Source organism: Heterocephalus glaber, unplaced genomic scaffold, assembly GCF_053883595.1.
Source record: "Heterocephalus glaber isolate CG9 unplaced genomic scaffold, H.glaber_assembly_v1.0 deba00001546, whole genome shotgun sequence".
NCBI lineage: Eukaryota > Metazoa > Chordata > Mammalia > Rodentia > Bathyergidae > Heterocephalus > Heterocephalus glaber.
The window spans coordinates 3,846,582-3,918,670 of record NW_028258339.1 but is presented as its reverse complement, the minus strand read 5'-3'; the positions used below and the strand labels follow the sequence as shown (position 1 = coordinate 3,918,670).

Genomic DNA, 72,089 nt, shown 5'->3' with positions numbered 1-72,089 from the left:
ATAATATCTAAAGGCTGCTCAGTGTGGTTTCAAGCTGGTCTCCTGCACTATTGCATATAAAAACTACATTTTCTTTATCCATTCATCCATTAATGGGCACCTGGGTTGTTTCCAAGCTTTAGCTACTACAAATTGTGCTGCACTAAACATGGGTGTGCATATATCACTGTGGTGTTATGCTTTTAACTCTTTGAAGAAGATACCAAAAAGGAGACTAGCTGAGTCAAGTGGAACCTCTAGTTTTAGTTTTTTGAGGGATCTCCAGGCTGATTTCCATATTGGTTTTACCAATTTACACTCCCACCAACAGTGGAGAAGGGCTTCTTTTTCCCCACAGCCTCACCAGCATTTGTTATTGGTTGATTTCTTAATGGCAGCCATTCTTTCTGGGGTGAGGTGGAATCTCAGTGTTGTTTTAATTTGCATTTGTGAATGACCAGTGATGTTGAACATTTTTTCGTATATTTATTTGCCATTTTTACTTCTTTTTTTAATAAAGAAAAACTTTATTGAATTACAAATTTTAAAATAAATCACTTAATTTAAAAGTGGGACTATTTTAACTTGATTATTCTTAAACCCATTCTCTCAAAAAATGCACTTTATTTTTGAAATGATAAAGCAAATGGTTCAACTACAAACTAACAAAGCAGAAGTGGATTGGTACCCATGGGCCAATCCTTATTATGGACATTTAAATGTTACTTTCTGTATTACAACAAAATGATTTTCAGTTAAGAAACAGGAAAAGGGGAACAAAGGAGAGTTCAAAGCATGTACAGAGGTCTTTCTGCAGGTCCAGCATGATAAATTGTAGCCTTTGTACTAGTGACCTTTAAGATGTGCTACAGCAACTATACCCGGGAACCTATGCGAAAACCATTTTTTCTTAATCCTAACAGAACATGGCATTTGTACTTCTTCGTCTGAGAAGTGTGTTCATTTCAGATGCCCATTTCTGGAGTGGGTCTTTAAATTTGGGGTGGTCTGGTTGTTGGGTTTTTTTTTTTTTAGTTCTTTATCTATTCTAGATATTAGTTCATTGTCTGAGGAATAGTTGGTAAAAAAATTTTTTCCCATATTGCGGGTTTCCTCTTCACTTTGTTAGTGGTTTCTTTTGCTGTGCAAAAGCTTTTTAGTTTGATGAGATCCCAGTTGTTGATTCTTTGTAATATTTCCTGTGCGATAAGGGTTTTGCTCGTAACATCTTTGCTAACACCTATATCTTCAACAGTTTACCTATTCTCTCTTCCAGCAGATTTAGTGTTTCTATTTTAATATCTAGATCTTTGATCCATTTCAATTTTATTTTAGTGCATGGTAAGAGATATGAGTCTAGGTTTAATCTTCAGCAATTGGAAAGCCAGTTTTCCCCACACCACTTATTAAAGAGGCTTTCTTCCAGTGAAGGTATTTTGCTCCTCTGTCAAAGATAAGGTGGCTGTGTGAGTTTGGAGTTGTTTCTGCATCTTCTAATCTGTTTCATTGATCCTTGGATCTGTTTTGTTTCGTTTTATCACAGTAACTTTGTAGTATAATTTCAAACTGGGAATTGTGATGCCCCCTGCCTTGCCTTTGTTGCCCAGAGTTGCTTTTGCTATGGGAGGTGTGGGGTGTGGGGTGTGCCAGGAATCAAACTCAGGACTTTGTGCTTGCCAAGCAGGCACAGCACTGCTGAGCTATATCCCTGACCCCTACTTTTGCTATTCTAGGTCTCTTCTGGTTCCATATGAATTTTAGGATTGTTTTATCTAGTTCTGTGAGGTATGCTATTGGTAGTTTGATCGAGATTGCATTAAATCTGTATAACAGTTTTGGAAGTATGGACATTTTCACTATATTGGTTCTGTCTATTCAAGGAGAAGGGATATCCTTCCATTTTCTGATATCCTCTTATATCTTTTTCAGAGTATTGTAGTTTTCAATGTAAAGGTCTTTAAGTTAAATTATCATTATTTGTGAATGACATGGTACTGTACATAGAAGAACACAAAAACTCCACCAAAAGACTCCTAGAATTAATAACCAAACTCAGTAGCATAGCAAGATACAAAGTCAACACTCAAAAATGAATAGCATTCCTGTACACAAATAATAAACTCACGGAGAGAAAAATTAGGAAATCAACACCTTTCATAATAGCATCAAGAGAAATGAAATACTTAGCAATTAATGTAATTAAGGAGAGGCTTTTGTTTAAAAGATTATTGCACTCAGGAGGCTGAGGCAGGAGGATCGCCATGAGTTTGAGGCCAGCCTGGGCTACATAGTGAGTTCAAAGCCAGTCTGAACTACATAGTGAGACCCTGTCTCAAAAAAAATAAAAAAATAAAAGATTATTGCAAGCAAAAGTGACTACTGACAGGAGAGGCGAACACCTGCAACTGGGAGATCATCATGACCATAAGGTTTAGAAGGGTCTTAAAGCCATACAAGCTGAGTGTGGTGGCGCTCACCTGTAATCCCAGCACTCAAGAGGCTGAGGCAGAAGGATTGCTGTGAGTTTGAGGCCAGCCTAGACTACATAGGGAGTTCAAGGCCACCATGAACTTACATAGCAAGACCCTGTCTCACCCCCCTAAAAAAAGCCATACAAAAATAAGGCTTTTATAGGGCAAGGAAGAGGCAAGCAGAGCTCAACTGAAACCCTGGGAAGGAAGCCAGCCATGCAAGGGGAGATACACAGTGGAGTGTGGAGCTGATTTTCAGGGGAAAGCAGAGACCAGGGGTATGCTTCACTTTGGTAGTGATTGGTTCGGGCTCGGAACAAACAGAATGTAAGGACCTGTGGGAAAGAGAAGCCTGACTCAAACACAGGATGTTGCAATGGGCAACTGTGAGCACTTGGTCAGGGCAGATAACACTCAAGGTTTTACAGACACCCAGGGACACACACCAAAGGAGCCCATAATATCATTGTGTAGACTAAACAGTGTTTGCTCCTTTTCTCATGTGTCCTGGCTTTCCCCTACTAGACGGGCAAACTCTGCAAACAACCTTTGAAATCGTAGTTTATTTTCTTACAGGATTTGGGATCTTAAAGATGCCTTTTCACTGGCTCCAAACTCAGTTATTACAAAATGACACACAACTAAGATTATAAAACAACTGAAGGTCGGTGGACAGATTGGTATATAAATAAGCCAGAGATGGCTTTTCAGTGTTAGTCCACAAGTCATTTCTTTGTTGCAGGCTGAGATCCATTATCTCAAAAGCCTACCAGGCCCATACTTAGGTAGAGTTCCCCGATTTATGATGTGTGCATTCTCTGAGGCATGTTGAGCTGTGTTTTCAGAGGGTAAGGTCTTCCCACACTCAGCACATTCACAGAGTTTCTCCCTAGGATATTATCGAGTGTATAAAAAGATGAGACTTCTCACAGAATTTTTCAATTTTACAATGATGCAAATGCAGACCTATTCTATTTTTACATGAGATATTCAACACTTTATTATAATAAGCTTTGCATTACATGATTTGACCTGGGGACGGGGATTTAGCTCAGTGGTTCTGCCACCTGCCCCGCAAAGGCAAGGACCTGAGTTCAATCCCCAGTACCAGAAAAAAAAATGCATACATGATTTTACCTGGCTGTATGTTAATATAAGTGTTCTGAGCATATTGAAGATAAGCTTGGCTAGCTGGACATGGTGGCACATGCCTGCTCCCAACTCATCAGGAGGCTGACAGGATTGTAATTTGTGCCCAGCCTGGGCAAATTAGCAAGATCCTGTCTCAAAATAAAAACAAATTTTTTTAAGGGCTGGGGATGCAGCTTAGAGATAGAGTACTTGCCTAACGTGCACAAGGTCCTGAGTTCAATCCCTGTACTGCAAAACAAAAAGTTTAGGCTAAGCCATGTTGTTTGGTAGGTTAGATGTATTAAATACATTTTCCACTTATAGTAGTACCTCAATACTCTTCATTAATTGGTTCTGGGAGATGGGAGGTGCAATGAGTACAAAACAAACCGTTTTGGCTGGAAAGGGTAGCAAGTCTCTGACAAATTCTAGTTTGCAGGTCGAGTATCAAACAAAGAAGATTGGCACAAAATTTTCACATCAAAATGTGCCAAATACAAAATTTGATGAGTTTCAAAGCATTCAAGTACCAAGGGATGACTAAAATATTTTCAACTTGATGAGTTTATCAAGAAGACATAACCCCGCTGTAAATCTAGCATCATATGTATTTTCACATTCAATTATTTTTAAAGTGGCCCAAACAAGCAGATTTTTAGCCACTTAGAGCCTGACTGCTTTGCAACCCCTGTAAAACCTCACCTCCCTTCTGTTGGCAATAGATAAACTAAGCCCTGCGTCATAACGACCCAAGCCTCTGCCACCCCACAATAGGCCACTGGGCAACATCCCAAGACAATTAAGTTTCCATTGGATCCCTTTTTCCCCTAGAGTCCCTTGTCTACTTTCTCCTCTGAGTAGCACCCACCTATACAGATTCCTGCTGTGAGGGACTTCTGCTACATGCAAACTTGTCAGTGGGTTGCCAAAAATGTTGCATGTGCTTCTGCCCCTCATGGTCATATCTTTTCCTTCCATCAGCCCTAAATCCCTCAAACCTGCTACATGACCCCACCTGGCAAAATTGGGAGTTGTCAATGAATATAGCTGTATTACTTAGAAAATAGCCCACTAGTCCTATACCCACAGTCCCACAGTGGATGCATGAAACCACAGAGAGTAGCGAACTCTACACACATTTTCCCCTTACATACATACCTATGATAAAGTTTAATTTATAAATTAGACAAGTTAAGAGATTAACAATAACTACTAATGAAATATAATAATTATAATATACTCTAATAAAATTGCCAGCATTGCTTCTTTTATGCTTTGAAGACATTTTAAGTAAAATAAGTGTAACTTAAACACAAGCATTACAATGCGACAACGGTAGATCTGATAACCGAGATGGCTACTGAGTAAGGAATAGATAGGTAGTGTATACAGCATGGATATGCTGGAAAAAGAATGATTCACATTCCAGGCGGAAAAGAGAGCAATGTCTTGAGATTTCAGCAGACTACTCAGTACAGCACACAATTTAAAACTCATAAAATGTTTATTTCTGTAATTTTCCATTTAATATCTTCAGCACATGGTTGGTTGAATATGGGTAACTAGAACTGCAAATAATGGAAGATCTACTGTATATGACCTTACTCCATATAAATGTACATAGACTTGGAGGGGCACTTGTTAGACTGGTGTTGCTGCCAGAAACCTAGATCAGAGATTTAACCTAACTTCCTTTCCAAAGATGGAAAAGTTTGGGTAGAAATCAATGACAAATGGAGAGAAGAAGAAATAACAGTTAAGAAGGATGGAAAGAATAAATGGTTTGTGCAATGGTGGAAACATGGTTTCATATTGGTATCTTGAGAGAGGTGCAGAGCTTGCACAATTCCATTACATGTCTGAAAGGTGACATCATATCACTTGAGACCACCCCTATTTTTTGAACCTGACAAAGGCAAACAGATGCCTGCTAATCTGAATGACATTACTCTGACTTACTAATGAGTTCTCTTTGGGAGAACATGCATAAGTGGGATTCATTCATAAGTCATACACCTTTGACACAAATGGACAATGTATATTACTTTATGCTTCCTAGCAGTCCCTGACACATCACCACTGCTTTTCCTCTTGCTTCTTGACATCCTGGGCTCTGATTGAGCACTATACTACTCTACTATTGAACACTTTACTACTCAGTAAGCACACAGCAGCACAACTGTGGCAATGTCTGGCAGACACATTAGCTACTTCCTTGATTTGTTTGCATCTACCTGTGTTCATACTGCAAAGTCCGCTCATATCTGTGAAAGTTGCCAACTGGAATATTCGTGAGTCAGGGACTTACTGTACATTTTGGTCATGTGTGATGATGAGCTGGAGCAATTTTTGATGAATAGAACTCTACATGCCAATACCTTGTGACTCATTTTTCTGGTTATATCTACTACACAGCCATTTGGGAAGGAATTTACCAAGCCATTGGACTGTATGGTGTACAGTTCCTAGTGAAGTGATTACTATATAACTATAGACTTTGATAATAGAATGCTTTGAAAGTTCTCTGGTTGAAGTGGATAACATTTAGTGGTAACATGCCTGATATGCCACAGTGAGCTTTACACAAGCATATATCATCCTTGTTTTGTGGGTGGAAAGCTATTAAAAAGAATAGCAAACAAATGGGCTTCGGATGGGATCAAAGCAGTAGACATCACATGATGAGCTCAAATTCTCAGAGGAAAAACCTCATCCTGAGATGGGGAAGGTTATCAAAAGCTTTATGTGATACTCAGGCTAAATTACATGTAGGTATGAGGTGGGCATAATGGCAAACGGCTGTAATCCCAGCACTCAGGAAGCTGAGGCAGGAGGTCGCTGAGAGTTCTAGGCCAGCCTGGGCTGCATAGTGAGACCCTGTCTCAAAACACCCAAAAACAAACAAAAAAACAACAACAAAACATGTAGGTATGACTACAACTTATCTAACCTTAGTATAGAAGTCCCAGTATTTTGGGATACAAAGCATATATCCTAACTCAGGCCATTGGTGCTCAGTGGCAACAACATGCATAGTGGATTAAACAGCATTGATCCACAAGATAGAAAAGAGCTTTAGAGGAGATAGGTCCTGATCTAAGCATCATAAGACAAGTTGAATTTGTTTTTAAGAAAGAAAAGCATTCAAAAGAAAAGGTTCATTAACTAGAATATACAAACTAGAACAGTGATGGTGAACCTTTTAGAGACAAGTGCCCAAACTGCAATCCAAAACCCACTTACTTATAGCAAAGTGCCAACACTGCAATTAAACCTGAATACTGAGGTTGTAGTTTAGGAAAAAAAAAACACGTACATTAAAATATTTTGTCTTAAAAGAAAAACAAATAACACACATGCCATAGGTTCGCCACCACTGGCCTGAGGCATCTTCTTCAGAAGGAAGGCAGAGAATGAGAGTCAGCCTTGAAAGATGATAAAACATCCTTGAAATGGCTCAGGCATACTTAATAAATAATGCTGGATAAAGCTAGGGTCCAGCATTTGAAAGGGTTTATACCCTAACCCAGAAGGGCCTCTTAACTATTTTAATACAGATGGAGGCCCAAATGATGATGGAGCAATAGCCCTCATCTGGCTGCCTAGGCTCTAGGAGCACACCTATGGGAATTCTGTGGGCCTTCAACCTATGGCAGGTCTCTGGGGACCCTTGTAATATGCATTTATGCACTACAACTGTCCTTTCGCTAAGAATAAATCAGAGTAAGACACATCCTATTGTGGAGCTAGCAGGGATAGAATCTATACCTGAATACCACCTGTGTCCTCCCCATTGGAGGGAAGTGACCCCTGCTTTATTGACAGCACATAATGGAAACCAGTCCCAGTGCAGGTCTGTGAATGAGATAGGTAATTGAATTTGTCCTCATCTGACTTAAAACCCAGAAATAACCAAATTGTGATCAAATTTAATAATGCCTGTTGTGTTAGCTTCCTGACATTGATAAAATACCTGAAATAAACAACTTGAAAAGAGACAAGATCTGTTTTGGTTCACAATTTCAGAGGTTTCAGTATGGGATTGGTTGGCTCGGTTGCTTTTGGACCTGTGGAGAGACCGAACATCACAGTAGGGAGTATGTGGTGGAACAAAGCTATTCACCTCAGGGCAGCTGGGAAGTAAAGAGAGAGGCCGGAAGTGGCTGGGGTCCCAACAGCCCCTTCAAGGGCCTGCCCCCATTATACTAATTTCCTACCACTAAGCTCCATATCTTAAAGGTTCTACCACCTCCCAACATCGACATCAGCTGGGAGCCAGGCCTTCAACACATGAGCCTTTCAGGAGGCACTCCAGATTCAACCCCCGCCTAGAATAATGTTTGCTTTATGGGCAGGGCTGATTCTGTTGTGAAGGCTTAGCAAATACTTCTGTAATCCTTAGTGCTTTGAAATGAATTTTATCCTGACCATTGTGATATGGTGTAACACTGGTGCTGCTAGTAAGATTAAGTGGGGCCAGAAATTTAGCTCAGTGGTGCCGCCACCTGCCTTTCAAGCACAAGGTCCAGAGTTCTATCCCCGGAACCAAAAAAAAAAAAAAAAAAAGCTTCAATGACTTTACATAAATAACTCATTTGATAATACTTATATTGATCATAATTTATTGGGAGATTGATTTGAAGTCTCTTCAGGATATAATACTAGCCTGAGGGAGAACTATGTTTAGCTAACTATCAGCCAATTTCTGCAATAAATAGTTCAGCACACATTTATCATAAAGTACAAATAGGAATAGATCAAGAGGGTTAGCAAGTAATTGAATTGGTACAAAAATGTAATGGCTTTATAGGATGGTTTAGTTAGTTCTTTAAATCTGCCCCTACCCCACACTGGCTCCTTCAAATAGTTAAGACTGTCCATACTGACACTATTGTTGTATCTGGTATATGCTGTATAAAACACCATTCTAAAGGTAGATACATGAACAAATATTATCATTTCTGCTGTGACAGATCATGGCTGAGGGATGTGGAGTATGCATTAAAGGGTTAACTCAGCAGCCCTAAACTACCCAAACCCTGCACTTTCTAAAGGTCTTCAGGGTTGGCCCTTGACAAAGTTCCTGGAGATAGCCTCTGAGCCTTTGGAATATTTGCCTGATAAGAGTGCCTTTGTACATTTGAGTCCTTGGGCCATGCTAGATAATTTACGCTAACAATGTGATTTATGTGAATGCCTATTTTTGTATACTTGGGACTTGGGGCCACGCTGTATCCGTTTGACCTCTGGGGGTCTGGAGACTAAGAATCTAAGGTTAGTCATGTGGAATTTATGCCTGACACCCCCTACCATAAAAACCCTGGACATCAAAATTCAGGTGAGTTTCCCTGGTTAATTATACTTCTTACATGAAGTCACACATTATTGCTGAGATAATTAAGTGCTATCTATACAACTCAAAGAGGGTACATAGAAGCTTCTGCCTAGTTTTTCCTGAAATCTGCTCTCCATGCCCCTTTTTCCTTTGATGATTTTAAGCTGTATCTTTCACTGTCAAGAAATGTAAGCATAGGGCTGGGAATTTAGCTCAGTGGTTCCTCAGCCTGCCTCGAAAGCACAAGGTACCGAGTTCGATCCACGGTACCAAAAATTTTTAAAAATAAAAATAAATTTAAAAGGAAATGTAAGCATGAATACAAAAATGTTTCTAAGTTCTGTGAGTCCTTCAAATGAGTCATCAAGTCTAAGAATGGTCTTAAGGACCCCTGACACAATATTCCTCACTTGTTTTTCCACATGACAAAATGGAAAAGGACAAATAAGAATTGAAAAACAGAATCAGAGAAACTTAGATAAAATGAAAAGATAAATGGCTTATAATTTTACTTCTATATAAACTAAACATTTGTATATAAGCTTCCTGGCAACCACAGTGAAGAGAGCAACATGATCACCTACATGATTTTCATTCTGCACAAAGAAAACAGATCAGCTTGTTAAGAAGTAAAGATTTCCAAGCACTGGGCCTATGTTTCAAAGTTTAATGGACAGATGAAGAGTAGGCATATCTGCCCTTGTTCCCCACCTGAAGGAGAAAGCATTGTATCTTTTCCATTCATATAAGCAGTTTTTGCTGGAAGTATGGGGTACATGTCTTATCTGTTGAGAAGGTTCCGTTCTACTTCTAGACTCCTGATAGCTTTTACCATGAACAGCTGTAGAATTTAGTCCAATACTTTTTCTCCAACTAATGACAGGATCATATGGCTTTTTCCTTTCCTCTGTTAAAATGATGCCTTTTGGGGGTGGATCTTCTAAGGGTGAACCAACACTGTCATCCCTATAATAAAACCACTTTCTACATACTGCCAGATCTGACTTCTAATAATTTGTTTTGTTAAACAAATTTTTAATCTATGTTCATACTTTTCTCTTCTATTATCTTTATCCGGTTTTAGTATTAGTACAATGTTGATTTCCTAAAATGAGGGGAGAAGTATTCCTTCTTTTTTCTGCTTTAAATGTTTGATACAATTCACCAGTTAAAATGTATATGAGCCTGTTGTTGTCATATAGGTAGGTTTTTAAGCTAGGAATATATTTCTTTTTCTTTTTTTCTTTTTTTCTGGGGGGAGGGGTACCGGGGATCAAACTCAGGGCCTTGTGCTTGTAAGGCAGGTGGCAGAACCACTTGAGCTAAATCCCCAGCCCAAGATATTTAGACTTTTTTTTTGTTTTTGGTACCAGGGATCGAACTTAGGACCTTGCACTTGCAAGGCAGACGGCAGAACCAATGAGCTAAATCCCCAGCCCTGGAATATACTTTCTTTAATAGGTGCTATTCAAATTTTATATTTCTTCCAGAGTCAGTTTCATTAATTTGTCTTCCAAGATACTTCTTAGAAGTTGTCAAATTTATTTCAAAAAAGATTTTTGTAACATGCTTTCTATATCCTTTTAAATTCTGTAAAATCTGTGGTAATGTCCTCCAAATTTTGATACTGTAATTTTAAAAATGTATAATTGATATTGTGTAGTAGGAAGAACAGGTCTAAAGGAGTAGGGGAAGTGGGAGGGGTAGGGGAAAGGAAAGAAGGGAAAAGAAAAAATATGAGAAAAGGAAAAAAATGGAAACAAAGTTTTTGCAAATAGGGAAGGGTGGAGATGGTGAAGGGAGGGGAGGGGAAGGGGAAAAAATAAAAAGCAGGATACATCATGTAAAGGTACAAGATCCCAATGATGAATGTAACTGTATTTTGTACCTAAAATGTACCAATAAACTTAATGGGGGGAATAAAAAAAGATTTTCAAACACTTAGACCGTGGGTTCTTTTTATGGTCAGTGATTTTCAGCTAAGAATTCTCCCAATAAAGCCACTTTTAGTTTAAAATTTTCTAGGAGATGTTTACAGGGTGAAGGATGGTCTTTCCTGGTTTTCTACAGCTTCTATGCCATTGTCTCTGTTTGAGGGTTCATGCCCCAACTCAAGGCAAATCCTTCCTCCTGTGTTCTTCCATTTGAAAAGTCTTATTATTTTTCCCTCACAATATAAACTAAACATGGAGCAAAAATATAAACAACACAAATAGGTAAATATTACAACAAGAAAAGCCTGCATAAAAGTAAAAGGAAAAAAATTTTTAAAGGAAAAGGAAAATCCCCCATAGTCTAACCTTTGACATCTAACCAAACACAAACATGATCATCCAGTTAGAAAAGGATCCTGTCAGACTTTTGATTAATACACATATAAGCCTGTCTATCAGTGTGTAGTTTTGTATGAAATGAGTGTACTGCTCATTATATTCTATATATCCTTGCCAACAAAATTGACTAAATGTTCTGTCCTGCTGTTTGCTTTAAGGTAGATTTGAACGCGTTTGGCATCATTTGCCCAACCATATCATTAACTTCACAGTTCTGACAGGTTTTTGTTTTGTTTTGTTATATTTGTTGATGCTATGCTATTTGGGATGTATACAGATATTTATTGCTATTTAGAGCTTCATGTTGAATTCTTTACTTTATCATGTAAAACTGTCTATATTTTCTTATTGGTTGTTTATTGCCATAAATTCAATCTTTTCAGATGTTAAAATACTCCTTCAACTTCCTTTTGCTTGCAATTGTTGGATATGAATCTATTATTGTTCTTCTATTTTCAGACCTATGTATTGGGCAAACTCTTACATTTTGGGCTTTACTTTGTGGTTCAGACCAGGAGTACTTGGTCTTTCAGAACATAAGTTTACCCTGATTTTGTTTGTGGACATGGCAGACCTATGTGGTTTTAAGAGTCTCCTCATATTTCCTGTTGTGTACCCTATTTTCATCGATTTTGTGTCTTTTAATCTTTCATCCTGTGGTCTGAAGTTTCCTTTGTATTGTCTTGAGTGTATTCCTTTGGTCCCAGGGTGCAACAAAGGGAGGGATACTTCCAAAGGTTTTCGGGGAGCTAGCATAATTCTAACACAAAGCATGAAAAATGTGGACAAAAAAGCAAACTACCAATGAGTTTTATTTGTTGATATCAATGCAAAATGACTAATTAAAAGACTAGCCAAAGGTCACCTGCTACACACTGTCTATCATATAAACAAATGGGGTTTGGGGTTTGGGGTGTAACTCGGTGGCAGAGTACCTGCCTAGCATGTATGAGGCCCTGGGTTTCATTCTCAGTGTCAAAAAAAATGGAATTTGCTCTAGGAAAGTGAGGATGGTCAATATAAAGACATTTATTAATATAATTTTTGTAATTGGAAGATCCTGAGAGGTGATTTGATGAAATTCCCATGCTTTTTTTTTTGTTTTGGAGACAGGTTCTTGCTATGTAGCCCATGCTGTTCTCAAACTTGTGATCCTCCTGCCTCATCTTCGCAAGTGCTACATTATCCATTCTTAATTTAAAAAAAACAACTCCCAATAAAACAGAGGAAGGCAGATAATTCTTTGGCATGATACATTATTTTTCTCTTGACTAAAAGCTTATATAGTGCTTCATGGGAAAATAATACTGTGAGACATTATCCTTTAATATTGTTCTGAAAATATCTTTAGACTTGAAGTCTCTTGAAACTGCATGTAATGGATTTTATGTTATTGAATCTGACAGCTCTCTTTTAACGAGTGAATAGAGTTCATTCACACTTACAGTGATCTGTGATAAATTTGTATTATTTCTACCATTTTATTTTGTGGTTGTGATTGTTGTTGTTTCTGGTACTGGGGATGGAACCCAGGGTCTTGTGCATGCTAGGCAACCACTCTACCACTAAGCTACAGCCCCAGCCTTTGCGCTTTTTATTTGTAACACTGTTTTTTTGGTATTTACTTTTGTTTCCCTTCTTGGATTTTCTGGGGGTTGATTTCTTTTTTAATCCACCTGTGTTAAGCAGAAGATGCTCATTCCATAGTCCTCAGAGTCTGTGACTATGGTACCTTAGGTGGAAAAAGAGCCTGCAGATGTGATTGAGGTTATGGACCTTGAGAGGGGAGAATCACCTTTCATTATGAAAGTGGGCCTAATCTAATTAAATGATTCCTTCAAAGGGCAAAACCTTTCCCAGATATAGTGAGAAAGAAATGTGACAATATAAAAAGGATCAGATAGATTCTGGCTTTGACAATAGAGACAGGAAGCCACGAGCACAGGGATGCAGGTGGCTTCTTGGGGCTAGATGAGCCATGGTAACAGCCTGTCCCTGAAAGAACCCAGAAGGGAACGAAGCCCTCTCAGCACCTTGAGACCCAGGTTGGACTTCTGACCTTCTGTAAGAACTGTAAAATAATTCATTTTTTTGTTCTTAAACCACAAAGTTTGTGGTAATTTGTTATAAAGCAATAAAAAAAGTAACAGATCACTCACTTCTTTACTGAACTGATTTGAAAATTGCACATTCTTACTATTATTTAAGTGGTTATTCTGTAAATTTTAGGATGCATATTAATTTACCAAAATCTAAGCTTAGTGTATTTCTTAATCGGGGTCATCTCACCCTTTTATTTCTCTTTTGTTCTTATCCTCATGATTTATCCCTCCTGGCTTGTTATAGTATCACTGTTTATTCAAGTTTACTCACATATTCTTTGCTTGTCATTCTTTCTTGCAGCTCAGGCTGTTCATTTGGGGTCATTTTCCTTCTGTTTGAGATACATCTTTTAGAATTTCCCTTAGGGAAGGTACACTGAGGATAAACCCTCAAAATGTTCATTTGTCTAAAACCACCCTAATTTTCATCTTCACCCTGAAAGATACTTTGGCTGTAATTCCAGATTGACAGTCCTTTTCTCACAGCACATTGAAGATAAAATTCCACTGTCTTCTGGCTTCCATTCCTGCTTTGGGAAGTCACTTCAGAATCTACTTGTCACCATGGGTTGATGTCATCAGTTTAGGAAACTAGCCAGGCATGGTGGCACATGCCTGTAGTCCCAGCACTTTAGAGGCTGGAGCAGGAGGATCGCTGTGAGTTGGAGGCCAGCCTGGGCTACATAGTGAGTTCAAGGCCAGCCTGAACTACATATTGAGACCCTGCCTCCAAAAAAAAAAAATAGTTTCAGAAAACTCTCAACTATCACCTTTCTGAATATTGCCTCTGTCCCATTTTCTCCCTCATCTCCTACAGGGACTTTGATTAAGACACATACCAAATCTGTGTATGTTATCACCATACCTCTTAAGTGCTTTAAATTTTCCTTGACTTGTGATCCTGCATGCTCAGTGATCACTTCAGGTTAGTCTTCAAGTTTATTAATTCTCTCTTCAGCAGTCTTTATGTGTTGTTAGCCTTATCTAGGCAAGTTGTATTTTCAATTATTATATTTTCCATTTTTATAAGTTCTGTTAGAATCTCAAAAATCTGTTCAGTCATTTTGGATTTTCTTGCTCTTTATTTATAGATTCCATTTCTATGTTATGGAATAAATTGTTTTTCCAAAAATTCATTTGTTGAAGTCTCAATCCCCAGGTACCTCAGCATGTCATGATATTTCAAGATAGGACCTTTACAGAGGTAATCAAGTTAATTATAAAAAACCCAAAAGTAATCAAATAAAATGTGGCCATTAGGTTATGCAACTAATCCAATATGACTAGTCCCCTTATAAAAAGGAGAAATTTGTTTCTTTTTTCAGATCAACATCTTACACTTTATAATACACTCACATGTATACACAAATTTTGTGTTTGTTTACAAGCAGAAAGGGAAAGGAATCCCAAAGAACCTAAGCAACTCCGTCATGGACTACATTTAACAGAGTTAATACTGTCATCCTTGTTCCCTGTTTCTGTTTTGTTTTGTTTTTTAAGGCCAGGAGGAAATGGCAAGTGCCATCCACACGTGGCCTAATTCTTTAGAAGTTGTGCAGCTCAGCACATGTCTGGGTTTCCATGGATCTGAACTGAGACTCCATTGTGTTCCAGGCCAAATCAGCCAGCAGGAAGTCATCCATGGCTGTCTGTGATTCATTGCTGGTGAAAAACTGTATTGATTTGAAAATTGCACACTCTTACTATTATTTAAGAGGTTATTCTATAAATTTTATTCTATAAATCTCCAGGACCTCCAGACCTGACCTAGAGGTCTGTGTCTTGCTGCTGCTCAGCTGCACCTTGCTCTCTGAGCAGGGACTTTACTGGCAGAGAGTCCTTCAGTCTTGGTCTTGGTGTTGGACGAATCAGTACTCATGGAAAAGCTGGAGTGTTTCAGGATGCTGCAGAGGGGCAGGTGAGGGCTGCTGTCTAAGAAGAAGTTTAAGTTCATTTGGGTCTGCGTGTTGAACATCTCCAACCCTAGGAAGTGAGTGTTGCCCCTGCACCCATAGGGAGGCAAGCAGGACTGCGAGTAAGAAGTCGGTCTGGGTCTCTATGGCCAGAGACTCCAGGACTAGCTCCGTGTTCACAGCTCTGAGTCCGCTCTCTTCAGTTTGAGTCTGGATGTTGGAGGCAGAAAACAACTCTTCAATATCAAAATCGATGCTGGCCTCTTGTTACATTTGCTGCTTTGTGTGTGCCATGTTGTTTCTGCTCTGACATGCCTGTTTGTTGTCCCTGCCTTGGAGTTGGCTGATTATAGACTGAAACCTCTATGAACTGTAAGCCAAATAAACCCCTTCCCCTTTAACTTTGGGTGTCTGGTATTTTGTCTCAGCAATGAGAGAAAAGTAACTAACACAGAAATTAGGTACCAGAGAAGTGGGGTCATTGCTGTGACATTACCTGGCCATGTGGCTCAAAAGCCTTTGGAACTGACTTGTGGGAAGGAGAAGAGTTAGGAAAGATCCAGATATGCTGGCTACAGAAGGAGCTCTGGAATGCCTTAGGCTGTTCTGTATGGGAGATTCTGGTCAGAGCTCAGAAGACCAGAAAACTGGTAGAGACCAGGCTCAGGAAGTTTCTACTGGGAAGGACTGCGTTGGTTGTTGGACTCCAGAAGTTTGTTATGACTTGACAGAAAGTCTGTCTGAATTTTGCTCGTGTTCAGAGACTTTGCTGGAAGATTCAGAGCTACCAGCTGAAAACGTAGGGCTGTAACACCTTAGGCTGTTCTGTGTGGGAGATTCTGATCAGAGATCAGAAGACCAGAAAGCTTATAAAGACCAGGCTGGGAAGGTTTCTGCTAGGAATAAGGACTGCATTGGTTGTTGGACTCCAGATGATGTGTGTTATGGCTTGGCAGAGTTTGTCTGCATTTTGTTCATGTCCAGAGACTTTGCCTGAGACTGAGATTAATGGTGGTGGACTAATTAATCTTGCAGAAGAAATTTCAAGGCAGTCGAATATTGAGGCAGTGGCATGGCTACTGTTGAGGGCTTTTAGCCTGATCTATGTGGAGAATTAAGAGCAAAGAGCCCAGCAGAATGAGTTAAAACATTTTGAGTTGGGCTAGAAAGGAAGCTCCAGTAAAGCTGTGGACTGCAAAGATAGAACAGAGGAGATCTTGATTGCTGAGAAGGAACAGGAAAATAGAAAAGATGGCCTGAGGGCATCACAGGAAGCAATAGGACTCCAACCTCTGCAGTCTCAGAATTGTAAAGGTGAAAGATTTTGCTTTGAGAAGAAAGCCCCAGAGCAACATGTTCCAGAATGGGGGCTGCCTAGGGAAGTTGTTCCAAAATGGCAGCTTAGGGAAGTTTTTCCTCAGGATTTGGTTCATAGGCATTGGACGCCTACAGCCAAAAGAGAGGGAAGACTGGCTACTACTGCTCTAGCTGGCAACAGACCTTGACATCATCCACAGGCCACTGGTTTGTTTTTTTTTTATATATTTATTGGTACATTTTAGGTATACAATACATTTACATTTATCATTGGGTGTTGGTACCTGAACATGATGTATCTTGGTTCTTATTTTTTCCCCATCACCTGTGTGCCCTTCAACCCCTCCACCCTTCCCTATTTACATAGACTTTGATTCCATGTTTTTTCTTTCTCATAATTTTTCCTTTCCCTTCTTCCCTTTCCCCTTCCCCTCCTTCCCGTTCCCCTTCCCCTTCCCCTCCCACCACCCCCACACCCTTTTACCTTTTCCTATTTCAAATTATCAATTATTCATTTTAATCATTTTCATCCTTACTTACACTTTCAGTTTCTCACACTAGAGAGACTATTCAGTATTTACATGTGTGTGTCCTATTTATTTCACTTAAGAGGATGGCCTCAATATGCATCCATTTAGCTATAAATGTCTCTAGTTTCTCATTCTTTTTGGCTGAGTAGTACTCCATTTTATAAAAAACCACATTTTCTTTATCCAGTTTCTAGTCGATGGGCACTTGGGCTGTTTCCAAGCTTTAGCTGTTACAAACTGGTTTTAGGTACGTGGAGAATCCAAGAGTTGTGGGGTTAGGAAGGCTTCCACCCAGATTTCAGAAGAAGGCCTAGGAGGCCAGGCAGCGTGGCCCTGAGAGGGCAGTGTGTAAAGCTGTGAGTGTGAAGCCAAAGGTGCAGTGGAGACTCCAGAAATTTGGAGAAGCCAGGAGTATGGATTGCCTGAGGAAAACTGCAGAGGGAGCAGACCCAGCCCAAGAGAAAAGCCCACGGGAGTCACAATCACCAGAACTGCCGCAGGGGTGGAGCCACCCAAGCCTTTCGGAGTTGGCAACTTGCCACAGATTGCCTCAGATGCTAGAAGTGGAACTGTGGGATTTAATGTTTGGCCTGCTGGATTTTGGACTTACTTTGGTCCCATTCCTTTGTATCCTCCTGTTTGTACCCTTTGGAATGGTAATGTCCATCTTGTGCCATTGAAGTAGTAATTTTTTTTTTTTTTGGTACTGGGGATCGAACTCAGGACCTTGCACTTGCAAGGCAGGTGCCGGAATCACTGAGCTAAATCCCCAGCCTAAATTGAATGCTGGAAGTGTTTGACTTTCTTTTCATTTGTACAGGGGCCTACAGTTAAGAGTTTGCCTTAAATCTCAGATGAGACTTTGGACTTGGACTTTTCAGCAATGCTAAAATGGTTCAGACTTTGGCAACTTTTAGAGATGGACTAAATGCCTTTTGTGTAAAGGAATGTACATGAGTCTTTGGGGGCCCAGGGGCAGAATGTTATGGTTTGGGTCTGGATGTCCCCCCAAAGCCTCATGTGGTCATAGGCCTGATCTAGAGTGTGTGAAGCTGGCATTGATTGATGAAGCAGTGCTAGGCCTGAGGGCACTAGGATTAAGGGTGTGAGTGCTACCTGCCCTCAGTAGTCTGAATAAGATAAAAGGGGCAGGGAAGCGCTGTTAACCCTCTTGTTACTTTTGCTGCCTTGTGTGTTCCATGTTGTTTCTGCTCTGCCGTGCCTGTTTGTTGTCCCTGCCTTGGAGTTGGCTGGTTATAGTCTGAAACCTCTATGAACTGTAAGCCAGATAAACCACTTCCCCTTTAAAAAAAAATGATGCTGTGGTTCTGGATGTGGCCAGTGGGGAGCTGGGTGTCAGGACCGGGATTGGTGTCAGACAAAAGACCACAGTTGTCCAACATCTGACCAGGCAGATTGCTTGACAAGATGTTTTCTAAGTTGCTTAATAGATCTATGGTTTGGGTCTGATTATCTGTCATACTCTGTGAGGGAAGCATACTGTTCTGTGGGCTGAAGTTTACGATGAGTGTGAATTTCTCAATATCTTCACTTAAAGCTTTAGGGTCATTCTAAGGTAACGAGCCATGAGTGACTATCTCTGCTACCAAACTGCTGTTTATACAATTGTCCGTGGGATGAATGCTCTCCAAAATGTCCCCACACATCCCAGCTTGGTCTGTCTGCATCCAGTAGTCTGGAGGACCCGGCACCCTGCAGGTCTGCGTCTCCCTAGAGACTCCACCTGACTGGAGACAGATGTCGATGAAAGTGTCTGTCTGAGCAGCGATGGATGACTTTGCTTTAGATCTGGGTAGAAGTGTCTGAGTGTGAACACTACTGGGAAGGGACATTTGCGAATCAAACTCATCTGAGAGCAAAACAACATGGAGAAGTCAGCACCAACCCACGGAGCAGAGGGGATCAAGCATTGTGAGGCACAGGACAGATCCATCTGCACGCTGATGGACGAAATGCCATTCCTTTGACATGGGCTCCCTAAATCTTGGGAAGGATTAGACAGACGCTTCCCCGCAAGATCACCTGAACACCTGTACTAACCAGCTCAACACCAGGATTTACAACTTTTGAGAGAGGCAAGCTCTCCTTAAGGTAGCACACCTCTGAATCTAGGCAGAGGATCAGGGTCCCCACAGACCGGGCACAGGTGCATGGCACCAAGGGCAGAGCCCTGATCCACTTGTAACACCACAGGCTGGGCCTCAGAGTCAGCAAATTCACAAAGACCAGGATAGACGAGAGCTGCATGACCAGAAGCTTCACCAGAGCCATGTTGAGCAGCTTCCAGAGGTATCTTGGAGGTGTGGTGACACTCTGCTTCCTGGAGCCATGAGAGTCTTCAAGAGAGGCTACAAGTTTTATTTCTGAAGTCTAGTTCTTGGGCGTCTGGCCAAGGGTTTGGTTAGCTGCTCAAGGATTCGATGGTCTTAGTAGACAACTTCTGGTTTTGCAGATAATTTTCCATTTACAGGTGGGTCCCTGTGCTCCACAGGGATCTCGCAGCCAGTGCAGTAGATGTGGGACTGCAGTGCCATCCTGCTGGCATGGTGACAGTGCATGTGCACTGGAAGGTCTCACTGCAGTTCTCCGTTTGCCTCTTCAGGTCCTGCTCAGTGCCTTATGAGTTGCTGCACTTGTCACATTTATTCTCTTCTCAACCTGCATCTTCATAAAGTGCTGTTTTCCGAAAGAAAACTGAAAATGGTCTGTTGGAGCCTCTGGGACGTCGTTCAATTGGACAATGGTAGAATTTCGGTACAGTCTTCAAATCTTTTCTTATTATTAGGCTTACTATGCCATCCTACGGGCAGTGGCTCTCAATCAGGTGCATGTTGACCACTAGGCTGTTGGGCAGGATCTTCCTGCAGCCACACATGGTGCACAAGATGGTGGTCCACATGGCTTGCAACAGCCTGCTGGTAGTTGTCCTGCAGTGCCCCGGATCCTGGAGCCCACCACTGGTCATGGTGGGGTCAGCAGTGGTTCCCCTTGCAGCTGCTGTGAGGGCCAAGATGCCCCTCACCAGAGCCTCGAGTTCTACCTAAAAAGGAGAAATCTGGACACAACCTTCAGGGAGGGGAGATCACCCAAAGAGGCATGGAAAGAAGACATCCATCTACAGGAGTGAGACCTGGAACAGATCTTTCTGAAAGGCTCCAGAAGGAAGCAAGCCTGTTGGTTTAGGACTTTTAACCTCCAGAACTGTGAGACAATACATTTCATATCTTTAAATCACCCAGTCTGAGACCTATATTATGATAGCCTTAGCAAAATAATACATTTTTTTAAAGACAGGGTCTTGCTATGTAGTTCAGGCTGGGCTTTAACTCACTATATAGCTCAGGCTGGCCTCAAACCCACAGCGATCCCCCTGCCTCAGCCTCCTGAATGTTGGGATTATAGGTGTATGCCATGCACCCAGCTACATCTCCTTGTTACTTTAAATATATATTTATTTTATAATCTAGGTCTGATAACTTCAATATGTAAAGTAGTATAGGTTTGAATTTTTGTTGTTGCTTATGAATCTTACTATTAAAGTTTTGTATCTAGTTTTCTTGTGTGCCTTGTGATGTTTTTTCCCACTGCGGGCTCTTATATCTTGGATTTCTTTCCAGTGCTGGGATGGAACCCAGGGCCTCAGGCCAGCTAGGCAACCGGTCTGCCACTAAGCTACACCCCAGCCCCATATCTTGGAATTTTATCTGTGTGTTGAAAGATCACTAACATCAGAGTAGATTTACATTCACATCTCTCAGGCTCCTTGGGTCATGACAAGCTAGCATAATTTAAGGTAAATCCTTGAGGTGTTTTAGAATACATTAGAGTTGTAACCTGCGGCAAGTATTCCTCTGCCTCAGAGCCTTTAAAGTTGCTGTTCTCTCTGCCTGTCGTTTCTACATTCACACTTCTCTCAGATCTGTGCTAAAATGGCACCCAATTAAGTCCTTCACTGCCCACCCTGTATCCACGGGGGTTCCATGTCTTGCTTTACTTTCATCCATACACATAAGCATTTATCCACAAAGATGTGTGTGTGTGTATGTATTCATCAGAGGACAAAAAATTCTATCTATATCTCTATATAACCTCTATATATGTATAGATGTTACATGGATATATATCGCCTTTTTTATGGCTTCCATGAGGCAGACTTTTTTTGTCTGATTTGTTCACTGCAGAATCCCCAAAATTGCATGTGTTGTGCAGGACATGCTCAACAAGTTAAACATGAAGAAACAATGCCCATCTGCACTCCACGACATTTTTAGGAAATTTCTTGTGTTGCTGTGTCACAGCAAGGAAACCAGATCCCAGAAGCCTGGGCACAGAAACCTCAGCAAACACACACACACCACTATCTTAGTCCTCTCGGGCTGCTATAAAAATACCATGAATTTGGAAACTTTATAACAACAGAAATTTATTTCTTACAGTTCTGAAAATTGTCCAAGAGCAAGGTTCAGACAGATTTGGGGTCTGGGGAGGGCCTGTTCCCCATAGATGGTACCTTATCGCTACATCCTCACATGACTGAAGGACCAAAGCAGCTTCCTAGGATCTGTTTTACAAAGGCATTGATCCCATTCATGAGGGCAGAGCCTCAGGATTAGGTTTTAACATATGAACTGGGGGGCACACAAACATGAAGACCATGGCATCCACTACAGCCTCCCTTGTACTCTGAAGGCATCTGCCAAATCAAAGTTACTTAAGCAGACTATGAAAGAACACAACTTGCTCAGAATGGGCCAAGACTGCTGAGATAAATCTACAAACAAAAAGGCTTCACTTTCAGTGAAAGAATGTGTCCCTTCTAAAATGCAGGTGTTGTCAAGGTGAAAGTATTAAGAGATGGGCCCTTTCAGAGGGGATTTGACTGGATAACAAGCACACAAAGACAGTCAGATCGGAGGAAGTAGCTCCGGTGTTTTCCAGCACAGGGAGATCACTGTGGTTCACAATAATCCATTATGTATTTTATGAATGACTAGAAGAGAAGAGCTTGAGGCTCCAAACAAAGTAATAAGGGAAAGGAAATGCTCATTATGCTAATTTGATCTGTGTATGTTGTATACATCTATTGAAATATCACACTGTACCCCCCAAATATGTACAATTATTATGTGTTCATAAAAAATTTAATATATAAGATGAGAATATTAAGCACCCTGATTTGTTACACATATACATGTATTGAATTATCAATTATCATACTGTACCCCATAAATTTGTACAATTAAAATAATTTGTAAAATAAAATAAATTTTTATAAAAGAGATGGGACTAGGATGAAGATCAGGGTAGAACATTTTCTGCCATGCACTTCATCCCCAGCACTGCAAAAGAAATAGAGGTGATTAGGCCACGGTGGTTTCTCCTTCATTAATGGGATTAAGGCCCTTTAAAAAGAGGTTTCCCTGTAATCCCAGCACTCAGGAGTCTGAGGCAGGGGTGAGTTTGAGGCCAGCCTAGGCTACATAGTGAGTTCAGATAGCCTGTCTCAAAAAACCAAGAGAGGAGGAGGGAGAGGGAGAGGGAGTGAGAGAGGCTTTTGGACACTCAAAACACTCATAAGATTTCTCTGCAGTATGGACTCTCTGGTGAACAGTGAAGGATGACTTCTGGGAGAAGGCCCTCCCACACTCTGTACATTCATACAGTTTCTATCCAGTATGAATCCTCTGATGCACAATGTGGTGTGATTTCTCACTGAAGGCTTTCCCATATTCACCGCATACATATGGTTTCTCTCCAGTGTGAATTCTTTGATGTACAGCAAGTTGTGACTTCTTGATAAAGACCTTCCCACACATACTACAAATGTTGGGTTTCTCTCTAGCTTGAATTTTCAAGCCCTGCATATGGGCTTGTTTATGACTAACAACTTTTTTATACTGACTCTCTCCACAGAGCTTCATTCCAGTGTGAATGATGCCTTCATTCTCAGACACAGAACAGGAAGCACTATAGCAAGGTGGCCTCCACATCCAAATCTCTCAATGGGGGTTTCCCTATTACAATTTACTGGGTCTGAATTACATTTCAAGCTCTTTTCACATGGATCATAATTACAGAGGATTTTTTACCTAAAGGATCAAAGTCTGGGTCCTCATTGAACATTTTTCCAAATGCATTACATTTGGGGCTTGTTTCCTCAGTCAGTGTCTTGTAGCTGGTGATGGTGACTTGCCTTAAAACTCTGTCTTGGTTTCTTTTATCTATCTGATCTATTTGATCATCAATATGCCAGACTTTTAAAATGGAGTACAATGAATTATCCTTTGGGGCTCTTTCGGGTATATCCCTTTGAAATTAAAGTTCTCCAGAAGTGAATGGCAGGGAAGATTCAAGGCCTTTCTCCCTGTCTGAAAGAAGACATGAGAAGTAAAATCAAATAGATGCCCCTCCAAAGTGAAAAAAAAAAAAAACAGGTGGTAATGGACAAAAGTTCCAGAAAGGTAGCTATTGTCAGACGGATGTTATAAAAGAGGCCTGATACGTTTTAAGGAACAAAGGAGGCCATTGTTATAAGGGAAATAATACACACACACACACACACACACACACACAACCCTCAACCTTTCTATTTTTTACTCTGAGATAGGGTCTCACTAAATTGCTGAGTTGCCCAGGTTGGGCTCAAACTTGCAGTTCTCCTGCCTTAGCCTCTCAGAGTGCTGGGATTGCAGGCATGCGCCACCATGCCCAGTGAAGACTCTCTCTTGTCAGTCTCCCAATTTTTTCTTACCTGGGCAGATCCACCTTGACAACTCACTCTCTGTGAAGAATGGATCCTCTCCATGTTGCAACTTGAAGAGTACATCCAGGTTCACACCTGAACACTGAAAAGAGAAAATAGTAATGGCCTTGGCTTTGGGAGCTCAGAAATTCAGGAAGAACAGATGAATTTCAAGATTCTCCCCACAAAGATGGATCTTTAACTTTTCCCCACACAAAAATAAGTTCCAAATAGAACAAAAATATAAACATTAACAACTGAAATGATTAAAACACTTCATGAAGGGAAAAATCATAAAGGTCAGGGTCTTGACAGCTCTGAAGGATGGGGTAGATTTGATTCATCAGTACACAGGGAATCTTCCCTTACCCACAGAGACCAGGTGACAGTAGGTCTCCAGCATGACATCCTTGTGCAGAGTCTTCTGAGCAGGGTCTAGCTTCTGCCACTCTTCTGGAGTGAAGTCCACAGCCACATCCTCAAATGTCACTGGTTCCTATAATAGCACATTCCTACACAATCTGCTCATTCTGCTCATTTTTACCACAGTAACACATGCAGAATACACTTTGAGTGGCATAATTTATGAGTGAAATGATTTACAATCCTGCTCTTAGCAAGAAGAGTTAGTGCAACAGAATAGAATTTAGAAATAGATACAAATAAAGTGGGAAATGTAGTATATATAATAAAAGCAGCATTATAAATAAGTGTGGAAAAACAGATTATTCAAAACTGAACAGCCATAATAAAAAATATGGCATTGGATTTCCTACCTCACACTATACACAAAAATATATATAAGATGCAGTAAGAATTTAAATAAGGAAGCCAGGTGTGGTGGTGCTCGCCTGTAATCCCAACAGTCAGGAAGCTGAGGTAGAAGGATCACCAAGAGTTCGAGGTCAGCCTAGGATACATAGTGAGTTTAAAGCCAACCTGGAATTCACAGCAAGACCTTGTCTCAAAAAAAAAAAGAATTTAAATAAAGAGAAAGAGAAATCGTGAAATAAAGACAGAGAGGACTAGAAGTGTATCTCACCTGTAGAGTACTTGCCTACCGTATGCCAGGTCCTGGGTTCCAGCCTCAGCACCACAAAAAGAAAAGAAAAAAGGCAGGAGACTTTAAAAAATAACTAGAGGAGCCAAGTGTGTTGGCATACAAGTATATTCTCAGCTACTAATGGGGTGAAAAGAGAACCACAAGTCTGAGGCCAGCCTGAGCAACTTAGCAATACCCTGCCAAAAAAAACAACTTTAGAATTGAGAAGATGTATGTGTGTGTAAACACATGGGGGACTACTTGAATTGAACCCAACTTTCTGTCTGAGCCTCTCAACAGAAAAGCAGGCTCATGAAAACATTACAGTGCATCCCCATCCACCTTATTCACTGGATCTGGCACTGTGTGACTTCTGGCTCTTCCCCAAAGTCAAAATGACCGTGAAAGGTACACATTTTGAACTGATTCAGGACATTGGGGCAGCCATGACAATGCAACTAAAGGCACTCACAAAAGAGAACTTCCAGAACGGCTTCAGAAAGTAGCAAGAACAATGGGATAAGTGTGTTCGAAGAGAGAGGGAATATTTTCAGAGGGATTAACTGCAATGTGTCTTTTATTACAATACATTTTAAATTTGAAATATTCACTGACTGTTTGGTCTCACCTTGTAATTTTCTCAATTTAGAGGAAGTTCCTAGAAGAGCAAAAACAAAAAAACCAATAGTTTATTCTTTTTTTCTTTTTCAGTGCAACATATTGAATCTAGGGCCCTGCACATGCTAGGCAAGTGCTCTAACACTGAGCTACACCCTCAGCCCGAAACCAAGGGCTTAACTTTTTAAAAAATGCTCAAAGAACATGATCATCAATTCACAGACAAAGAAATACAAATGGTTTTTAAACATATAAAATGATGCTCCATTCAACTTACACAAAGATAAATGCAAGCTAAAACAAGACACCATTTTTCCTTTACATTTTATTAGGAATCAGCATTTGATAAGCATTGTGAGTTGGGTGTATGCTGAAACAATACATTTTGGAGGCAATTACTTTGATAACGTCAATCAAAACTTAAAGGGTACACACTGACTATCAATTTCTTTTCTTTCTTTCTTCTTTTTTTTGGCGGGGAGACAAGGTCTCCCTATGTAGTTCAGGATGGCCTTGAACTCACTTTGTAGCCCAGGCTTGTCTTGAATTTGAGGCAATCTACTTCCAAGTGCTAGGATTACAGGTGTGTGCCACCATATCCAGCTAGCTATCAATTCCATTTTTAAAAATTATTCTATATACATACTCACATATGTGAGCAAAGAACATGTGTGAAGACACTGTACTATGGTATTGTTTATAATAATGAAAGAATGAAAGCAACCTCACAGGGAGTGAATGAATCAAGTATGCGATGATCTCCATAACTGTAATTTGGAAGCACTACAAGCATCATAACAAGCAATACAGAGGCTCTGCATGGATTTATATGTAGGAAGACTATTACCTGAAAATAACCTAGCATGTGCAAGGTCCTGTGTCCAGTCCCTAGAACTGCAAACAAAATAGCATTCATTCTTTCAGCAAGCAGTTATTGAGCACCTACTGAATACCAAACCATATTCAAGGAACTGGGGATACAGCCAGAAAGACACCTGACACAAAATTTCTCAAACAGATGGAACTAGTGACCATCATGTCAAACAAAATAAGCCAGCCTCAGAAAGTTAAAAATAACATGCTTTCTCTTATATAAAAAAACTAAAACTAAATTAAAAAGCAAAGGAGAGAGGACAGGAAAATAGAAGGTAGTCTTCTAGAGATGGTGAAGGGAATTAGGGAGAGGAAGGAGAAAAGGGAGAAGGGAATGATGAGGATGAGAATAAGCAAAATATGTTATAAACCTATGCTGGTATACCATAAAGAATCTCATTAGTCCATAATACTAATATGCACCCATCAACAAGGCAAAAAGATCTTCCCTCAAGGATCTTACATTTTAGTGAGGGTAAAGTGACAACAAAGTTGAGAGACAGGTGGGTAGAGCAGGTGCAGGCTGAGTGTGCCCTGCTCAGTCTGGCTCGCTCCCCACTTTCGACCAGGAGACCTAGCCAGAGACCTAGTCGAGGCACAGGGGAGCATAAAGGTCATTGTCCTGAGCTGCAGAAGTGAACAACAGAGAGAGGGCTTCTCTCAGGCTCCCTGATGAAAACTGAAGCCCACTGGAAAAGTGAAGAGAATCTCTGCAATAAAGGTACACTGGACCACCGTACTTGGTAAGTTGGAGGGATCATGACCTCCCATCGGAACCTGGACTATCTTCAGGGGAAGGGCAGCTGGAAACTGCAATACAACCTTGCAGAGTTCAACCCTGCAGGAGGACAGGGAGCTCAACTTGGGACTCACAGCCAGAAATCTGCCTGAATCTCAGGAATCTGTGACTGGCTTACTGAGACTCATTGACTTATATCTGGACACTGCTGCCTACATTGTCTATTGTGATAGCAGAGACATACCCTGAAGGAGGCCCTTCATTTTTATCTTTTATTTGTTATTTTCAAAATTACCACTTTTTTTTGCTCTTATTTTTAATTTTTTTCTTCTTTGCTACTCTTTTAAAGTTTTTATTTTTCCTTTTTTCTTTCTTTTCTCTTTTCTTTCTCTCTCTCTCTCTCTGCCTTGCCCCCTTGCTGTTTTTTCGTCTCCCTTTGTGTTCCTGTTCTGCCCCTAATTTGTATTTCTTCTTTATCTTTCTTTTCTTCTCTTTCCTTCTCTTGCCTGTGCTCTCTGGCCTCACTGCTAACCTTCCCCTATCCTTCTACTTACCTATTCCTCCCTCCCCAACTCCTTTGAACTCCTCATCCTGAAGGGTAAAGTTGCTATATTGAAGAGTTTATTCCCTATAAACATATGTTAGGTTGGTCCTTGTTTTGATTTAATTCACACAGTTAAAGGTGATAGATTAATAACTACCACAAATTGTCATTTTCTCAGAGGTACTTGATGCTATTATGTTGCTGGTTGTATCACTTGGGCTAAGGTGTTGTGATTGATCTAATCAGTTGTCCTTCCTGTTATAAAGAAAATGAGACAGCCTCAGAGCCATTATAGACTCAAAACCTAAAGACCAGCTATATCTGGAAGACACCTCTGAGAAGCAATCATTCCATAAGGGTTCTAAATACATCAACAAAGATACTTTACAATAAGCAACTTGAAAGTTTCAACCTAGGAACTAAACCAATGACAGTACCAAAAACAAAAATGAGAAGACATTTAAGCAAGGCACAAACCCAGACTTCCACCCCACCAAAGGCAAATTCGGGGGGAAACAAGGTGGAAAAGTCTGATAATCAACAACCTGGACACCCTGAACTGATAGCACAGGAAGTAACAAGACAGATGAATGAGGCTCTAGTAAAATTCAAAACAGAAATAATTTCTCAGATAGCTACAGATATGGTGAGCAGAGTGAAAGACATGATTAGAGGCTCTAGAACAGAAACAGACAAAAAAAAATAGATGAGCTCAGAAACATGCTGGAAGCCATGAATGCCCAACATAAGAAAGAAATGGTAACCATGAAACAGATTCAAACAGATATTCAGGAAATTAAAAACTCCATTGAAAGCATGCAGAGCAGATTAAGGGAATCTGAAGATAGAATATCAGATATAGAAGACAGGATTGCGGTGAAGGACCATGAAAATAGAGATCTCTTCAAAATAGTAAGAGACCACAAGAAATCAATCCAACAGCTGCTAGATGATGCAAAGAAGAATAACATAAGACTGAGAGAAGTTCACAAAAAAGCAGGAGAAAGTACAATTGACACACAAAAACTCTTCACAGAAGTAATAGTAGAAAACTTCCCAGACAGAGGTAGAGAATTGGACATACAGATAAGTGAGGCATATAGAACTCCACCCAGCCATGATCAAAAAAAATCTACACCTAGACATATAATAGTCAAGATCCCAGAAACCCGACAGAAGAACAAAATCCTACAGGCAGTTAGAGAAAAGAAACAAATCACCTACAAAGGAAAGCCCATCAGAATCACGGCAGACTTCTCAACACAAACCCTCAAGTCAAGGAGAGCCTGGAGTCAAGTATTTCAAGCCCTAAAAGAAAATAACTTCCAACCTAGACTGTTGTATCCTGCAAAATTATCTTTCAAAATCGATGGGGAAATTAGATACTTCCACAACAAATAACACCTGAGAAATTTCATGAACACCAAACCAGCACTCCAAACAATTCTAAGCAATATCCTAGAAAAAGACAATGAAGGACACAACTCCATGCGGCCCAACAGAAGGAAGCCACCAGGTAAGGTAAGAAACTAAATGGAAAGGGGGAAAAAATAAGGAATAAGAGCCAACAACAGCAAAACATCATGACAAGGATGAGTCAATATCTATCAATTATAACTCTCAATGTTAATGGCCTCAATTCACCAATCAAAAGAAATAGACTGACAGAATGGATTAAGAAGCAAAATCCACCTATATGCTGCATACAAGAAACACACCTAAATCAAAAAGAAAATCATAGACTGAAAGTAAAAGGATGGAAAACAGTTCTCCACGCCACAGGAACCCAGAAAAAAGCAGGGATAGCAATCTTATTTGCAGACAAAGTAGATTTCAAACCAAAACTAATGAAGAGAGACAAAGATGGTCACTACATCCTTGTGAAAGGAACAATCCAAGAGGAAGAGATGACAATCCTAAATATATATGCACCAAATATGAATGCCCCCAACTATACAAAACAAATATTAATGGATATGAAAAACCAAATAAGCACTAATACAATTGTACTGGGGGACTTCAATACCCCACTATCACAAATAGAAAGATCACCTAGACAAAAAATTAACAACAAAATTTTAGAACTGAACCAAGCTATTGAACAAATGGACTTAATAGATGTGTACAGAGTGTTCCACCCCACAAAATCAGAATAAACATTCTTTTCAGCTGCACATGGGTCATTCTCCAAAATAGACCACATCCTAGCTCATAGGACAAGTCTAAGTAAATGCAAAAGAACTGAAGTTACCCCCTGTATATTATCAGACCATAGTGCAATAAAATTGGAGATCAATGACATAAGAAACTGCAAAACTCCCACAAACACATGGAAATTGAGTAATACCCTCCTGAACAACCAATGAGTCACAGAGGAAATTAAAGAAGAAATTAGACAGTTTCTATAAGTAAATGATAATGCCAGTACAACATACAGGAATCTATGGGACACAATGAAAGCAGTTCTATGTGGGAAATTCATAGCAGTGAATGCCCATATTAGGAAAACAGAGAGAACTCAGATAAATAACCTAATGCAGAACCTCAAGCTCCTAGAAAAAGAGCATAACAAACCCAAAGCTCGTACAGGAAAAGAAATTATAAAGATCAGAGCAGAAATCAATGCAATGGAGACTAAGAGAACAACACAAAAAATTGATGAATCAAAGAGTTGGTTTTTCGAAAGAAAAAATAAAATTGATAAACCTTTAGCCAACCTTATCAAAAAAAGGAAAGAAAAGGCTCAAATCCATGCAATTAAGAAGGAAAAAACTGAAGTCACAACAGACCCAGCAGAAATCCAGAGGATCACCAATACCTACTTTGAGAACCTGTACTCTAATAAAATGGAAAACACAGAAGAAATGGACAGATTCCTAGACACATACGAATTGCCAAAGTTAAATGAAGAAGATATAGAAATTCTAAACACCCCAATTACAATGACTGAAATTGAAAATGTAATAAAAAATTTACCAACAAAGAAAAGCCCAGGTCTGGATGTCTTCACTGCTGAATTCTACAAGACATTTAAAGAAGAACTATCGGCATTAGTCTTTAAATTCATCAAGGAAATTGAAAGGGAAGCAAGGCTTCCAAATTCATTCCTGGAAGTAAGTGTTACTTTGATTCCAAAACCAGGGAAAGACCCAACCCAAAAAGAGAACTACAGACCAATCTCCCTAATGAACATAGATGCAAAAATCCTCACCAAGATACTGACAAACAGAATACAGAGGGTCATCAAGAAGATCATACACCCTGACCAAGTCGGATTTATCCCAAGGATGCAAGGATGGTTCAACATTCATAAATCAATAAATGAAATACACTATATTAACAGAGTCAAGGACAAAAACCATATGATCATCTCAATAGATGCAGAAAAGCCATTTGACAAAATCCAACACCCATTCATGATAAAAATGCTACAGAAAATTAGAATAGAAGGTCTTTATCTCAACCCGATCAAGGATGTTTATGAAAAACCAACAGCCAACATCATACTAAATGGTCAAAAACTGAAAACTTTAACCCTAAAATCAGAAACAAGACAAGGATGCCCACTATCACCACTCCTGTTCAATATAGTTCTGGAAACATTAGCCACAGCAATTAGAAAAGAGAAAGAAGTAAAAGGAATAAATATAGGAAAAGAAGAAGTAAAACTGTCATTAATTGCTGATGATATGATACTTTACATAGAAGACTCAAAAAACTCCACCAAAAGACTTCTAGACCTAATTGACAGATTCATTGAGTAGCTGGATATAAGGTCAATGCTCAAAAAACAATAGCCTTCTTATACACAAATAGCAGACTCACTGAGAGAGAAATTCGGGAAACAATTCCTTTTACAATAGCATCCAAAAGAACGAAATATCTAGGAATCAACCTAACAAAGGAAGCAAAAGACCTCTACACTGAAAACTACAGCACTCTGCAAAAGGAGATCGAGGAGGATATAAGAAAACGGAAAGACATCCCATGTTCCTGGGTAGGAAGAACCCATATAGTGAAAATGGCCATACTTCCAAAACTACTACATAGATTTAATGCAATGCCAATTGAAATTCCAACAATATACTTCACAGAACTAGAGAAAACAATCCAAAAATTCATTTGGAACCAGAGGAGACCTAGAATAGCAAAAGCAATTCTAGGCAACAGAGACATGGCTGGGGGTATCACAATCCCCAACCTGAAACTATACTGGAAAGCTACTGTGATAAAAACAGCATGGCACTGGCAAAGAAACAGACCTGAGGGTCAGTGGAATAGATTAGAAGATGCAGAAACAACTCCAGACATACTCAGCCACCTCATCTTTGACAAAGGAGCCAACCACCCTCATTGGAGGAAAGATAGCCTATTTAATAAATGGTGTTGGAAAAACTGGATTTCAACCTGCCAAAGATTAAAACTAGACCCATACCTCTCACCATGCACTAAACTAAGATCAAAGTGGATTAAAGATCTAAATATTAAGACAGAAACATGAAACTTGCTGGAAGATAAGTTAGGTAGAATTCTTGAAGACATTGGCATATAGGAAAAGACTTTATGAACAAAACCTCAGTAGCATGGGAACTAGCACAAAGAATCAACAACTGGGATCTCATCTTATTAAAAAGCTTCTGCACTGCAAGAGAAACCACCAGCAGAGCTAAGAGACAACCTACAATGTGGGAAAAAAATTTTAGCAGCTGTACCTCAGACAAAGGTCTACTATCTAGAATATATAAAGAATTGAAAAAAATCAGACCCCCAAATTCAAAGACCCAATTCAAAAATGGGCATCTGAAATGAACAGACATTTCTCAGACAAAGAAGTAAAAGCAGCAAATAAACATATGAAAAAATGTTCAACATCACTGGTCATTCGAGAGATGCAGATGAAAACAACATTGAGATTCCACCTCACCCCACAAAGATTGGCTGCTATCAAGAAATCAACCAATAACAAATGCTGGCGAGGGTGTGGGGAGAAAGGAACCCTTCTCCATTGTTGGTGGGAGTGCAGACTGGTGCAACCACTGTGGAAAGCCACATGGAGATACCTCAAAGAACTAGGGCTAGAGTTCCCATTTGACCCAGCTATTCCCCTGCTGGGTATCTTCCCCAAAGAATTAAAAGAATCATACCACAGCGATATATGTGCACCCATGTTCATAGTGGCACAGTTTGTAATAGCTAAAGCTTGGAAACAGCCCAAGTGCCCATCAGCTGGAGACTGGATAAAGAAGATGTGGGTTTTTTATAAAATGGAGTACTACTCATACATAACGAACGAGAAACTAGAGACATTTATAGCTAAATGGATGCATATTGAGGCCATCCTCTTAAGTGAAATAAATAGGACACACATGTGTAAATACTGAATAGTTTCTCTAGTTTGAGAAACTGAAAGTGTAAATAAGGATGAAAATGATTAAAATGAATAACTGATCATTTGAAATAGGTAAAGGTCCAAAGGTGTAAGGGTGGTGGGAGGGGAAGGGGAAAAGAAAGAAGGGAAAGGAAAAATTATGAGAAAAGAAAAAAAATGGAAATGAAATCTATGTAAACAGGGAAGGATGGAGGGGGTGAAGGAAGGACAGGTAATGGGGAAAAAATAAGAACCAAGATACATCATGTTCAGGTACAAACACCCAATGATAAATGTAAACATATTTTATACCTAAAATGTACCGATAAAAGAATTTTTTTAAAAAATTTGAGAGACATATCACCGCCTGGCATGCTTCAAAATTCACATCACTCATATATAAAAAGCTCCTAGAAATCAATACGCAAAAGGCAATGAAGAAAATGGGAACTTACAGAAAAAATGCAAAATAGGGGCCAGGGATTTAGCTCAGTGGTGCTGCGCCTACTTCGCAAGCACAAGGTCCAGAGTTTGATCTCCAGTACCAAAAGTAAAAATGCAAAATAGAAAATTATTACATAAAAAGATGCTGAAGTTCATTTAATTGTCAAAGAAAAGCAAATGAAAATAAGATATAAGGCTCAATCACAAAAACAGCAAAAACTAAAAACTACTGATGATGTCTGGTGCTGGAGAAAATATTAGGAAATAAACCTTCTTGTAGATGATTCATGGCCACATGTTAAACTGATTACACAATATGAAAATACAATTTGAAGCCGGGCATTGTGGGGCACATCTGTAATCCTAGCACACACGAGGCTGAGGCAGAAGGATCACTGCAAGCTCAAGGCCAGCCTGGGCTCCATAATGAGTTCAAGGCCAGCCTGAACTGCATAGTAAGACCCTGTCTCAAAATAATTTTTTTTAACTTTTAATTTAAAAAACAAAATACAATTTGGAAGATGTCCTTTATGTTTATAAACCTGTATGCATTTGACCTACCACATTCAAGCCTCAGAATTTGGCCTACACAAATACTTGGTAAATGATAAAAGATGTATTTATATTGTGTCATTATTTCGGCTAGGTACTAGCTGTAAAACTCTATTCCTCATTTCTTTCTTCTGAAAAGTGAGAATAACAATAGAACTTAGGACAAAGTGTTGCTAGGTAAATTAAATAAGTTGATTCCATTATAATGTATTACAATAGTGACTGGCACACGGCACTCAGTAAACGGTAGCTGTGATTCTTACTATTATTACTATTATACATAAAAGAAAAACTAGAGAAAATTAAAAAGGACAACCAACAAGGGTCTGCCATTAAACAGACATTAAAAGGACAATAAGGTCATCCATCATGGTGCATACCTGTAATCCACACTACTTGGGAGGCTGAGGCAGGACAGTCATAGGTTTGAGGACAGCCTGAATTACATAGTGAGATTCTGTCTCAAAATAAAAATTAAAAGGGCTGGAGACATACTGGCAAAACATCCCTGGATTCAAAACCCCAGCACAAAAATAAATAAATAAATGGAAAGATTTTTTTCATAATAAAATATATAAACTTCATTTATTGGGTTCATTTTATCCATGAACCAAGAAAAAGTTGCAGAACAGAAGTATGCATTTTGTGTGTGTAGTAAGGAAAAATACATAGCAATAAAAAGATTATCTACACACATTTATACATATACATCTACACATAGATGAGAAGGATCTGGAAGGATCATCTCCAAAATAGATATGTCGGGGTAGAAAGCAGAAATTAGATTACTGAGATATTCCACTTTTTTGTATTTCTTTTTTATTTCTGTGCTATATTGTTTATATTTGCAGTAAGTTACCTTTGCAGGTTAAAAATAAAGGCTACTTGGGCCGGGGATTTAGCTCAGTGGTGCTGCGCCTGCCTTGCAAACACAAGGTCCTGAGTTTGATTCCCTAGTACCAGAAAAAAAAATTTTGAAATTTAAAAAATAAAGGCTAAAAAGAAAGAGCAGAGAAGAAACTGGCTTTGAGTTAAGTCATGACCCCACTAACTCTGAGATGATAGGAAAGGAACCATGGAAAAACAGGACAGCAACTCATTTTCCAAGCATCTGCCAGGGAATTTTAACTAAAAATAGCCTCTTTAATGCCCATCAACTGGAGACTGGATAAAGAAGATGTGGGGTTTTTTTATAAAATGGAGTACTACTCACAAAGTAGAGACATTTATAGCTAAATGGATGCACATTGAGGCCATACCCTTAAGTGAAATAAATAGGACTAACGTGTAAATACCAAATAGTTTCTCTGGTGTGAGAAACTGAAAGTGTAAATAAGGATTAAAATGTATAATTGATAATGTGAAATAGGAAGAAAAGGTCCAAAGGGGTAGAGGAAGTGGGAGGGGTAGGGGAAAGGAAAGAAGGGAAAGGGAAAAATATGAGAAAAGGAAAAAATGGAAACAAAGTTTTTATAAATAGGGAGGAGTGGAGGGGGTGAAGGGAAGGCAGGGGAAGGGGGAAAAATAAGAACCAAGATGCATCATGTAAAGGTACAAGATCCCAATGATGAATGTAACTGTATTGTATACCTAAAATGTACCAATAAAAGGAAAAAATAGCCTCTTTAGAACAACTCTTAATGATACCACCCTCAGCTAAAAACCACTGGCCTTCAGGAAAACCTAATAATAAAACTTATTAGGCTAATGTGCCAGAAACCTTGACTTGGTGAGGAGCTAGACTGGGTTCCCTTCATGCAGAATATAGATCATGTAATTGATCATGTTGCCCTTTTCACTGTGGCTGCCAGGAAGCTTATCACCAAAATGTTTAGCTCAGTTTGCATGAAGTGAAGCCAGATGGCCTATGTATCGCCTCAACAATTTTGTCTATATGTTGATCTTCTAGTCTTTCTAAATTTCTCTAAATCTTACTTGCAACTAACTTTCCTTTCCCATTTTGTTGTGGGAAGATAAAATGAGAAATGAACAAATAATTTACCTTAGACTTTATCATTTTCTATTTCTCTCTGGAGAACAATTGGGGATGGGTGGGGTGCAGAAGTGTTCAGAGCTCACAAGGTTAATCTTCAGTGGCTGGATGTGAAAATATGTTAATTTACTGATGACTGTGTCTGACCCGGGGACTACATTTCAGGAACTTTTGTCCTAAAGTAATATCCATGAATGTGTATAGAGACTTAACTGCAGGCACTGTCAACACAGTTTTGCCTTTAAAACTATAATATCTAAAATAATCACCAAGTATGGTGGTGCATGCCTATAATCCCAGCTAATCAGGAGGCTGAGGCAGGAAATTGCAAGTTGAAGGACAGCCTGGGCAATTTAGTGAGGCCCTGTCTCAAAATAAAAGTTTAGGAAAGGGCTAGGCTAGGGCATAGTTCAGTGGCAGAGCCCTTGCCTAGAATTCATGAAGGCCTGGGCTTGATCCCTAGCACCACTAAATAAATAAATAAATAAATAAATAAATAAATAAATAAATAAATTTCCAGCACTAAAGACTGGGTAATAAGTTAAGGAAGAAAGGCAAATGGCCACTAAAAACAGCACTAAATGATTAAAAGATGCTGAGTATAGACTGAGAGTGTAGCTCAATGGTAGGATGCTTGAGGCCCTGGTGTTCTATCCCCAGTATTGCAATGGCCAAAAAGAGAATGGGAAAGAGGGGAGTATGAGAGCGCAGGGAGAGGAAGAGAGAGAGAAAAACACTTTACAGGCCTATGTAGAGAAGGGATGGGATTCTTTTTTTTTTTTCTTTTTGTTACAACATGGACAGCCCCATGAACACACAGCCTCTCTCCAGTCCCAGTCTTTCCTGTCCCAGCAGTGCGCTGTCTCTGGCTGGATGACATGGGCATCAATGGTGACCTAGGGAGCTGTTTGTGGATAGGGAGCCCGAGCTCCTTCGGTTTGTCTCCACTTAGGTTTCCTTCCAGCTCTGCCACGGACTTGGGCTGAGCCGATTTTGTGCCTCTGCGATCACCCTTTCCCTGCATACACTCAACCCTCACATCCCACCACATCTCACCCAGCAGGGCCATCAGATGCAAGGCCCAACCACTGCTGTCTTTTTTCAGGGCTGCGAAGGAGAGAGAGCACCTTCTGGAAAAATGTATAAGCTAGGTCTTCTGTACGATGACACTTTTCATACTTGACTGAATTTTCTTTTCTGGTTTTTTTGTTTTGTTTTGTTTTGTTGGTTTTTTTGGTACCGGGGATCGAACTCAGGACGCTTAAGAGGCAGGCCGGCAGAACCTCTGAGCTAAATCCCTGGCCCAATTGACCGAATTTTCCAGTAACCTCCGGACCACTTGTTCAAAGGCTGTGGTTTTTGTCTCCCTTTCCCCACATGCCAGCCTGTGGTAGCTCCATCCAGGAGCCATTGCGGGCCAGATTTGCTGGTCACCCCAGCTCCTGCCTGATGGGGTCTCACCTCTCTGTGTCTCTGTCTGTCTCTCTCTGTATCCCCCACACACACCCCACCCCCCGCTTTTCACCCTTACAGTTCCCTACTTTCCCCTACCCCTGCGTGGGGGTGGGGCTGCAGAAGACCTAGTGACCCTAGACCAACCCCTCAGTCCCCAGCCTAAGCAATAAGAAGCCAGAGCCAGCAAGCAGGCACTTCAGCCACCCCTTCGCTGACTCTTGATCGGCAGCTATGGGGGACATCGTGCTGGGCAGGAGGCGTGGCGTGGTCTGTACCCGGAACTCAGGCTGGGCTTCGGGTGTCGCCCCTGCCGCCCAAGGCCCGCTCCCAGCCTGGCACCGGTTCGTTCAGTAGTAGGAGCCGGTAGATGGAGACGCAGCCACGCGGGACTCATTGTTAAGGTGCCTGGGGCTTGTTCACAGGGATCTTTGTGGGGAGGTGACTTAAACTAAAGACGGTTTTCCTTGCATTAAAGAAAATTTTAACTGTGCTGATGGTGGAAAAAAATAAAGGAAGGAGAGAGGAGGAGAGAGGAGAGAAAAGGGGCAGCACTAAAACAATTTACAGGCATATGTACAAAAGGGATGGGATTCTTTTTTTGTTGTTACAACATGAACAGAAAAAATAGACAAGATGGGAGCAAATGCATTTTCACGTTCAAAAAGAACTGGAGACCTCTGAGAGGTTCTAAATATGATCTTAAACTAAATATCTTTAAAAGAAGGATTAATGCTGACTTGTGAAGGTGTGAAACAAGCAGCGAGATGAGGATGGGATGTTAGAAAGAATCCACGTGCAGCTTCGATCTTTTCCCCTCTTTTTTGTTAAGAATGCTATTGAAGGGGGGGGGGGGTTCTGTCTGATATTTGTTTTTTGTTTGTTTGTTTGAATAAAGTAGCCAACAGCACCAAAAACTAACGGAATGGATTTCCTGATGAAATCAGATGCAGGCCTAGGTCAGTGATCCTCCAAGGAAGCAGGCTTTGTCCTGCACCACACACTGATGTGCTGGTAACCAGAACCTGGCTACGCCAGCCTGTTCCTCCCCTGTGCTTAGGAAACAGTCGCCTTAGGCTGCCCTAATCGCCCCAGAAACAAAACAGGCCTTTTGGGTTAGACGTGGTGGCGAAGGCCTGTAATCCCAGCACTGGAGAGGCTGAGTCAGGAAGGTTGCTGTTAGTTGGAGACCAGCCTAGGCTACATAGTGAGTTCAAAGCCAGCCTGGACTACGTAGTGAAACCCTGTCTCAAAAGGGGCAGGGGGGCTCTCTGTTTTAAAATTAGAAACTCACCTTGCACATGACAGAAGAAAAGACAGCCAGAGTAAAGCCATTTCATTTCTTTTCAATTATTCTCTCTCTTTTCAATTATTCTCTCTCTCTCTCTCTCTCTCTCTCTCTCTCTCTCTCTCTCTCTCTCTCTCTCTCTCCTATTCCTTGTCTGGTCTAGAAAAATCTGCTCATATGAGTTTGTTGCAGGAATCCAAGAGGCTAGAGAAACCCACGGACTGAAACAGGAGGACTGTAAGATGTACACCAGCTCAACAGATTCCTGTCCAAAGGAACAGCATTAAACAAAGAGAAATTACAGCTTTTATACATTTTGTCAAAGAAGGTGGTTTTTCTAGTGAGGTAGCAAGTGAGTTTACCAGAACAAAACAAGGGCAGACAGTTTTGTAACGGCCTTGAAAGAAGACAGTGTCTCATGAATCATATGAGAACAGAGAGTCTTAAACTTTGTTTGCAGGGCATAGTTGTCAATTTTATCTGTACCAAAACAAGGCGTTACAGCTACAGAGGAGAGGGGGGTCATGGTGGGGGGCCTCCTCAAGGCTCGGAAGGACTTGTTTTTTTTTTAAGTCCTGATTCAACTTGATGGTTTTAAAATTTGTTCACCAAACTTCATACTATTCAAAAATCATTTTAAAAGCCATATTTTCCCCCAACAGTTACCAAAAAAAAAAAATACAGTTTGGGGGTTTGTTTGGTTTGTTTGGGGGTTGTGCTGTTTTTTGTTTTTGTTTTTGTTTTTTGACACAGGGTCTCATTATGTAGTTCAGGCTGGCCTCAAACTCACTATGTAGTCCAGGTTGCCCTTGAACTCACAGCAATCCTCCTGCCTCAGCACTCCCCCCCCCCCCCGTTCTGGGATTACAGGCGTGCACCACCACGCCCAGCACCCTCAAGGATTTTTAAAACAGTGACTATATGGCAGTTTCAAAAATCTGACTGCATGTCTAGGTGTTCTAAATACAAAAGAAAAGAAGTTCAACTGCTTAATGCTAAAATAAAATTAGGGAGAGAAGAGGGAGAGCTTTGAAGTGTCACTGAAGGCCAGACACTGATTGATTGCTTGGGACCATAAGTATTTCAGAGGTGTTGTTGTTGTTGGGGGGGGGGGGGGATTGGAACATTTACATAGACTTTAACAGTTCAGCATCCCTAATCCAAATATCCCAATGGGCCAGGTGCTGCATGCCTGCAATCTCAGCACTCTGGGAGGCCAAGACAAGAGGATCACAAGTTCAATTTAGTGAGACCTTAGAGCGGGGGATTTAGCTCAGTGGTTCTGCCACCTACCTTGCAAGCGCAAGGTCCTGAGTTTGATCCCCGATACCAAAAAAACAAAAACAACAACAACAAAAAACTTAGTGAGACCTTCTCAAAAAATTAAAAAGAGCAGGGCAAGTAGCTTGGTGCAAAGGCTCTGGGTTCAATTCCCAATACCACGAAAAAAATCCAAACTCCAACACCAGAAAATTTTGTACATGATGTCAGCATTCAAATGTTTCAGACTTTGCAGCATTTCATATTTTGGACTTTCAGATTAGGGATCCTCAGCCTGTGTTGGCGCTGCCACTACAGAGTGGAAGTAGCCATGGACAATACATAAACTAATGGTGCTCAACAGCAATGCTGCAAAAAAAAAATGTTATTTATGGACACTGAAGTTTCAATTTCACAAGTCATTTTCACATGTAACAAAATATTCTTCTTTTAATCTCCTTCCAACCAATAAATAATGTGATAACCATTAGCTCATGGCTATATTAAAAAGCAGCAGGCCAGATCTGGCCCGTGGCCCATAGTTTTTCAATTTAGATGAAATGCAACTGGTCACAAGTTGATGATTGGTGAGACTGAGCGACGGGCATCATAGGGGTCTATGATTCCCTCTAGTTTGTGGGTGCTTGAAAATTTCCACAGGAGAGGTATTTATTTATTTATTTATTTAATGATCGAACTCAGGACCGTGCACTTTCTAGGCAGGAGCGGCGCCACTGAGCTAAATTCCTGGCCCGAGAGGTTTTTATTTAAGCATTATCATAGAAATAGCTAAGCAGTACTATAAAGTTAATGGCATGGATATATAACTGCAGAGTGAAGAAGCAGATCACATGTTCTCAATTATTTTATAGCAAACAACCCTGTAGATCATGCATTCTTTTTGTTTTGTTTTTTACAGTGCAATGGATTGAACCCAGGTGCACTCCACCACTGAGCTACATCCCCAACTCTTTTTTTACCTTGACACAGGGTCTCACTGAATTGCCCAGGCTGGTTTCCAAGTTGTGATCCTCCTCCTCAGTCTTCTGAGTAGCTGGTGTTACTGGTATACATCACCATGTCTGCCTTGGATCATTTCATTTGTTTTTGTTGTTGTTGTTTGGTTTTAGTACTGAGGACTGAACTCAGAGCCTTCATACTGAGTTACAAGCCCAACTCTTTATTTTTATTTTGAGACAGGGTCTCACTAAGTCATCAAGTTGCCCAGGCTGGGCTTGAACTTGTGATCCTCCTGCCTCAGCCTGTGAGAGCGCTGGGATCACAGGTGTGTGCCATTATGCCTGCCAGATTGTGCTTTATTTTTTTTGTTGTTGTTTTTGACAGGGCTTTGCTATGTACTTCAGGCTGGAACTCACTAGCCCAGGCTGTCCTCAAATCTGTGGAAATCCTCTTGCGAGTGTGCCACCACATGCAACTTGATTGTGCATTCTTAATAGGGATATTGCCTTCAAAGGGACCAAAATGGGTTCTTGGAGACAAAAAAGAATCTTAGATATTACAATGGTTTGTGGCTCTCCAAACCTAAGCTCTACCTGACAAAAATCTTATTCCTTTCGCTGAATTTCTTTGGGTGTCACAAGAACAGTAATAACCTTGAGGTCATGGAAGAGCTATGAAATATATACAAAATCAGTGTTACAAAACTATAATGAACGGATAATAATCAGGTATTAACACACTTGTCATTCCAAGCCTCACAGTATTAGCCCTGCCATTATCTTCATTTCAGCAAGGAGACTGAAACAGAGAAATGTTAAGTGACTTGTCCAAGGCCGTAGACCCAATGATTAGAGGATGAGGTGATTGAAGAACAAAAAGCAAAGAAATCGTCTGTAGATGTGATAGCACCAAGAATTTTACATATGCCACTTGGCCTTCTGCATGTCCTAAAGAGATTAAATTTCCTCCCACATTGCAGAGGATATTGTCTATTTTTCACTAGGGAACAACATTAATACATTAAGTTTACATTAACTGTTTAACTAAAAATTTCTTTTTCTAGTGCTAGGATCAAACCCAGGCCCTCAAGAGTGCTATGCAAGCACTCTACCACTGAGCCCTAACTTAAAATCTTCATATTCAAAAACTCGATAAAGGAAAGAGAAGGGGGTGGGGATGTAGCTCAGTGGAAGAGCACTTGCCCAGCTTGCACCAGGCCCTGGATTCAATCTTCAGTACCAAAACAATAAAAGAAAGAAAGAAAATCCAAAAATTAGGAGATATTTCCAAAATAAATCATTGATAAAGGAAAGGCATCTGATTACATATATAAAAACAGTTCCTACAAACCAGCAAGAAAAAGGCAGAATGATCATTCAGAAAAATGAGCAAGAGATCTGAACTAGCACTTCACAAAAGAGAGTCAGTCCCCTGATCAATCAATACGCAGGTTAAAAGGTGCTGAAGCTCCGCAGTCCTTAGGAAACTAGTATAAATCCGGACCACAAGTCAGGCTAGGGGTGGAGCTCAGCGGCAGAGCGCTTCCTGGCATGCATGAGGCCCTGGGTTCCAACCCAACAACCCCAAAATAAAAAATAATAAATAAATAAAATAAAAATCACAATGTTGATGCCACAAGGGCTGGGATTTCTGTTTATTCACAGATGTATTACTGATCTCAAGCAGAATCTCAACACTGACCCCACATATTCCTAATTCCATCCACAGGGACCTTCATCCTGCACTTCACAAATTCTTTTCACCCCACAGATTCCCGCTATCATTCACTCGTCCGACCAGCATCGCTTGTCTTGGACTCCCTTCACCCTAAGCCCCTCACTCACTCCATAAATTTCTGGTCGAATAGCCAACATGCCGCTACCCCTGCCCCACGGCCTTCCCTAACCCTGTCCTCCAAGTCACTCGATCCACAGGACCCCTACTTAGTCCTTCCACTTGTCCCCATCCATCACGGATCACAGACCCGCATCCCCCGACTGTCCCCTCACCTGGGCTCCGCTCTCAGACCCCAAAGCTCCTAAAGGCAGCCTGGCCTCCCCACCAGCCCAAATGCACTTCACATTCTGAAAGGCCCTTTTCCTCCAGCCCCCCGCGGTTGTGGTTGATGAAGTCGCTCGTCTTCCGCAAGTTCAAAAACGGCGGCGAAGCCGAACTCTACGTGTCACAAAAGTGGCGTCATTCTATCGCCGGCCGGGCCCTCGCTCTGCGCCGTCCCGGGCGGGAGAGTGGGCGTTCCCGGGCTCCTGGAGAGGCGCAAGCCCGCGGGGTGAAACTCTGCAGTCAAATGCTCTACCATGGAGCTATACCCCCTGGGTGGTACTCTGGATACAGCCGAGGGGTCAGATGGCAAAGACGCCGCCTGGGACATTCCTTGCGGAAGCCTCGTTTCTAGAACGTCTGGAGAAAGTGAGGAGGCCTTCGACATTATGCATTCACTTAGGGGAGGCTCACACACACAAGCCGCCAGCCGCTCACAAGCTGGAGTCCGCGCCCTTCTGCGCTCCAAGGGTTCCGAGGCGGCACCTTCTGCCCGCCCGGCCTTCCATTGGCTCCTTCGAACAGGGTCGCTCATACCCGGGGCTTTCCTGGCTCCTCAGTTTAAAATGGGCCATGTGGCCGTCTGCATCCCATGGCAAAGCTAAAAGAGTTAAAAGAGGCAGACTGCTGTAATCCCAGCACTTAGGAGGCTGAGGCATGAGGATTGTTGAGAGTTCAAGGCCAGCCTGGGCTACATACAGTGAGACCCTGTCTCAAAAAGAAAAAAAAAATTAAATTAAAAAGATAAAAACCCTTGGGCTGGGGATTTAGCTCAGTGGTTCAGCCGCTTGCCCCGAAAGCTCAAGGACCCGAGTTCGATCCCCTGTACCAAAGGAAAAGAAAAAGACAAAAACCCAAGGCCAACTAAGCAGCATTGATTTTTACCAAGGGTTGGATTGGAGGTAACAGACTTGACAGTCTCAGGTTCCTTGTCCATAAAACGGAGGAGCTCTGATGATGCAATAATTAGGAAAATGTTAAGATTCAAGACCTCTACTGAGGTGTGAGGATGGAAAAACAACTAACAAAATATTACAAAATAGCCTGGTGTGGTGGCACATGCCTGGAATCCCAGCAATTGGGAGGATCGCTGTGAGTTCAAGGGGAGCCTGAACTACGTAGCAAGACCCTGTCTCAAAAAAAAAATTACAAAATAAAAAATTAAGAAGCCCGTAAATGATTGTGCTCACCTGTAATTCCAGCTACTGGGAGGCAGGAGGATCACAAGTTCAAGGCCAGCCTGGGCAACTTAGCAAGACCCTGTCTAAAAAAAGAAAAAGAAAAGAAAAGAAAGAAAGAAGGCTTTATTATCTATGATATATTTATTTACTTGCTCACCCCTCATGTATGTATAAAGTAGTTCTCACGTCCGGGGAGAGAAGCCAGCTTGGATGGAAACCTCAGCACCAATAATGAATTACAGGGATTGACTTTAAAGAAGGAGACACTTTGTTTGTGAGGAGGAAAAAGCAGAAAGCAGAAGCTGACCCCAAGAGACGGAAGGGGGTCTGGAAAAGATAGTTTCCCATGGGCCTAGGTCCTCAGTTCCTTTCATTATGGTTAGGGACCCTTTCTCCTAGGTGGCAACCTGGAACTTAGCACAATCTGATTTTCTGGGTTGTCTTTGGATGGATCCCAGCTCACAGGACCCTAAACCAGGCACCCCTGCCTACATACACATTCTTTTTGTTGGGCTTTGTTTGACTTCTTCCTGCCTGTTTGTCCTTGTCAGGGCCTTATCTCTGGGATTTATAGGTTGGTTAGGAGGCGCCTTATAGAAAGTTAACTTAGAGTTAGTGATTTCAGTAAGGGGATGCGTGTGTATCTAGTACAGTAATATAGTGACCCTGGAGTGAAAATACATGCAGATTCCACCAAAAACATATATACACACTTCAGGAGAAGAAAAATTTGTACAAATATTTTACTACTAAATTTATTGAGACATCATGAGATTAATACAAATTATGTTTGGCCTCTACAATGACAAGAGGTGCTCTAAGTGGTGACCATTAGCTTCCAGACGTTTTAATAAACAGCGAACTGCTGCTGGGGTAACCTTGGTCATTGAGATTGCTGCACCTGCATTTTCAATTTCTTCTCTAAGGGCCAGAACTGTTGTGGGTTTTCTGGGATATTCGACATCCTCCAGGGTCCCCCACACGAGGGTAACACCATCTGCTGAAAAAACATCATGCTGTTTTTCTTTATATATACATAAGTGTGAGTATTTATATTTATATACTAAATAAGAGTTTTCTCTTAAGTTGGGTTGTCACTCGCCACTTGTCTCTTTTGCATTTTATTGGGGATGAAGGATAGCTATCTTGGTTTCTGGGCTCCTGGCCTCCTCCTGCTTTGCCTGTCAGCTTTCTCTGATTAATCCCTTCATTAGAGAGTATTCCTTCCTTTGTTGTAAATTCTTATGCCATTTGTGCTATCTGATGCCTTTCTGGTGAATTGACTGTTTCCCCTTTCCCCTGTACCGGGAATTGAACTCAGGACCTTGAGCTTGCCAGGCAGGCGCGGGCACGACTGAGCTACATCCCTGGCCCTCTGCTGCCTTTCTATATCTGGTTTTCTTCTTTTTCTATCTTTGTCCTTTTAATTGCTCCTAAAGGAATTCCTCTAGTAAAGTTTTAACTCCTTTGGTTGGGCTCAACCAGAAAGCCTAATGAGGCCCTTATTCTCTTCTTTCCCTGCCTACAGACTCCTATCCCTACATAGTCTCCGAATTCTTAACCATACTCCTGTGTAAGAAAATGTTACTAACTACAGAATTTATTTTTGTTTTTAGCCTTATAGTATTCAGTCAAAATATGTAATTGTTTTCCAGAGTTACTTAGGCTAGTTTGTTTTCTTCCCCATGCCCTTCAGTGGGATTATGTTTTTTATTTACCTAGTATAATATAGTAGATTTCTTTGTTTCTATTTATATTCCATTTTGGGTTTCCCCTAACCCTTGCATCCTGGCTTATTTTAATGTATGAAATTTTCATCCTTTTCCTTTCTTTCTTTTCTTAATTCTTTCTCTTTTTAAAAAAGATGTGAAATATTACTACTGGAAGTGAAAGTCAAAACTCAACAAAAAAGTATACTCAGAAGTGTTGTTCCCTGCTCACTCCTACTGCCCATCCCTTCCTTCTTTCTACAGGGTTGCTACCTATTCCCCTTAGGTAACAGATCTCATTTATTATTATTTCATTGGCACACTCCAAGTGGAAGTGTACCCTGAGGGGTGAGTTCTCTGGGATTCCATGTTCCAGTTCTCTTCCGCAGTAACTATCTCCATAATCCTGACCTTTTAGATCCTTGGATTCCCTGGGTATGATTTATTGAAAGAGGATGGGAAAATTCATATGTACTCTTAGTTGTGGGAACACCCAGAAATTGATACATTTCACTATTTTATTTAAATTTAGGTTTAAGAAAGGAAGTTTGCCAGGTATGGTGATACACACCTGTAACCCCAGCTACTTGGGAGGCAGAGACAGGAAATTCTTAAATTCAAGGCCAGCCTGGGCAATTTAGCAAGATCCTGTTGAGACTAAGAGAAAAAAGGGAAGATAGGCAGATTAGGATAGAAAGGGCCCGAGTAAACTGAGTAAATTAAGTAAACTAAGAGCCAGGACCTAAGTAAGGTAAAGATAAGCCTTGGGAAATTAAAATCCAAAGGACAAAGAGCAAGTCCCTGAGTAAACTAGAAGCCTTAGAGGACTAGAAGGCAAGGAACAAAAAAATAATACAGCCTGCTTTCCAGACATCAAAAGCTTGGCAGCAGCAAACAACAATTGCCTCCCTGCTTTCTCTTACGTTTTCTCTGCACTGTTTTTGCGCCAAAGACTGTAGAAAAGTCTGGTGTCCATCTTTTGGAGCCCCTCCTGACAGTGAGAGCTTTCCTTTTTGCTCTAATGAACCACACCCTAGTTGTTCCCCACTGCTTGCTATGTCCCATTGTCCTATCACCTCAATCTCTCTGGACAAGAACCCAAAGAGAGGGAGCTGTTTGCACTGTCTCAGTGGTAGAGCTCGGGTTCAATCCCTGGTATGGCAGGGAGGTACTTAAAGTATGTCCCCTCCAGAACTCCTGTTGAAATTCAATTGCCATTGTAACAGTATTAAGAGGTGGGGCCTTTAAGAAGTGATTAGGTCCTGAGGGCTGCCCTCAGGAATGGACGAAGTCTGTCATAGTGGGAGTGAGGTACTTATTGCAGGAGTGGGCTCCTGACAAAGGATGAGCCCATTCTGATCCCTTGCTAGCTCTTGCTCTCTGTCTGTGTGATCCCCTCCACTGTGATATGAAGCAGCAAGAAGGCCTTCATCAGAAGGGGAACTCAATCTTGGACCTCCCTTCCTCCAAAGCCCCAAGCCAAATAAATTTCTGTTGTTCAAAATTTACTCTGTCTATGGTGTTCAATTGTAGCAGCAGAATATAGACTACCACAGTCCTAAAAACCAATGAGACCAGTACGTAGTCATTATCTCTAGACTAAATTCTACAAGAGTAGGAAATAAAAGGTTACAAGGTGTTGTTTTTCTAACTTTAGAAAAAAAACAGGAATTAAGCCAGGTGTAGTGATGCACTCTTGTAATCCCAGCACTCTGGAGGCTGAGGCAGGAGGATTGAGTTTGAGCACGGCCTGGGCTACATAGAAAGACTCTGTCTCAAAAAGCCAAAACAAAATAATACAAAAAGGCAAAACTCCATGTGTTCAAATTTTCCAGTAAGTGAGGCTTGATGGTGCACACCTGTAATCCCAACTGCTCAGGAGGGTGAGGCAGAAGGCTCACTTGAGCCTGAATGTCAAGGCCAGCCTAGGCAACATAGCAACACCCAATTGAGAAAAAAAATTTCCCTCTGAATAAAATTTAGTTCATTATGGGCCAGGGATTTGGCTCAGTGGCACCACACCTGCCTTGCAAGTGCAAGGTCCTAAGTTTGATCCCCCGTACCACACAAAAAAAAGTAAAGAAAGAAAAGCAAACAAGAAGAAAGGAAGAAAAAGAAAGAGTGAAGAAGAGAAGAGCAAGAAGAGATACCTCTCACAAGCAGGACAGCCCACTGCAGAAACAGAAGCACAGCAGAACAGCAAGATCACAGTGGCAGTGAAGTCCTCCCAGATCCAGTCCATCAAAAGTTGTTCTGCCTACACATCCTGGTTATGATTTTTTTTTTTTTGAGACAGGGTCTCGCTATGTAGTTCAGGCTGGCCTCGAACTTGTGGCGGTCCTCCTGCCTCAGCCTCCTGAGTGCTGGGATTATAGGTATGCACCACCACACCCGGCTTGGCTATGATTGTCCAGCCTCTATTTTGGCCCAGGTTTCATGCTGTTTTCCAGCCAACCTGCAATTACCTAATCTCCTGCCTCAATAGTCCCAGCTCAGCTGAACTACAAAAGTGGCTGCTTGACTGGCAGCTTCCACGGGAAGGGCAAGGCTAAAGTCTTGACTGCTGCAGCTTTCCATGAGTTTCCAGGAGCAGTGCTATTGATTACTGCCCAGTAGTGTCAGGGAGCTGTGTCTGAGAGATTCCAGAAGCTGAAATAAGGAGCTTAACCCATCCTTTTTGCAGCAGGTTCACTGTCTCTCATCGAGGAAAAAGAATTTTCAGGATGTGTCAGAAACAGGCACCAGAAGGGTTTATTAGATGGAGTTTTAGGATACACTCAAAAGTGGAGTTGGTGGGCCAGGGATGTGGCTCAGCAGCACAGTGCCTGCCTGGTAAGCACAAGGTCCTGAGTTGGATTCCTGGTACCAAAAAAAAAAAGGAATTGGAGTTGGGGCGGGGGGGCTCAGAGAAATGAGATGCATTAGTTAAGAACTAGGAACATAAATTTTTGAGGGAGTGAAAAGCCCAGGAAAAAGCAGCCCCCCCGAAAAAAAGGTACTACCCTATTCCATAGGCATGAGTGGTATTATTTTTTCTTTTTTTCTTTCTCAATAGGTAATTTAAGCATTCTCTGGATTCTCTCAACCATCTCCTTTATCTTAGAGTCAGACTCCTTTTCCTCTTTTTTTTTTTTTTTTTTTTTTTTTTGAATCAGGGTCTCTTTATGTAACCCAGGTTGGCCTCAAACTCACGGTGATCCTCCTGCCTTGGCCTCCCGAGTGCTGGGATTACAGGCATGTGCCACCACACCCAGCTTCCTCTCTTTCTTAATTGAGCCAATTTATGGCCTTTTAGTGATGGCTCTGGTAAGGAAGGAGTCATAATCAAACCGAAGGATTGTTGACATGAGGCTATCTTAGGTGACCTCAACGGAGTCCTGGAAGTTGAAGTCTTCTTAAAAGTACATTTTATTTATTTATTTATTTGTTTATTTTTGTTTTGTTTTGAGACACGGTATTGCTATGTAGCCCAGGATGGCCTCAAACTCACATTGATCCTCCCGCCTCAGCCTCTCGAGTGCTGGGATTACAGGCACACATCAACACTCCTAGCTGAAAATACAATTTGTAGTTATGATTTCATGTCTTCTTTCTATCTTTTTTATTCCTTCTATACTACCTCAGTAGGATTTGGAACGATTGAGGGCTTGGGCCCAGTCCATCTCCAATATTTGCCCCGTCAAGCATGGTCCTCTAGCCACTCCCTGGAGAATCAGCAGCAGCAGTTAAGCAGTCCAGAGAGGGAAGAGGCACTGTGGCTGTCATCCAAGCCACAGCTCCTGTTAGGGCTACAAGACCAAGTGGTAGCCAAGACAGCCCAGACGGAAGATGCTGGAGTTTATCAGCTGGGTTATCCTTGAGGGCAAGGAAGGGAAGGGGCGTGAAAGCCATCCTGAAATTGCACACTGTGTAGCTGCCAAAGGGAAAAGAGAAGGGTCAGACCATGCTTTCCTACTTCACAAATAGTTGAAGCAATATAGAAGAATAATTAAAACCATACTTTGAATTCAATTCCACTTGGGAGTAAATCACAGTTCTGTCACCAGCTGACTGTGTGACCCTAAGCTAGTTGCTTAATTCTCTGAGCTCCAGTCTAAAAAATATTTACAGTGGCAATGAAAACTGTACTTAACTCAAGAAAAGGTAATGAGGGCCGGGGATTTAGCTCAGTGGTTTTGCCGCCTGCTGGGCAAGCACAAGGACAAGAGTTCAATCCCCGTATCAAAAAAAAAAAAAAGAAAGAAAAAAGAAAAGGTAATGAAAATTAAAGAAGATGCACAGAGGGGGCTTTGTTTGGGGCCCAAGAGTCATTGCCCTCTCCCTACCATAAGAGAGTTCTTTGTTATTCTGAGAGGTCAGGGCTGTAGATGGAAAGCCCAGAGTAAATTGGGGCCCACTAGTGGCACTAGTGGCAGGGGCAGAAAAGTCTTCCTGAAGAAAATAACTTTCAACACCCCCACCAACGCAATAAGGCCTTAATGTGGTGGATAGGGTGGAGTGCCAACTTGACTGGATTTGGGATGTTCCCTGAGGATTGGTGAAGTACACTTCTAAGTGTGCCTGGGTGGATCATGAAGACATGACCTTGGTTCTAGGTCCCTGGCCCCTTCCTCTCTTGCACTGTTCCTTCTCTCTGCTTCCCGGCCACCATGAACCATTTAACTTTGCTCTGCCACACCCATCTGCCACACTGTTCCTGCCTTGGAGCCAGGTGACTATGGACTGAATTTCCCCAAACCATTAGCTAAATTAAGCCTTTCCTCTTTCAAGTTGTGAGTGTTGGGTATTGTGTCTCAGCAATGAGAAAATGACTAATATTCCTAATTACATGGCTACTGTTTTTAATATCATTCCCATAAATATAATGAGTATCAAGGAATAAAATATGTTTCTGGTTCTTATGTCTTGAAGAAAAACATACACAGGGCTGGGAGATTTAGCTCAGTAGTTTCAGCGCCTGCCTTGCAAGTGCAAGGTCCTGGTACCAAAAAAAAAAAAAGAAAGAAAAAAAACATACATAGATTTTTTTTAACTTGCATAATTTCTCTTCATAAACTTAAAAATTTCTTAAGATCCTAGAAAAGACATTCTTATCTAAGAAAATTAGAGATTGATGGGAAGGATTGGAGATGATCTGCATACATAGAGGTGTGATAAAAAAAATGGTGAATGGGGCCAGGGATTTAGCTCAGTGATGCCGCGTCTGCCTTACAAGTGCAAGGTCCTGAGTTTGATCCCCGGTACAGCAAAAAAAAAATACATATATATATATATATATACAATATTATAATATATATATACAATATTATAATATATATAGTATATATGTATATATGGTGAATGTTTAAATTTTTAAAAATTATAACAGTAAAAGAAACATTGCCATTAATCTCCCTCAAAATACTCCCCCTTGCTCCAAACACACTTACCCCATCATTCTTGCCACTTTCTGAAGCAGTTCTGGAAGTCCTCTTTCATGAATGTCTTTGGTTGCACTGTTATGGCTGCCTTGATGTCCTGAATTGATTCAAAATACTTACTTTTCATGGTCATTTTGACTTTGGGGTAGAGCCAGAAGTCATACAATGCCAGGTCTGGTAAGTAAGGTGGGTGAGGACACACCAGGAATGCGTTTGCCAGCCTGGCTTTCTGTTGGATGGCACTTGGCGGCAACATTCACAGTATTTTCCATCACATCGCCTAAAGACGTTCATGAAAGAGGACTTCCAGAACTACTTTGGAAAGCAGCAAGAACGACGGGATAAGTGTGTTTGAAGTGAAGGGGAATATTTTGAGAGGGATTAATTACAATGTCTTTTTTATAATAATTTTTTCTCATTCAAACATGCACTCTATATTTTGATCAGTCCTTTTATCATTTATTAAAATTAATAAGTGCACAAGTGACGGTAGGAAGATGGAAGCCGAACTGAGAAAGGGAAAATCTGAGCATGCGTAGAGACAGGCATTTTTACAAGTCAGCTGACCCTGGAGTAGCCAATGCAAAAGACTGAAGTTGACTTTTTAAGTAAGAAAACGTTAAGTCGCGCCTTTACTTTCCCTCCCTGGAGCCTAGTCAATGGGCCACTTTCTTGCCTCACTTGCTCCACCCACTTTCCAATCTCTGATTGTCTAATTCAAATTCACTAACTTCCCTTATTGGTCGATTGTCACTGGGCCACTGAATAACTATAGCCTCCTCACTTGGAGGAGCGCCAGTTCGCCATTGCCTTGCCGATCCTTCTTGTCTGAGGTAGGTGCCGTGAGAGGGACGCCCGGGACAAGGGAAAGAGGGACAGGTAGAAAAGCCGAGAACCTTGATAGTTGACGCAAGTCCTTGTGACTTCGTTGTGGCTTTCGAGGTCCTGATAATCTTTACCACTAAGAGTTAACCAAAGCTTTTCGGGACTATCCACTCGGAGCAGAGACGAACTAAAACTATATTTGATCTTTGGGACTTCTTAATTGCCATTCCTGATGGCTGCAAAATACTTTTTAGCCTGAAAACCCCCAAATCACCCAGGTGTTCCTAGAATTCCTCAGAGATAATGCCCAGTAATCTCTCTTCTTACGGGACCACTTTACCACCTGTAATCGCCGCTACTCGGGAGGACGAGGCAGAAGATGCAAAAATTGCCAAGAAGCGTAGGAAATTTAGCAAGACCCTGTATGAAAATTTAAAACTATAAAAAGGGCTGGAGGCCTGGGTCAGCACTCCCTCGATTCAATCTCCAGTCGGGCAAAATAATAATAACAAAGCGCGCGGGGCGGGGGAGGGCTACTTTATTACCTCCCCCCAGTTAGAGCCGCTGCGTCAGCTCGGAGAACCCGGGTCCTCCCACATGGTAGGCAAGCTCCTCGCTGAGCTACAGCCCCAGCCCGTTTTTATTTAACTTTGAGATAGGGTTTTGATACCTTGCCCAGGCTGGCTGAGAACTTGGAATACTCTTCACATCCTTTCGAGTAGCTGGGATTTGCAGATGTATGCCACTGTGCCTGGCGAGATGAAAACTTTTTTGCGGGGGGGGGGGGGGGAGTGTCGTGGTGGTATTGAGGGTTCAACGCAGACCCTTGGCAGTGAGATACATCCTGGCTCTTTTTAAAAATTTTGTCAGGGTGTCACTAAGTTGCCCAGGCTGGGTTTAAATTTGCGGTCCTCCTGCCTCAGCCGCTCAGAGTGCTGGGATTTCAGGCATGCACTACGATACCTGAATTTTTCTTTCCTCTTGTAAAAATTCACTCTGAATTTTTTAGTTTTAGATAAATAAATTTTAACTTCAGAAACAAAACTGTACACTCATTTCACTACTTCTCCAAGAATTTATCCTTTTTTAAAAAAATTCTTTTTTAAAATTTTGTGAGATAGGGTCTCCAAATGTAGTTCAGCCTGGCCTTGAACTCACTATGTAGTCCAGGCCCGCCTCGAACTCTGCGATCATACTGCCTCCGCCTCCCGAGGGTTAGGATTACAGGTGCGCGCCACCAAGCCCAGCTTAATTTTTTACTTGATATAATGTACATTTTTATGGGGTACAGTCTGGAAATTCAGTGTGCACATATAATGCATACTGGGTCAAATAAAGTGATTAGCATTTTTCTTATACTACACTTGATCTTAGCCAAAAGGCCGAGAAGCGATGCATTTTTCTTATACTTGAACATTTATAATGTGTTTGTGTCCTTCTAACTCCTCTCTCCTGGTTCTTTGTGAATATATAAGGAATTGTTGGAAACTCTAGCCACCGCTCCCGCGCGGAACTGACTCCTCCTCTCGGTCTCCACACCTGTAAACCAGCCTCTACTCCACCCTGGTCGGGGTGAGGTCAGCTCTTCCCCCAGTTCTGGGGCAATTGAGCCCAGGACTTAATCGCTGAGTCGCATCCCAGCCCTTTCCCCCTTTTTTTCTTGCTTTCTTTTATTATTCTCTGTGCGTGTGTGCGCGAGCGCGCAGGCGCATGCACGTGCGTGAGTGCGTGCCTCCGTGCGTGTGTGTAGATTGTGCCCAGGACCTTCACACTGATCTAAATCCCCAGCTCTTTTTTCTTCTGGGGTTTTTGTTCTTTTTTTAGTATTTCTTTTTCTTTTTCCTTTTTTTTTTTTTTTTTTTTTTTTGGTACCGGAGATCGAACTCAGGACCTTGGGCTTGCGAGGCAGGCAGCGGAACCACTGAGCTAAATCCCCAGCCCCTCTTTCTTTTTCTTCTTTGTGTGTGTGTGATAATGACAATTAGACTAAGGACCTTCTCGCCGAGGTACTTCTGCAACCCTTTGCTTTCTTTGTTTTTTCATTCATACTATTTTGTGTGTGTGTGTGACACTGGAGATTGAGCCCAGGGCCTTCACATTGTTTTTTTCAATTTCTTTTCCTTTTTTTATTGGCGTGCGTGTGTGTGTGTGTGTGTGTGTGTGTGTGTGTGTGTGTGTGCACGCTGTAGAATGAACCCAGGACCTTCTTGCTGAGCTACAGCCCCAACCCTTTTATTCTGTTTTGGTTTTCTATCTTATTGTTTATTGATGTCCGGGGGGAGGGTAATGGAGATTGAACCAAGGGCCTTCTCACTGAGCTACTTTCACAGCCCTTATTTCCCTTTTTTGCATTTCTTTTCTTTTTCCCGTTTTTTTTTTTTTTTTTTTTTTTGGTGGTACTGGAGATTGAACCCAGAGCCTTCACACTGAGCTTCAATCCAGGTCCCTTTTTTTCTGTTTCCTTTTCTTTCTTCTGTTTTTATTCCACAGTGGTGGAAGAGATTGGGGATTGAACCCAGGACTTTCTCATGAGCTACATCCACAGCCCTTTTTTGCCTTTTCTTTTCTTTTTTTTTTTTTTTGAGGGGGGGGTGTCTTTGTTATTTTATTCATTCTTTTCCCTGTTTTTCTTTTTAATTTGTGGTACTAGAGACTGAATCCAAGGCTTTCACAATGAGCTACATCCTCTGTGTGTGTGTGTGTGTGTGTGTGTGTGTGTGTGTGTGTGTGATATTGGAGATCCTCTCACTGAGCTACATCCCCAGCCTGTTTATTCTTTTATTTTATTTTTTCTTTTTTATCATTTCTTTCTATTTCTTTGTGCATGTGTGTGTGTGTGTGTGTGTGTGTGTGTGTGTTAATGGAGACTGAACCAAGGACCTTCTCACTAAGCTACTTCCGCAGCCATTTTTTTTCAAATTTTTCTTTGCTTTCCTTGTTTTTTCATTCATTCTTTTCTTTTTTCTCTCCTTTTTTGAGAGGATACTGGATATTTTACCCAGAGACTTTGCTGTGAGCTACATTCTAGCTTGGTTTTTTCCCATTTTCTTCATTTTCTATTTTTATTCGTGTGTGTGTGTGTGTGTGTGTGTGTGTGTGTGTGTGTATTTACTGGAAATTGAACTCAGGCCCTTCGCACTGAGCTGTGTCTCCAGCAATTTTTTTCCTTTTTTTTTTTCATGGTGGTGGTGGTAGTGGTACCCAGGGCCTTCACACTGAGCTAAGTCTTCAGCCCTTCTTTTCTTATCTTTCCTTCTTTCTTTTATTAGTATGTGTGTGTGTGCACGCGCGTGTGTGTGTGTGTGTATGCACTATAGATTGAACCCAGGATGTTCTCACTGAGCTACATCTCTCCCCAGGATTTTATTCTCTTTTGGTTTTCTTTCTTTTTTATTTCTTAGGTTTTTGGGGCATAGGCTCTTGCTATGCAGTTCAGGCTGGCCTTGAACTCACTTCAGCCTCTGCCTTCTGCCTCCTGAGTGCTGGGCGTGGGCCACCATGCCCAGCTTTATTTTCTATTTTTGTGCGTGCGTGTGTGTGTGTGTGTATGCGCACGTGCACATGTGTGCTTCACTTAAAATTGAACCCAGGGTCTTCATACTGAACTATGTCCCCTGCATTTTTTCCCTTTTTCTTTTCTTATTCCCTTTTTTGATTTTTCCCTCTTTCTTTTATTATTGTGTGTGTGCCTGCATGTGTGTTTATGGTATCTGAAATTGAATCCAGGATCTTCTCACTGAGCTGTACTACTAGCCCCCTCTTTTTGTGTGTGTGTGTGCGTGTGTGTGTGGTGCTAGAGATTGAACCCAGGGCCTTTGCACTGAGCTACATCCCCAGCCACCACCACCCCTTTTTAAAAAAATTTTTCAGTCAGTATCTCACTAAGTCAGTTGCCCAGTCTGGGCTCAACTTTTTACCCTTCACAGGTGAGTGATAATAGTGATATTTGTCCTGTGCCTGGGCTATCCAATAAGTATCTTTATATTTCTCCTTCATTTGGGAGTTTTTTGTTTTGTTTTGGGTTGGTTTAGGGTGTTTTGTTTTGTTTTTGAGACAGGGTGTCACTGTATAGCCCATATGAGCCCATATGCAATCCTCCTGCCTCAGCCTCACAAATGCTGGGATTATAGGTATGACCACCATACCTAGATTTTCTGCATGGGTTTTTTTGGTTGGGTTTTTTTATTTTGTTTTTTTATTCCAAATGAGATTTGAACCCATGGCCTTAGCACTGAGCTGTATTCCCAGCTCTTTTTTTTTTTTTTTTTTTTGAGGCAGGGTCTCAGTAACTTTATTTATTTTTTATTTATTTATTTATTTGGTACTGGGGTTCGAACTGGGGTCCTTGTGCTTTCAAGGCAGGCAGCAGAACCACTGAGCTAAATCCTCAGCCCTGGGTCTCAGTAACTTTAATTTGAGATCCTTCTGCCTCAGCCTCCCAGAGTGCTGGAATTACAAGTGCCACCATACCTGGCTTTTTCTGTCAGTTTAAAACAAGCTCCAGTGAGCTACTAACAACAGCAGCTACCCTCTCTCAGAGACTCAAGGCTGCTTTGCTTATCCCCACAGAAAACTCGCCATTCCTAACTACTACTTCTCCCAGAGACCCCAGCCCCTTGTTCTCACCTGACTCCCCCTTCCCCCATGTCATTATTCAGGGTCAAATAAGCCCAAGATGGAAAAGAGTAGAACTTCATTCCAGGTGACTGGCCGTGTTCCGCCATCCCTCTGTCCTCCTCCCTCCACAGGACCTTTGGTCTTGTGGCTGGAGATAATCAGGCTATGTCCCTTCCAGATCAGACTGTTGCCAGGGTCATGAACAGAGGCAGCTCCTTTTCAAAGAGCCCCAGGGAAGATACTCTGAAATCAGAGAAGATATATAAGGTGAGATGGTCGGAAGGGACAGAGGAGGGCCGGGGATTTAGCTCAGTGGTTTTTCTGCCTACTGTGCAAAAGCAAGGACCCAAGCTCGATCCCTGGTACCAAAAAAAAAAAAAGAAGGGACAGAGGAGTGGCCAGGCGACAGTGCAAGGCAACTAGACTTCTCTGGATATAAGAACAGAGGCACTGGAGCTTCCCAGCCTCACTCTGTACTCCCCCAGCATCCAGAGAGATGACAGGTCTGCGACCTCATGCCACACTCAGTGGGTGGGGGCAGAGACTGAGCCCAGTCTGTTGTGGAAGACAGAAGGAGAGCAAACCACCACATTAAGCCACCTACTGAGTTCCCAGGGAGAACTAGTCCCTGTTCACCCTGATGTCTCAGGGTCACCCAAGGAGAATCATCTCTGCTTTCCAGGTCCACCACAGAGGTCCTGCAGCAGCAGAACTGGCCCCGGGTTGAATGGCACCCACTTCCCGCTGAGTGGCTGCCAGAATTGACTTTTCCTTCTTTTCTAGATCTTTGGGGAAATTTCCAAATACTTTTCTGAGAGCCAATGGGGAAAGCTGAGCTATTTGGACAAAATCACCTGTGTGTGTTTGAAAAGAAACTACAACACCATGTCTAATCTAGGCAATGGATTGTGGGTGTAGACAAGCCTGGGGACCCGTGGGCATCATTCAGGCCTCTCCCACACTACGGCTCCTTCTCGGGTGACACTGAGTGCCCCCTTGCTTCTTTATGTATGGGGATAAATGCCGAGCCTGTTTCTGGATGTCCTGTTCCTTTATGTCCCACGCAGGACTGAGGACAGGGACCAGCCACTGTGGGCTCAGATGTGTGTCCCTTGCATTTCTCTCTGGTGGCCATGGCTCTGTTAAGCCTTTGGATCCCTGCGGCCTCCCCACAGCCTGCCCTTCCCTCCTCCTCTCAGGAACAGACATTTTTCTTTTTCTAGGTCTCAGAGCCACTCTGCCGACTTTCATGCGCAACCATAAAGGGGCCAAGCCAACTTGTAAAGGCAATTCTGATGAAGCTTCCAGCCACGGGACTCAGGGTGAGTAGATGGGAGGAGTCTGCTTTTTGGTCCCACTGCTCCCTCACACACATCAGGCCTGGAGGAAGAAGAGTTGATGCAGAGGGATAAATCCAGAGGTCATTCATATATAAAACATGCAAAACAAGAATGTATATTTTATACATAATAAGTAAATGGCAAATATATACAAACCTGAGTGAGGCCAGACATGGTGGTGCACACCTGTATTCCCAGCCCTTGGGAGGCTGAGGCAGGAGGATCATGAATTTGAGGCCAGCCTGACCTGTATAGTGAGACATTGTTCTAAAAAAATAAAAATAAAAAAGCTTGAGTGACAACACCAAATTCAGCAAAGGGGCTATAAGTGGAGAGGGACAGCAGGAATTGGTGGGGGCTGTACAGCACTGTTGTTTGTATTTTTTTTTAATATATTGAATAAAGAAAGCAATCTGAAACACTCGTGGGATAATATTGAGATCCCACTGGACTTGATATTATTCCCCATCATTTTCTCCATATTGAAATATTTCTCTTTTTTAAAGAATATGTGGTTCTTGTTAAACTCTACTAAAAGAGTTTGACTGATGCTACCCTACACACACACATACACCAAGATTTTCCACTTTTCAGTGAGCAGAGAGATCATAAGGTAAAAAAGGAATGGATTCTAACCAGGTGTGGTGACACACACCTGTAATCCCAGCACTCCGGAAGATGAGGCAGGAGGATCACCACAAGTTTGAGGCCAGGTTCGACTACATAGTGAGACCCTGTCTCAAAAGGAGGGGGGCGGTTTCTAGAGTAGAGGTCCCAGTGCATCTGAGTAACATGTAGTCATCAGAAAGGGAAAGAGAGGTGTTTACTCGATGCTTTCCACTGATCAAAAAGCTGTAAGAAGATGGGGTCAGAGTGTCCAAACTCTCCAACAGATCAGTGACTTCACCGAACAGGCCAGATCCCTTGAGCTCTCACAGGCACTGTATGAGGTCTGAAAATCTAGGGCATTAGTCACTGCAATGGTTTTTTTGAGTTTTGGTTTTTTGTTTCCTTTGTTTTGTTTTGTTTTGTTTTTGTAGTACTGAAGATTGAACTCAGGGCCTACCTTTGCACTGAGGTATATCACTGCCCCCAGTTTTTCTTTTTTCTTTTTTTGATACTGAGGATTGAACCCAGGACCTTTACACTGAGCTACATCCCCAGCACCTTTTTTTTTTGAGTCAAGGACTCACTAAATCACTCAGTTGTCCAGGTTGGGCTTGATCTTTTAATCCTCCTGCCTCAGCCTCCCAGAGTGCTAGAATTACAGGTGTGCACCACCATGCCCAGCTTTTAGTCCACATTTTATAAATCATCAGAAGGAAACTTTTGAATGCTGCAAATAAATGCTTAAGCCCTTTCTAAAGATAACTCAGGAGCCACCCCTGCACTGTGGGTGCTCTTGGAACTGTGCTGCAGCATCCCCTAAGGCTACAGATGTTCTGACTTCTCACCCTCTTTCAGATGAACCTAAGAAGACGCAAAAACGTCCAAAGGTGAATGTCTCCCAAATCTAATGTACTGAAACACCTTTCCTCTCTTTAAATGTCAATATTGCTAAGAAGGAGAGTAGCAAAATGTCCTGGTCCTCACTGCCTCCTTCTTCATCTTTTTTTTCTTTCTTTCCTTTTCCTCACTTTCTTTTTCCCTTCCTTCCTTCCTTTTTTTGTGGCAGGGTTTGAACCCAGGGCCACATGCATGTCCAGCATGCACTCTCCCACTGAACCACACTGCCAGCCCCTCCTCAGCACTTTGTCACAATGCCAGATGGAGCCACCACAGTTTAACAATACTTAGCGACAGTCGTGACTGCCAATACTTTATTTTCACAGTAATGCCTGATATTATTTTAAGCAACTCACATGGATTAATTTATTTAATTGTTAAAGAAACCTCTATGGGCCGGGGATTTAGCTCAGTGGTGCCGCCACCTGCCTAACAAGCGCAAGGTCCCGAGTTCGTTCCCCGGTAGCAAAAAAAAAAAAAGAAAGAAGCCTCTATGGCATTGTGTCTATTATTATCTCCAAATAATAATGAAGATATATTGTTTGCAATGCCAGGGTTGGACCCTAGGGCCTCATGCATGCCAGGAAAGTACTCAACCCCTGAGCTACATTCTGGCCCCCTCTTTTCATGTTTACATTTACTCTCTCACTGGCTATCCACGAGCTTACGTGTGACCCCCCTTTACTTTATAGAAGCCCTTCCTTTCACGGATGTGTAGAATGCTTTTGTTTCCCAAATCTTCTGATACCACATTCTCAATTATATGGATACGTTTTCTGTTTGCAATATCAGACTGGATACAACATGGAGTCAGATCCTAGTCCTGGGAATACCTTTCAGTTAAGCCATTCTCTTCTTTTCAAACCTCCCAAGTTTCTCAAAATTTGGGTACGCATAATACTGTGATCTCCCAGAGGTGATGAGAACATTAATTAAGGTAAACCATGCAGGCCGGGCGTGGTGGCACACGCCTGTGATCCCAGCACTCAGGAGGCTGAGGCAGGAAGATCACCACAAGTTCGAGGCCAGCCCGGGCTACTTAGTGAGTTCAAGGCCAGCCTGAACTACATAGTGAGACCTTGTCTGTCTGTTTGTTTGTTTGTTTCTATATGTGCTGCCTATAGTGAGCACTATTTGTTTGGGTTTTGTTTTTGTTTTGTTTTTTTTGGTACCGGGGATCGAACTCTCGGGTCCTTGCACTTGCACAGCAGGTGGCGAAACGACTGAGCTAAATCCCCGGCCCTAGTGAGACCTTGTCTCAAAAAAAAAAGAAAAAGAAAAAGAAAAGATAAAGCATGCAAAGACACTCTATAGGTTCTAAAGTACTAAAAAAAAAGTCATTGATACTGCTTATATGTGGCCTTGATATTAAAAAGAAGTCCAAGAAGCCAGCAAAGAAAAGGAATGATCCGAAGACAGTGGCCGGAGCACCTGACAAAGAACAGGCTGGGAGAACGAAGGGCCCCCGGGGAGAAGCAAGCACCTCTGGGAAGAAGCATACGAAGATATCAGGTGAGAGGTGACAGCTCGGGAACAAGCCCTTGGGCTTCCCTGGCTGTGTCGGGGTGTGGTCTGGGAATGTGGCCTGGTCCCAGGACCCAAACTGGGTTGAGGACCTCACCCAGCACCAGCTGAGACATTAGAACCTGACTTCAGAATCACAGGCTTGGGTTGTCACACATCTAAAAGCAACCAGGCTTTGGGCACATCTTCTAAATTTTCCAAGCTGGATATGATGGTGCATGGCTGTAAACCCAGCCCTCTTGGAAGCTGAGGCAAAAGGGCTGTGAACTCAAGCCCAGCCTGGGTAACTTAGTGGCTTTGTGAGGCCCTGTCTCAATTTTTTTTTTTTTTTTGGTACCGGGGATCGAACTTGCATCCTTGCACTTGGGCAGCAGGCGGCAAAACCACTGAGCTAAATCCCCAGCCCCCCTGTCTCAAATTTAAAATTAAAAAAAAAGATTTAAATGGCCTGGAGTTGTAGCTCAGTGCAAAGGCTCTGGGTTACATCCTCAGCATCATAAATAAAATAAATTTTGTGTGGTCCAGATTCTTAGTCTGTAAAACGGAATTTAAAAATGATAGTTCATAAATTGGTTGGAAATAGCACCTTTTGAATCTAGAGGCCTCACAACCTGAAAGTTGCTCAGATAATGATCCCACATTATAACCTGGGAGCATGTCTCACTTAGCTCAGTGCCTGGCACACAGTGTGCCCTTCACAGATGCTTGCTGAACAACACTAGGTAAGAGGGGATGTTCTGGGGAGAGAAGAGTTTGGGAATTTAAGCCTAACAACGGGAGGGCCCAGAGGCTCACACTTAAACTGACATTTGATCTCTACTGGTGGGGGTCTAAAATCTCAGCCTCTGGAAGCCCTGAGACATGAAAACCAGAGCACATGGAAAGCCTTCAGGGACTAGGAGGGGCAAGGCATCTCCTTTTCTGACAAAACAGGACCTCACACTCCCCATGCCCCCAACCATCACTTACCAGCCCTTCTCCATCATAGGTTTCAGGAAGAGAAAGGTGAGTGTCTGGAGCAAACAGCTGCGTGAATGGAAGAATCTCATGGTGTATGAAGAGATCAGCGACCCCGAGGAAGAAGACAACTGAGTCTGTAAGTGACCCTGACACAGCTCCCTCACCACTGCAAATATGCTGTTCTATTATGTTCCTGTGACCCTGCCCATTCCTGGTTCCTCCAAATCATCTGCTTCTCCTAGTCCTGAGAGGTGCAACACAGAGGCTAAATGAGATTTCCCATGCTTTTTCTACTCCCTACCCTGAATGCTGTGGGCTCTCCAACCCCAGGTCGCTCCTGGGGCACCTACACCTTTACTGTAGCCCAGGAATGCACAGGCCAAGTGGGGGAGTCACTGCGGCCCAGCAGAGGGCTTTCTCAGAAGAGCAGGGGTCCTAGGGTCAGAGAGAATGGGCCCTTATAGCTCTGCAGATCAGGGAAGGGACTGGCAACCGAGTCTCTGGGCAGTGGGAACTCACTGTCACTTGTGTTCCTTCTCTCTCCTCACCTCAGCCTCAGCGATGTCTGTGATGAGAAGAAAACCTGGTGGCCTTTGCAATCAGCAATCATGGACATGGCTGGTATTGTATGATTTTCTCTATGCTACCCATCCCTTGCTACAGATGTGACTACCGAGGGCAGTTCTAGGTGCTTAATTCCAGATTTTTTCTGCATTTACACATGCACATGGGGTACCACTGTGAGCACCTGTCATCTATCTGCTTTGCTCACTAAACTAAGGTGAATGGAGAAGTCCTGGCTTTCATTTACCTTGTATCAGTTACTGACAATAAACATTTGCAACATTTCCCAGTTGTTGAATTTTCTTTTCTGGGGGGAGGGTGAGACAGGGTCTCGCTATGTAGTCCAAGCTGGCCTTGAACTCACTATGTAGCCCAGGCTAGCCTTAAACTCATGATATCCTCCTGCCTCAGCCTCCCAAGTGCTAGGATTACAGTCATGCACCACCATGCCTGGTGGATCCTCTTATTCTTGTTCACACAAAGGTATGCATATGTGTGAGGAGGTTTTTTGTTTTTAGGACAGATTCTTAAAAGCACATTTGCTGCATCAAAGGAGTCATTCAACATCTAATGAGCAGATGCTGGGTAGAGCGCTGTTCTGGGTGCGCTCCAAGTTCCTAGCATGGAACTTAGTGTTCCATTGGAGGACATTCCCCTCTTTGATGTGTATAAACCCTGTATGCCCCAGTCCTGGGGTGTGATCCTTTGGGAGTGTATGGGAGGAGGCAAGTGAAGCCATCAACTGGGGAACATGAAGGAATTAGGAGAGAGCTCCACCGTGGCCATGTGGTGGACACAGAGAGAGAGGCCCCCTGGTCTCAAAGCAGGAGGGCAACAGATGGAAAAGCCCCCTGGACAAAGGCAAGAGACTGTCCATGAAGGGTTACCCAGCCTAGGGCTGGAGTGTGGGATGGGGAGATGGGAAAGGCACCCCTCCCCCAGCTAGTCCATGCAGGGTGTATGGAGACCACTCTGGGGAAGGGAAGGGGGAGTCTACTTTGGAACAAACTATTTTGTGTTGGGGGGCATTAAAACCCCCAATTGTGTGCTGGAGTGTGGCAAGCAGAATGCATGCTTAGCACGATTGAGGCCCTGGGTTCAAGACCCAGTACCACAGAAAGAAGCCACCAACATACATGCAACACCAGCCCCAGATGAATGCAGGATTGGAGCTGTTTCACCTCGGCCTCTCAGCTCTCAAACGCCCCCGGGAGGCAGACACCGTCATCACTATGCCGCGCCGCCTCGCAGGTGTGAGATGGAAACCCAGACAGGTGTTAGGTGTCTTTCCCAAGCCCCTCTGGCTAGCGTGTGCAGGAGGGCTGGGCTCAGAAGCCACCGTGGCTTCACAGACACTAAGGGGAGGAGGAATGGAATGTGCCCCGGTTCTGCTCCAAATCTCAGGGTAGAGGATGTCGGGCCATTTTCTCAAGACCAGGAGCCCTCGGGGGTAGGCGCAGGGGAATGCTTAGCCGAGTAAGCGGGCCGCCTGTTTCTCGGCTCGCTGATTGGCTGGACCCGCCACGCGGAGCGGAGGGACGGTGCTTGTAGCACGCGGATGGAGTGACCGGCCATGGTTCTCAGCCCAGCTAGGAATGAGAACGTGTGGGCTCTCGGCTTGCTGCTGTGGTCTGTGGCCAAGCGCACCATGTTTTAAGGACCCGCCCGCCGCTAGTGGCGGCCCAAGGACTCTCTGCGACACCTGCGCACGCGGGAGAAGCATGGCACGTCCTGGGAGCCCAGGAGCCTGAACACCGTGTACCTGCAGGTAGTGGCGGCCGGCGACTGGGATGCTGGCACCGCACTCTACGTCTTCTCAGAGCACAACTGGTATCTCTTCAACTGTGGAGAAGGCATCCAGCGACTCATGCAAGAACACAAACTGAAGGTTACTCGCTTGGACAGCATATTCCTGACACGAATGCACTGGTGTAATGTTGGGGGATTGTGTGAAATGATTCTTACTTTAAAAGAAACTGAGGTTCCAAAGTGTGCACTTTCTGGACCTTCAAAACTGGAAAAGTACTTGGAAGCAATCAAAATAGTTTCTGGTCCATTGAAAGAAATAGACCTGGCTGTGCGGCCCCACTCTGCACCAGAATACAAAGGTGAGACCATGACAGTTCACCAGGTCCCCATATACAGCGAATGGGGTTGTGGCGAGCACCAGCCTTGCAGAGCCGGGAAAGGTCCCTCCACAGGCTCAGCCCAGAACAGCCTTTGGACTCTGGATCAGCTGAAAATGAGCAGCACCTTCTAGATGGCAATGGTATAAACAAACCCCGCTGGAAAGGTGTTAGCCAGAAAAGAAATGGCAGGACCTTTTCTTGGTTGTTGCTTTTGTATGTAAGCTACACTTGAAAAAAGAAAACTTCTTGGTGCTCAAAGCAAAGGAAATGGGCCTCCCAGCTGGGCCGGCTGCCATCACACCCATCATTACTGCTGTCAAGGATGGGAAGAATGTCACTTATGAAGGAAGAGAGATTTTGGCTGAAGAGCTCTGCATGCCCCCTGGATCCTGGTCTTGCATTTATTGTGATAAAATGTCCAGATGAAGAATTCATCCAGCCCATTTGGGACAACACCATCTTTAAGAGGTACCAAGGAGAGACTGATGGCCCCATGGCCGTGGTGGTTCACATGGCCCCAGAATCTGTGCTTATGGACAGCAGGTACGAACAGTGGATGGAGAGGTTTGGGCCTGACACCCAGCACTTGATCCTGAATGAGAACTGTGCATCAGTCCACAACCTTTGAAGCTGCAAGATTCAAATGCAGCTCAACCTCATCCACTCAGACATCTTTCCCTTGCTCACCAGGTTCCACAGGAAGGAGGAAGGCCTGGAACTCAGTGTGCCCACTGTCCGGGGTGACTGCCTCCTCAAGTACCAGCTCCATCCCAGGAGGGAGTGGCAGAGGGATGCCATTATTACTTGCAACCCTGATGAATTCATAGCTGAGCCCAGGAGCTCCCCAATTTGCAGGAGAGTGTGCAGAAGTATAGGAAGAGTGTACAGGATGGCCCAGCCCCCACAGAGGAAAAGGCCAGCATCCAGAAATCGTCTTCCTTGGAACAGGATCTTCCATCCCTATGAAGATTTGGAATGTCGGTGCCACACTCATCAACATAAGCTCTGATAAGTCTCTGCTCCTGGACTGTGGTGAAGACACATTTGGGCAGCTGTACCATCATTATGGAGATCAAGCAGACTTGGTCCTGGGCACCCTTGCCTCTGTGTTTGTATCCCACCTCCACACAGACCACCACACAGGTTTGCTGACTATTCTACTGCAGAGAGAGCATGCTTTAGCATCTCTGGGAAAGCCATTCCACCGTTTGCTGGTGGTAGCCCCCACCCAGCTCAGGCCATGGCTGCAGCAATACCACAACCAGTGCCAGGAGGTTCCACAACACATTAGTATGATTTCTGCCAAATACCTTCAGAAAGGGGTGGAGGTCTCTGATCCTACTATTGAAAGTCTGATCAGTTCACTGTTAGAAACATGACTTGAAAGAGTTTCAGACCTGCCTGGTCCAGCACTGCAAGCATGCTTTTGGCTGTGCACTGATGCACACATCTGGCTGGAAAGTGGTCTACTCGGGGGATACCATGCTCTGTGAGGCTCTGGTCCAGATGGGGAAAGATGCCACCCTCCTGATCCATGAAGCCACTCTGGAGGACAGCTTGGAGGAGGAAGCAGTGGAGAAGACACACAGCACCACCTCCTGAGCTATTGGTGTGGGGATATGCATGAATTCTGGCTTTATCATGCTGAACCACTTCAGCCAGCATTATGCCAAGATCCCCCTCTTCAGCCCTGACTTTACTGACAAAGTTGGAATCACCTTCGACCACATGAAGTTCTGCTTTGGAGACTTTCCAACAGTGCCCAAGCTTATCGCTCCCCGCTCGAAGGCCCTGTTTGCTGAGGACATTAAGGAGATGGTGGAGCACAAGGAGAAGCGAATGCTTCCGCTGGTGCATGTGGCCCTCTTCTCTGAGCAGCTGGCTGACAGCCCAAAAGACAGGGAGCCCTTGAAGAAGTGGGCCCAAGTGGAGGAGAAGCCACACACCCCACAGAGCAGGAAGGCCAGAGCCTAGTGAAGGTCTGGACCCACCCTGAACTCTGAAGGCTGTGTCTTCTGCCCTCCACCCACATCTGTGCTCCTCATCCTCGTGGGAGCCAGAGAACATGATCCAGCCAGGAGGCCACTCATGGTAGGAGGGTGGAGCCATGCTGTGTCCTGGATTCTGGTAAGCACCAGTGTTCAGACACCTCCCATGACAGGTGCCTGGCACTCGGCAAGACAGAAGGCTCCTTAACGGAAAAAGGCTGATAGAACCATAATTCCAATGCAAGTTGGTTCTTAGTCACATGGAAACACAGGGGAGGCACCTTTTGCCTGGTCCACCAAAGTGGTTTCCTCTGCACCTTAGAGATAAGCCAAGTTACAGGGAATATTGGGTCTAAGTGTTCCAGACTCAAGGACTAGTATTTCCAAAGAATTGGCTGCAATAAAGATTGAGTTTGGGGAAAATAAAAAGGGTAGAGGCAGGGAGGAAGAAGCAGAAGTCCTGAAGGAAGCAGGAAAAAAGAGCACATGGGTGTGCAGGGTGAGCAAAGTGGCCAAGGGCACCCAGCCACCAGAGAGAGAGAGCACGCAGGAAGGAGGTTGTGATAGGTCAACTGAGTCCTGGGAGAGGGTCCCCAGAACTGTGATCATGCCCTGCCTGGCACTGCAGGGATCGGTGGGTGCTGCCCAGCTCAGCAAGGACATGGCTCTACCTATGGTTCAGAGGAAAACAAATTCCATCTTACTCCAATATAGGTGTGTGTGTGTGTGTGTGTGTGTGTGTGTGTGTGTGTGTGTGTATTGGGGGTTGAACCAAGGACCTTCACACTAAGCTACATCTCCAGGCTTTTTAATACTTTTGTATTTTGAAACATGGTCTCACTAAATTGCTAAGTTGTCCAGGCTGAGCTCAAACTTGAAATCCTCCTGCTTCAGCCTCCCAGAGTGCTGAGATTATAGATTTGCATCTCCATGCCTGGCTTCTGCAAAGATTTGTGCATGTGTGTGTGTGTGTGTGTGTGTGTGTGTGTGTGTGTGTGTGGTGCTAAGGATTGAACCCAGGGAGTGCTGAGCTATATCTCAAGCCCTTGTTTGTTTGTTGTGGTACTAAGTATCAAACACAGGGACGCTCTACCACTGACTTATATCCCCAGCCCTTTTTATTTTTTGTTTTAAGACAGAATCTTACAAAGTAGCCCAGGCAAGACTCAACCTTGTGATTCTCCTGACTCAGCCTGCCCAGAAGCTGAGATTTATAGGCATAGGCCACTGTGCCTGGCCCAATAGAGTGTGTGTGTGTGTGTGTGTGTGTGTGTGTGTGTGTGTGTGTGTGTGAAAACAGCTTTATTACTGAGATGGAAGTAATTGCATGCTGTGTTCAACAGCCAGTCTGTACAAAAAGGGCCGAAAACCTCTTGTCATTCTCTGAGGCCTGGACTCCACTTCTATTTACCATGTTCTTTCCTGAGACTTTTCACTTTGGCATGGTTTTCAGCTGAGCATGGTGGTGTACCCCTGTAATCCTAGCACTCGAATGGCTAAGACAGGAGGATCACTGGGAATTCCAGACCAGCTTTAACTACATAGTGAGACTCTGAAATCATTCCTGACCTCCAAATAAGATGCTGGATCTTTAAACCAAGTAGGTTTCTGGGAATAGTGCCTGCAGAAAATACAAAACTGTAGTTGGTTGCAAAGTTCCTCACAACTTATATCCCTCTCCATTCCCATACTTCCCGGTTCGTTTTATATTACACAGCTGTATGTTCTGCTGCTGGAGAAGAATTTGATTCTTCTTTCTCCCTGGAAAGACGAGACGTATGGTTGGATTGCTCAATGCATGAGACTGGCTCAGGGAAGGAAGGGTGGCTCCAAGATTCTGCATCACCACAGAAAACATTTTTCATTTGGTTCCATGAACAAATGGAGTTTCCTCCTCCTCCTCCTCCTCCTCCTCCTCCTCCTCCTCCTCCCCCTCCTCCCCCCCCCACCACTGGACATATCTGAACTCTGATGAAGGAGACTCTGGTTTTCCTTGGCACCACAACCAGCCCTCCACTCCCACCAAACCTGGGGCCCTAGCCGGGTGTGGTGGTGCACACCTCTAATTCTACCACTTGGGAGGCTGAGGCAGGAAGATCACTGAGTTTGAGGCCAGCCTAGGTTACATAGTGAGACCCTGACTCAGAAAAAAGAAAACACTAGGATCCAGTGTGGACAGCTGTGCTCCTCTAATGAAGATCCAGACTCACTTTTTTATACCTTCCAGTCTTAGGTTTGTTTTTCGATAAATTGTTAAATTGATTCTAAAGCTAATCCCCATTCCTAGTAGAGAATTGGGGAAATGCAGAGACAAGTAAGAGAGAACAGTAGATCCATCAGGAGAAAAGAGTTCTGAGCTTTATTCATCAAAACCCACAGTAGGGTACAGTTTCTGCAGCCAGGCATGTTGGCACACACCTCTAATCCCAGAACACTGGGAGGCTGAGGCAGGATGATCCCAAGGTCAAGGACAGCCTGGGAAATTCAGAGATTTAGTGAGATCCTGTCTCAAATAAAAAAATAAAAAGGAGAGAAGCTCAGCTGGTCCTAGCACCCGGAAGGAAGCTCCCCACCTCCATCCCAGGCTCCTAGGACAGAGAAGCTCAGCTGGTCCCAGCACCCAGAAGGAAGCTTCCCCACTGCCATCCCAAGCTCCTAGGGCAGAGAAGGTGAGCTGTGTGGGCCCCAGAAGCACCCCCCCATGGAAATGAGAAAACACATAAACAAGCTTCAAAAACAGAGTTCCAGATCACCTACAGCAACCCCAAAGGGAAACGAGATGGAACAATCTGACATTCAACCACCTGGACTCTCTGAACTGGCAACAAAAGAGGATCTGGGAAAAATGAAATCAGAAATAATTACTCAGATAACAGCAAAAATTTTGCTCATGGTGCAAGACATGATTAATAAATCTAGAGAGAACACAGATAAAAAAAATAGAGGATCTGAGGAACATGATGGAATCCCAACATAGGAAACAAATGGAATCCATAAAACAGATACAAACAGATTTCCAAGAGATTAAAAACTCCATGGAAAGGCTGCGCAGCAGAATGAACCAATGTGAGGATAGAATTTGACATACAGAAGATAAGATTGCAATTAGTGAGGAGGAAAAGAAAAATTGCTTTAAAATTGTAAGGGAACACGAGACATCAATCCAGCAGCTGCTAGAAGATGCAAAGAAGAATAACATAAGACTGATTGGAGTCAAGGAAGAAAGAGGAGAGAATGCAGATGACATAAAAAAACTGTTCACAGAAGTGATGGCAGAAAACTTCCCAAGGAGGGGAAAAGAACTTGACATACAGATAAGTGAGGCATATAGGACTCCAGCTAGCCTTAATCAAAAAAAATCTACACATAGGCATATAATAGTTAGGATTCCAGAAATCCAACAGAAGAACAAAATTCTACAAGCAGTAAGAGAAAAGAAACAAATCATATACAAAGGAAAGCCCATCAGAATCACCGCAGACTTCTCAATGCAAACCCTCAAGGCAAGAAAAGCTTGGAGTGATGTATTTCAAGCCCTAAAGGAAAACAGCCTCCAACCCAGACTGATGTACCCTGCAAAACTATCTTTCAAAATTGATGGAGAAATAAGATACTTTCATCATAAAGAACACCTCAGGAACTTCATGAATACCAAACTGGCACTCCAAAAAATTTTAGACAATACCCTAGGAAAAGACAATGAGGATCACATCCCCAGGAAACCCAGCAGAATGAATCCATTGGGCGTGACAAATTAAACGCAAAGGGGGAGAATCCAACAAAAAGAAAAAGTCATGACAAGACTTTTAAAACTTTGAACTTCATCTCCCTAATGAGTGTATAATCCAATCTTATTATTGTACTGATTAGTATTTTTCTGATTCTAGAGTTGCACACCATTCCTTGTGCTGTACTGGCTATTTATCATCTTCTTATGTCTACATTTTAGTTGGGTTTTCTATTAATGAGCTGTAAGAGTTCTTTATATATTCTGGTCATAGGTTATATGCATTGGAAATATGGTCTGTTTAAGGACTACTTTTCATTTTAATGATGTCATTTAAAGTTCAAAAATTTTGATGGAATCTCATTTATCAATTTTTTTCTTTTATACATCATGTCTTTTGTATCCTAAGTAGTTCTTGCCTACCCTGAATTCATAAATATTTTCCCTGATAATTTCTTCTTAAAGTTTCATACTTTTAGGCTTTCTTATTTAGGTTCATAGATCCCTTCAAGTTATTTTCATGTATGGAAAAAAGGGTGGAGGTTAATTTTTTATATACAGATACCAGGTGTTCTAGTGCCGTTTGCTGAAAACACTATCTCTTCCTCGGCTCTTGAATTGAGTTTATATTCTATAAAATGCTAATGTTAAATAATCTTTCAAAACTCAGTGGACCATATATGTGTGGTTCTATTTCTAGATTCTCTGTTTTATTCCAATGATCTATATGTCTTTCCTTACACCAACACTGCCTTGATTACTGTAGCTTTAGAAGAAGTCTTAAAATTAGGTACTAAACGTCTTCCAACACTGTTTTTGTTTTCGTTTTTAACTTTTCTAGGTCCTTTGTACTCCTACATAACGTTTAAATTTCAATATCCAATTCTTCATTTATAGCAAGTATACACAGACCTGAATTTTTATATATACCTTGTGTTTTCTAATCCTGCTAAATTCAAGTACAAGTTCTAGGGGCTCCTAGAGATTTCTTAGTATTTTCTCTGTAGATGATCATTTCATCTACATATAAAGATTTTGCTTCTGCCGTGCCAATCTTATCCTAGTTGTGTCATTTTATTGCCAGACTATTTTGATGGGGCCTAGGTTTCAAAGTTTAATGGACAGATAAAGAGTAAGCATATCTGCCCTTGTTCCCCACCTTAAGGAGAAAGCATTGTATCTTCTCCATTCATATAAGGCGTTCTCCCTGGAAGTATGGAGTACATGTCTTTGATCTGTTGAGAAGTTTCTGTTCTACTTCTAGTCTCCTGATAGCTTTGACCATGAACAGCTGTGGAATTTAGTCCAATACTTTTTCTCCAACTAGTGACAGGATCATATGGCTCTTTCCTTTCCTCTGTTAAAATGATGACTTTTGGGGGTGGATCTTCCAATGCTGAACCAACACTGCCATCCCTATAACAAAACCACTTTCTACATCCTGCCAAATCTGACTTCTAACAGTTTGTTTTGTTAAACAAATTTCTATCTATGTTCACACTTTTTTCTCCTATTATCTTTATCCAGTTTTAGG

General features: G+C 42.3%; 1 protein-coding gene and 4 pseudogenes across 1 annotated transcript; 2 read left to right on the top strand and 3 right to left on the bottom strand.

Moving 5' to 3' along the window:
* Positions 1 to 14,895: 14,895 nt before the first annotated feature.
* LOC101701514 (ATM interactor pseudogene) lies at positions 14,896 to 20,097 on the bottom strand (annotated as a pseudogene).
* Positions 20,098 to 21,965: 1,868 nt separating this feature from the next.
* Positions 21,966 to 42,881, bottom strand: Znf630 (zinc finger protein 630; annotated as a pseudogene).
* A 9,622-nt stretch (positions 42,882 to 52,503) lies between these two features.
* On the top strand, positions 52,504 to 62,881 carry LOC101702210 (protein SSX1-like). The gene is made up of 7 exons (XM_087189788.1): positions 52,504 to 52,622; positions 56,949 to 57,084; positions 57,601 to 57,729; positions 58,041 to 58,139; positions 61,040 to 61,175; positions 62,176 to 62,283; positions 62,701 to 62,881. The coding sequence occupies exons 1-6, from the start codon at positions 52,504 to 52,506 to the stop codon at positions 62,277 to 62,279; spliced, it is 723 nt and encodes a 240-aa protein (XP_087045914.1). The 3' UTR covers positions 62,280 to 62,283; positions 62,701 to 62,881.
* LOC147824395 (U2 spliceosomal RNA) lies at positions 53,481 to 53,594 on the bottom strand (annotated as a pseudogene).
* Positions 62,882 to 63,847: 966 nt separating the features above from the next.
* On the top strand, positions 63,848 to 66,862 carry LOC101702559 (zinc phosphodiesterase ELAC protein 2 pseudogene; annotated as a pseudogene).
* The last annotated feature ends 5,227 nt before the right edge of the window (positions 66,863 to 72,089 follow it).

Bases quoted from the DNA above. Each gene is read 5' to 3' on its own strand.
- LOC101702210 (XM_087189788.1), top strand. From the start codon at position 52,504: ATGCCCAGTAATCTCTCTTCTTACGGGACCACTTTACCACCTGTAATC. The intron at 52,623-56,948 runs GTATGAAAATTT...CTCCCTCCACAG, and splicing joins AGGAAATTTAGCAAGACCCT to GACCTTTGGTCTTGTGGCTG. The intron at 58,140-61,039 runs GTGAGTAGATGG...GATATTAAAAAG, and splicing joins TTCCAGCCACGGGACTCAGG to AAGTCCAAGAAGCCAGCAAA.